Below are 72,089 nucleotides of genomic sequence, written 5' to 3'. Positions count from 1 at the left end.
ACACAAGCTTTAAATGATACATTAAACAAGATGGACTTAATTGATATTTATAGGACACTCCATCCAAAAACAACAGAATACACATTTTTCTCAAGTGCTCATGGAACATTCTCCAGAATAGATCATATCTTAGGTCACAAATCAAGCCTTGGTAAATTTAAGAAAATTGAAATTGTATCAAGTATCTTTTCTGACCACAACGCCATGAGACTAGATATCAATTACAGGAAAAGATCTGTAAAAAATACAAACACATGGAGGCTAAACAATACACTACTTAATAATGAAGATATCACTGAAGAAATCAAAGAGGAAATCAAAAAATACCTAGAAACAAATGACAATGGAGACACAACGACCCAAAACCTGTGGGATGCAGCAAAAGCAGTTCTAAGGGGGAAGTTTATAGCAATACAAGCCCACCTTAAGAAGCAGGAAACATCTCGAATAAACAACCTAACCTTGCACCTCAAGCAATTAGAGAAAGAAGAACAAAAAAACCCCAAAGCTAGCAGAAGGAAAGAAATTATAAAAATCAGATCAGAAATAAATGAAAAAGAAATGAAGGAAACAATAGCAAAGATCAATAAAACTAAAAGCTGGTTCTTTGAGAAGATAAACAAAATAGATAAACCACTAGCCAGACTCATCAAGAAAAAAAGGGAGAAGACTCAAATCAATAGAATTAGAAATGAAAAAGGAGAGGTAACAACTGACACTGCAGAGATAAAAGAGATCATGAGAGATTACTACAAGCAACTCTATGCCAATAAAATGGACAATCTGGAAGAAATGGACAAATTCTTAGAAATGCACAACCTGCCAAGACTGAATCAGGAAGAAATAGAAAATATGAACAGACCAATCACAAGCACTGAAATTGAAACTGTGATTAAAAACCTTCCAACAAAGAAAAGCCCAGGACCAGATGGCTTCACAGGCGAATTCTATCAAACATTTAGAGAAGAGCTAACACCTATCCTTCTCAAACTCTTCCAAAATATAGCAGAGGGAGGACCACTCCCAAACTCCTTCTACGAGGCCACCATCACCTTGATACCAAAACCAGACAAGGATGTCACAAAGAAAGAAAACTACAGGCCAATATCACTGATGAACATAGATGCAAAAATCCTCAACAAAATACTAGCAAACAGAATCCAACAGCACATTAAAAGGATCATACACCATGATCAAGTGGGGTTTATTCCAGGAATGCAAGGATTCTTCAATATACGCAAATCTATCAATGTGATAAACCATATTAACAAATTGAAGGAGAAAAACCATATGATCATCTCAATAGATGCAGAGAAAGCTTTTGACAAAATTCAACACCCATTTATGATAAAAACCCTCCAGAAAGTAGGCATAGAGGGAACTTTCCTCAACATAATAAAGGCCATATATGACAAGCCCACAGCAAACATCATCCTCAATGGTGAAAAACTGAAAGCATTTCCACTAAGATCAGGAACAAGACAAGGCTGCCCACTCTCACCACTATTATTCAACATTGTTTTGGAAGTTTTAGCCACAGCAATCAGAGAAGAAAAGGAAATAAAAGGAATCCAAATTGGAAAAGAAGAAGTAAAGCTGTCACTGTTTGCAGATGACATGATCCTATACATAGAGAACCCTAAAGATGCTACCAGAAAACTACTAGAGCTAATCAATGAATTTGGTAAAGTGGCAGGATACAAAATTAATGCACAGAAATCTCTGGCATTCCTATATACTAATGATGAAAAATCTGAAAGTGAAATCAAGAAAACACTCCCATTTACCATTGCAACAAAAAGAATAAAATATCTAGGAATAAACCTACCTAAGGAGACAAAAGACCTGTATGCAGAAAATTATAAGACACTGATGAAAGAAATTAAAGATGATACAAATAGATGGAGAGATATACCATGTTCTTGGATTGGAAGAATCAACATTGTGAAAATGACTCTACTACCCAAAGCAATCTATAGATTCAATGCAATCCCTATCAAACTACCACTGGCATTTTTCACAGAACTAGAACAAAAAATTTCACAATTTGTATGGAAACACAAAAGACCCCGAATAGCCAAAGCAATCTTGAGAACGAAAGAAGGAACTGGAGGAATCAGGCTCCCTGACTTCAGACTATACTACAAAGCTACAGTTATCAAGACGGTATGGTACTGGCACAAAAACAGAAAGATAGATCAATGGAACAGGATAGAAAGCCCAGAGATAAACCCATGCACATATGGACACCTTATCTTTGATAAAGGTGGCAGTAATGTACAATGGAGAAAGGACAGCCTCTTCAATAAGTGGTGCTGGGAAAACTGGACAGGTACCTGTAAAAGTATGCGATTAGATCACTCCCTAACACCATACACAAAAATAAGCTCAAAATGGATTAAAGACCTAAATGTAAGGCCAGAAACTATCAAACTCTTAGAGGAAAACATAGGCAGAACACTCTATGACATAAATCACAGCAAGATCCTTTCTGACCCACCTCCTAGAGTAATGGAAATAAAAACAAAAATAAACAAATGGGACCTAATGAAACTTCAAAGCTTTTGCACAGCAAAGGAAACCATAAACAGGACCAAAAGACAACCCTCAGAATGGGAGAAAATATTTGCAAATGAAGCAACCGACAAAGGATTAATCTCCAAAATTTACAAGCAGCTCATGCAGCTCAATAACAAGAAAACAAACAACCCAATCCAAAAATGGGCAGAAGACCTAAATAGACATTTCTCCAAAGAAGATATACAGACTGCCAACAAACACATGAAAGAATGCTCAACATCATTAATCATTAGAGAAATGCAAATCAAAACTACAATGAGATATCATCTCACACCAGTCAGAATGGCCATCATCAAAAAATCTAGAAACAATAAATGCTGGAGAGGGTGTGGAGAAAAGGGAACACTCTTGCACTGCTGGTGGGAATCTGAATTGGTTCAGCCACTATGGAGAACAGTATGGAGGTTCCTTAAAAAACTACAAATAGAACTACCATATGAGCCAGCAATCCCACTACTGGGCATATACCCTGAGAAAACCAAAATTCAAAAAGAGTCATGTACCAAAATGTTCATTGCAGCTCTATTTACAATAGCCCGGAGATGGAAACAACCTAAGTGCCCGTCATCGGATGAATGGATAAAGAAGATGTGGCACATATATACAATGGAATATTACTCAGCCATAAAAAGAAATGAAATTGAGCTATTTGTAATGAGGTGGATAGACCTAGAGTCTGTCATACAGAGTGAAGTAAGTCAGAAAGAAAAAGACAAATACCGTATGCTAACACATATATATGGAATTTAAGAAAAAAAATGTCATGAAGAACCTAGGGGTAAAGCAGGAATAAAGACGCAGACCTCCTAGAGAACGGACTTGAGGTTATGGGGAGGGGGAAGGGTGAGCTGTGACGGCGAGAGAGAGTCATGGGCATATACACACTAACAAACGTAGTAAGGTAGATAGCTAGTGGGAAGCAGCCGCATGGCACAGGGATATTGACTCGGTGCTCTGTGACAGCCTGGAGGGGTGGGATAGGGAGGGTGGGAGGGAGGGAGACGCAACAGGGAAGACATATGGGAACATATGTTTATGTATGACTGATTCACTTTGTTATAAAGCAGAAACTAACACACCATTGTAAAGCAATTATACCCCAATAAAGATGTTAAAAAAAAAAAAAAAAAAAAACTAAAAATAGAATTACCATATGATCCAGCAATACCACTACTGGGCATATACCCAGAGAAAACCATAATTCTAAAGGACACATGCACCCCAATGTTCACTGCAGCACTGTTTACAATAGCCAGGTCATGGAAGCAACCTAAATGCCCTTCGACTGACGAATGGATAAAGAAGATGTGGTACATATATACAATGGAATATTAGCCATAAAAAGGAATGAAACTGGGTCATTTGTTGAGACGTCGATAGATCTAGAGACTGTCATACGGAGTGAAGTAAGTCAGAAAGAGAAAAACAGATATCGTATATTAACGCATATATGTGGAACCTAGAAAAATGGTACAGATGAACCGGTTTGCAGGGCAGAAATTGAGACACAGATGTAGAGAACAAGTGTATGGACACCAAGCGGGGAAAGCGGTGTGGTGGTGGTGGTGGTATGAATTGGGCGATTGGGATTGCCAGGTATACACTGATGTGTATAAAATTGATGACTAATAAGAACCTGCTGTATAAAAAAATAAATTAAATTAAATTAAAAAAAAGAATTACACACTAGAGTAATCAGAAGTGATAGGGCATCACATCAGCCACTTACATATGTCAGGAAGAAAAGTTCTTCATTCTATTATTACAAGTTTTCTCTAGGTTTGAAATTATTTCAATTTAAAAGAATAAAAATGTCAAGCAGTAGAGCAGGCACAGCTAACAGTGAATTATTTGGAACCTAGAACAGAAATGATTTTAAAACAAGGGGACTGTCCAGTAGAAACTAACACAACATTGTAAAGCAACTATGCTCTGATCAAAAATAAATAAATAAAAATTTAAAAGATAAAACAAGGGGATTAAAATATGGGACAAAAGCTAAGAAAATGAGTGGGAGAATTCAGAATTAAGGATTTGCAAGGGCCTTACATTGGTTCACAGGAAGATATAGATGTACTGTTTAACTTTAGAACTTAAGAAGGCACATAGAAATTTAAAGGTAACATAAGGTAGATATAGACTTAAAAATTTCCAAATTAAAAAACAACAACAACAAAAAAACACTTCCAAATTAGTAGAGAAAAATATGAGAAAAACATGATCAATCTTATAGAAAGCTGGATAAAGAATAAAACCATAGAAACTGAGTAAGTATGATTAAAAGAAAGTTATCAATACTATAATAAACATTCTTGGATATAACCTTCTTTATATATATTTAATCATATCCTTAGAATTCCCTAGAAATGGAATCACTGTGTTAAAATTTATGTCCACAGTTTTATTACAGATGCAATAAGTTTTGATACATCAACAAGTAAACTAAGGTTTTATTTTACAAACTACCAGTTTTTAATGAAAAGTTTTAACTGCATCTCTCTTAAACCTCACTTTGCCATGATCCACCCTGTTGATGATGTCCCAGCCACACTATTCTTCTACCTGCTCCCAGAACATGGCAAGCTCTTTCTCACCTTAGGGCCTTGCAGATGCTGTTCCCTCTGTCTGGATGGCCTCCCACTTTCCCTCACAGCCCACGATCAACACGTTCCCTTTGGTCTTCCCACCATTTCCACCTTCCCAGAGAAGTCCTCCCCTAATTCTCCTTTAGCCCTTGCTACGAGATCATCTCCCAGGGAACCCACAGACACATTCTGCAGAAAACTTTCCACAACTTTCTCTCCTAAAACTGAGGAGTGCAGTGTCACCTTCTTATATTAATTTTTCTAGAGCAGTCTTTCTCTTTTGACACACTATATTCAATTTTTTTCTTTCACAAATCAAGCTGCTAAGTGCTAATAAAACATGTAATAAAAAGGTAAATGGCCTCTATTAATCTTAAGTACTGCCGCCTGTAATATGATTTTTAAAGCTATATTCTCAAATTATATAAACCCCGTGGGGCTGATTGTCAGTGTCTTTCATACATAAGAAAGCCTCATTGTGGCTGTCATGTAACTTATGCCAAATCTGTTTTCTTCTCAAAAAAAAAACCTTGTTATAAGAGACTTCTGTGAACTTAATGCTAGTGAAAGGAGTCACACTAACAGCTCATGACCTTGGCTAAACCACAGGAGAAACACCCTCTTAGATCACTGATATGCCTCACCTGCACTTCAACAAATCCACAGTTTCCCTATTAACAATCAGCAAATACTGGTGAAAGTTTTTGTCATTTTAGTTTTTCCCATTTCCAGTAGGAAATGATTTGGACTACCGCAAGGCGACTGGCTTTAAGGGTCTGGTGATGGCCGCCAGGAATGAGCTGGTGAATTATTAACATTACTAGACCTGTCTGTAGCATTTAGGATTTTCAGAGTGTTTTGCAATCCCTTTTCTCAGTCATAACTCACAGATTTGTGAAAGAGGCAGCTCCTGTCATTTTTGCTTTGCAATTTGGATGCTGATCCATGGAAAGGTTAAATACCGTTTCCAAGGTCACCGAGAGCTCTCCTGACAGAGCCTACTTAAGCATTCATTGCTGCTGACATAGGGCTCTGGGGAGAAGGAAAGAGACGAGGTGAGGAAAAGCCCTAGGCTAAGATGAGAATGCTACACCATAAGCACATCCTGGAGATAGCCTTTCTCATAAACTACTAAAGACAACTACACCAGGAAATATCCGATTTTGTCCAATTCTTGCTAATATTAAATAACGTTATCCTTAGAATTCCTGGGAACAGCAAAGCTATAAACTGAAATAGAATGGGAAGGAGATGAGAGTACGTTAAGATATACTATTTATTTTCTACTTACATCATGTTGATGCTAATACATGTAGCTTATATTTACAAACACTAATGTAGTCTGTCGTATGTGCTGAAAGCATTAGTTTTTCTGTCTAAGGGTCACAATGGGATCTTAGTGTCAAAGGAACACTCTCATTACTGACAGTAGTACACTGTCTTCAGAAAAGTGAAGCGGCTCCTCCAACATCACACACCCTGTCCCCAAGCCACGCTATCTCTCTCTGGCCTTCCTCTGATAGACACTACTGATACCCTCAAATATGTAGAAAACAACATCCGTGAGGACATTTTAATTGGGAGGAGGCCATGAGTGGAGGGAATCAATTAGCAACAAGAGCTACTAATCAACTGGATTTGGATGAAATACTGAAAATACTCCAAAATGACATGATCTGAAGACCTTTAAGAAGAGGAACTCACCATTGCTCAGTAATCATCAATCCTTATTTACTGCTTATCCTAAGAACATAGACAAAGAGTTGGAAACCCAGATGAGCTCTGGAAGCAGGCTGTGCCTCCAATCCTAGCCTCCTACTCCCCATAATCACTAGTTTAATCAGACTACCTTCTGCACATAGAAGGGTGCCGTTACGGCTATTTCTCACAGAAAGCGAAGTAACAGCGTAAGAATCAAATCTCTAGTCTTTTCTCTGTTTCTTCCAAATACAAATTTATTTCCATCACGCTGTGGTTCATGAATACATTTGACCATAAAATCCTGGCAGCTCTTGGGAGTTGACGTTGTCTAACCTGGAGGAGAATGGATGCCAAGGCAGGGCCTAGAGCAACTAAACAGAACTGGACCTTCAACAGATTCCCTTCATTCACACCATCCTCTAAGCAGAGTCCAAGCATGGCCCTCTTACTCCTGCCTTCAGCAGCAAACCAAAGACTTTTCACTGTGGGATTTGGAGACTTGGTTTGTTTTCCCTTAGCCCCGTGACCATGACTTTTCTAGTGTGTGAGCGAGTGCACTGTCTCTCTGCCGAGCTCCCCAATTGGTCCCCACAGAACAGACTTGGCGCCCAAGGCAACATAGCTAGGCAGGCCACAAAGTCTCCAGAATGAGAAAATGTTGGAAGCTGATAATATATTCAGCTGAGCATTCTTCCTGGCAGTGTGAGCGAGAGCCTGATTTAGGACCTTAAAAGCTAAGTGGCAACAACAAATGAGCACTGGCCTGGAAAATCTACTTCCTTTTAGGCAAGATAAGGTAGGTAAGGGGAAAATAAGTTTAGGTATTTGCAGAATCTCCCTGTATTAAAAAAAAAATGTTCACAGTCATATACAGGCTACTTTCATGGAATCATTCAGCTCTACATCCCTTGTGTGTAATCCAAACCTCTTTGCATCTCTGACTGCATCCCAGTACCTGAGGGTCAAGTATCCCACTGAGAGCTTGGAGAGAGAAGCCAAAAAGATTTGGAGCGGATACGGGTGACTGTAGAGCACAGATGGTCAGTTACCGATGTAATCTGTGTATCTGGGAGGCGTGTGCTGTAAGGAGGCAGCTGCTAAACCAAATGAATTAAGCCACAGTTTTTAAGAGAGGGTGGATTGGAAAAGGATAAAAGTTTTGAATGTATACAGCTGTGGATTTTCCCAAAGTGCAACCCTATGGAAGTCAGAGGGATGGTCCATTTTACTGTGTGGTCGGCGGAGCGGGGGAGGGGGAGGCGGGAGTAATCATGTTGCAAGCTCACCTTTAACTCTCTCAGTCCATTGTTTTCCTGGTATGCTAGAATGTGTTATATTACCTTGGTTGTCTGTGCTCTGGGATAAGACAGTAGGTCCAAGTTTAAAAGAAGGTATTGGCCTGCCATTTTCCTATGGAGGGAGAGCAGGGAATGCTTTTACTCCATTTATTGGTCACTTAGACGTGCGGCTTAATCTGTACGGCTGGATAAATTCTGCATTTTCTATCCATGGTGTAACCCATAATGTTAGTGGAAAATAAGCCACCGTTACTTTGTTCTGGCAATGTGAGCAGCACTGAATTCTAATTTTGTTTCTCTATCTAAGCCCCAGAATGGAAACTGCCAAGGTCAATTCATTTTGATAAATCAACTGTTTCAGATGGCCCTCTACGCTGAACTACAGCTGCTGTTCTTTTATTTTTTCCCTAACAAAATGATTATGAAGCAAGCATGTTCCAACTATTACATTGTTTTACTGAACTAATGAATTGCTCTGGGAAGACTGCTATGAAGACTTTTGATCAATTATCGTATACAAACTAGTTAAAAGGAAATACATCATAATTAGGCTAACAAAGCTGCTGTGATGCCACCTCTCCTGAGGAATGAATTCCTTTGAGACCAAGTGGGCACACAGGGGTACTTATGTGTGTTTTTTCTGTTTATGGATTTTCATACTTTATAATATGATAGATTAACCAACACTGGCTCACAACTGCTCTCTGTCCAGAGTTTAATGGAGGAAAAAAATACCTTTTGGTCTCTTTAAAAAATCTTCTCCTAGATGTGTGAGAGGAATAAGCATATGGTCTCCAGCAATACTACTGAGAACATGCACCTAGATCAAAATGAGGAAACACATTTCAGCTGTCACCACCATGTCATTACAGCCCCTCCTCAACTGCATTTATGTTGCCAACAAGAATCCTCACCAGATCAAAATGATTGGAATCAGGCCCAAGACAGCTGTAGCCTAGATAAAGAAAACCAAGTGATTTTCAGTCTCCTGGATACCAAGAAACGGAATATGTCACCGATGGCCAGTTAGTGATATTATTCTGCACTTCAGTACTGCTCATCTGAGTGTGACACTTTCTGTATAGTCCTTGGACCATCACTGTTTGTTACAGTTTAAAAAGGAAAGGACTCCATTTACTTTGAAGCCTTTTACTGCAAAGTTGGGAACTCAGCAAGTGATGCAGAGAAAACTTCAGGAGTCCATGCAAAGAAGCAACCATCCAATCAACGACAATGCCCTTTATTCTAATAATTTTATTGTTCAAAAACTGAGGAGAAATTGGCATGTATACAGATTTTAGATTGGAGAGTACCAAATGACATATGGAGTATGACTCTGGATTTATTAGAATTTGACCTTATATATTACTTAAAAGGAAGAAAATGACTACATGAAGGAAAAGTCATCAGTCAAACCTCTGGGCATTGAGAAGTCTGGGCACTGAGGAGAAATTAATCCTTTTACAGCTACCCATATTTAAAGACACTGTTAGCATTATGCTCTATGAGATGAAATTTAATGAATTAAAATTTTGCAGGTCAGATATGAATGTGGGCAAGATCAAAGTCATTTGAACTTTATGCCCAAACAAATAGAATAGAGTCTCCGGAACTCAGGGGTAGTACATTTCTTAGGAAGAATCCATGTACCATCTTCCCCTGTTCCACGGAAGAAGCCAAAAGGAGTCCCTTTAATGGGCCTCCATTTTCCCTGGTGAGTGACCTTGCTCTTGTCTGAGAGGTTCTCCCCCACGAACTCGAGCCTGCTAGTTCATAAAGCTTCTTGCTACTCTAAGCTCTTCCTCCCCTCTGTAATCAACCCTCACTTTCCCTGAAATAAGAGCATAAATATCTCAGATATACTGTAAGCTGTTCACGTGGGAAGCTTTGCTGTTCAGCAGAGGATCTTAACCTTTTTTGTGCCACTGACCCCCTTTAGTATCTGGTGACGCCTACGGATCCCTTCTCAGAATAATATTTTTAAACGCATAAAATAAAATTCGTAAGATTAAAAAGGAAACTGATTATACTGAAACAGTTTAAAATATTAAAAAACCAAATATAGTATACGTAGTATAGTATATGTGCTTTTTTTTATTAAAGCATGAAATAAGAAGATCTAGTGGCAAGTCTAGTAACGACCATAATTTCAAAGTAGTTGTGAGGATAGTTAATATTTCAAGATATCTGCAACAATTACACTGTAACATGAAAACATTTGTTATTTCTATTAAAGACAAAGTCATGGGTGTTGCTAATATGACAGTGGTTTGTGGCTTAAATTCATAGTTGAGGGATATGTCAACTTGTGGTTAGAAGTGAGAGGAAATAATCATGTAATTTTGTCAAATCCCAACTCACAAACTCCCTGGTTTTTCTCTATGGATCTCACGCTGAGAAGCCTGCTTTAAGAGAAGAAAGCTACAGGAAAAAGAGTCTTCTCTGCTGCTTTGTATTCCTCCCTTTCCCCAGACTTGTCCTAAATCTCTTAACCCCTTTCCCGTCCCCTTTTCCTGCGGTTTCTCGCTATTTCTTCCTGTATCTGTCTTTCCTTCACTCTTTCCTTACTTCCTCCTCCCATTCTCTTCCTTCACTTCATTCTCTTTTCTCACTTTCCGGAATCCCCCTCTTGACACACTGAGCACATGAGCAGGCCGATCAGGACAGGCCCTTGAATTGGTCCGTCCATGGCACACAGTGGAGGTTTGGGCACAGAGGGAAATGCATCATGAAGTGAGGCCAAGGTATGAGATGGATGCAGCTTGGTCCAGGCCAGGCTTCTCTGTCACAAGTGAAAGAAAGAAAGTAGTCTCCACAGCTCAGAATGAAAATGGGCAATTATTTGCTAACTTTAGTCCATATACAGTCACAAAAGTCATCCAGTCTCCAAAGTAGAATATTTGACATAATTTTTATCATTTAAATATCAAGTTCTTCCTATAGAAACTAAGGTTACATTAGTTAATCCCATATTGTTACAGAAATTAGTATTAACAAAACCCTAAACATATTTCTGGATACTCAAGAAGATTGTAAGGAAATTCAAGCATTTAAAATTGTTATTCACATACCTCAAATACACAGCACTCAAAAGTGTAACAATACTACACACACACACTTATCACCCTCCTCCTCAAATAATATTCTAGAAGCATCTTACATGATTATTCTCTTAGAGACCAATGAATTTTCTGGTTGGCCTTCTGGACCACGGCTGAGTAATCCAGAAGATGGTTAAATCCCCGAGGAAGTAGTTAATAAAAGATACTGAATAAATATGGAAACAATAGGAAAACAAGAGACTCATAAATAAAATTTATTTTTAAATTGTGCCAGATAGATTAGACTTACCAGTGAGGAAAGGGAATTCATTAAATGTTAAATATTTCATTTCAGTAAAGCACATGTAACAACATTTAACATATTTTTGTGAGACCATGTGAACTAGTTCTGCAACAAAAAACTCAGCCACCTGTGTAGAAAACTGTCTGAAAAAAATAATGATAATTTATAAGAATGCCAGTTGGGAGAAAGCACTTAATACTATGTTGTCTAGCCAAAGAAAATGAGATCTATTCCAATTACTTCACTATTCTAACATGAAGTTTTTGTGTTATTTTGTTCTTAATTCACCATGGAGAAGACTCAATCAAGAGGCAGGTGGAAGCATCTGTGTGAAAGTCACACCTGTTCACACTTTTTTTTTTTTTTCAGATGACTCTCCCCTTTCCAGACTTACAAAGGTCTGCCTTCCTGTTCTTTCAAGTACAAATAAACATAATGTCTCTGATTCAGTTCTGGGCTCCCTGACCAATCGTGTGACCTTGAACAATTACTTTTTTCTAAGTCCCAGTTTCTTCAAATATAATATAGGTGTAATTCATAGAACAAATACGAAAACCAAAATAGACAATCTATGGTAAGTTGTTAGTACTGAGCCTGGCACAGAGTAAGGTCTTCATAAATAATACAGTGATGGTCTTTAACTGATCCATCCAACTGATCAGATAATATTTCAAACTAGGGGGAGGAAGAACAGTTGAATTTTGTATACTGTGGAATGCCTTTTACCTGTTTAGGAATCTATTTGTTCTCCTTATATTTTGTGAAACATATACCAATGGTGTGCCAATGCTGTACCATTTTTTACACACCAAAGTTGTTAGAAGTATAATTTTAACTTCAAGTGTAAGCAGCTCATATTATGCCCGGGACTAAGTCTTCTGCCTTGATACAACATAAAGAAAACTCACATCTGCCTAGACAGAGAGAGGGGACAGCTATAGCATTGCTTCTATTCGGGAGAACAAATAAAAATTTTGCGGTTTCTGTACTCTGAAATCCAAAGTACACTGGCTTAGCCTGGGGATTTTTTTAAGTAATAATGATCTTTAAAACTAGGAAAATGATTACAAATCCATCTCCTTTATTCAGTCCATTCAAATATATCTATAAAAGCTTTGTGTTGTATTAATCCCTTACCATTTCCTCTCTCTGCTTGGTCTTTTCATTTATTCATTTCCCATTAATCATAATATTGAAATAAAAAGAGAATGAATTTTTTAAAGTCACTTTCCATTCTGGAGCTTGGCTAATTTCTTCTAAGTGCACTTTAGTGCTGTTTAATTTGTACCTAGGGGTAGCACACTGTTACTGCACTATTCGCTTGTTCCTCCAGATAAAAGCAATTAGCGGGGCTAGCCAAACCCTCCACCTGGCCACCATCCGCATATGCATAATACCAGGAGAAAACAGGAGGCTGAGTGTTCCTTAGGGCATGCTTCCTTGGATAGTCAAAATCCCCACTTTCTCCTGTGGGCCTGTGGTAGTGAAGGCATATTTGTGGAACTCAGATCATATCTGATCTAATTCCGGCAGACAATAAACATAGGTTGTATTCCTATTCTGATAGTTCAAAACCAAACACAGTTTTTTCTACTTAAAAGCTATTGCACTGGGCTTCCCTGGTGTCGCAGTGGTTGAGAGTCTGCCTGCCAATGCAGGGGACACGGGTTTGTGCCCCGGTGCGGGAAGATCCCACATGCCGTGGAGCGGCTGGGCCCGTGAGCCATGGCCGCTGAGCCTGCGCGTCCGGAGCCTGTGCTCCGCAACGGGAGAGGCCACAACAGCGAGAGGCCCGCGTACCGCAAAAAAAAAAAAAAAGCTATTGCACTAACAAATAGAGAATCTTTAAATTGCACTTACTAATTTGGCACTGGTGGATACTTCTGGGGGGTGTGTGTGTGTGTGCGTGTGTTTAATACCACCAAGCAACTTTCTGCGACACCAGCAGAAATAACTCAATTCTAACACTATCTACCTGGAGATAGCATCAGATCCCACACATTAAGGGTTCAGACCCACAAGGCTTGCTCACCCCCCCTCCACTGCTTCAAGATGCCAATCACAAGTCCAGATTATCACCTGTGTTTCTGACTGACCAGCTGTAGACCAGTGGTTCCCACCACCCAATTAATTTGCTAGAGTGGCTCAAAGAACTCAGAGAAACACTTTATTTACTAGATTACTGCTTTATTATAAAAGGATATAGCTCAGGAACAGCCAGATGGAAGAGATGCATAGGGCAAGCTATGTGGGAAGGGGCTGGAAGCTTCCATGTTCTCTGGGTGCAGCACTCTCCCTGAATCTTCGTGCTTTCACCAACCCAGAAACTCCAAACCCCGTCCTTTTGGAGTTTTGTGAAGACTTCATTACACAGGCACAATTGATTAAATCACTGGCCATCAGTGACTGATTCAACCTCCATTCCTCTTCCCTCCCCAACGGCAGGCAAGTGGGACTGAAAGTTCCAACCATCTAATGACACAGTTAGTTCTCCCGGCAACCAGCCCCCATACTTATGTGCTTTCCAAAAGTCACCTCATTAACATACACTCAGATGTGGTTGAAAGGGGTTTATTATGAAAATCAAGACGCCTTTATGGCTCTTATCACTTAGGAAATTCCAAGGGTTTTAGGAGCTCTGTGCTAGGAATGGGGACAAAAACCAAATATATATTTCTTATTATAAATCACAACGTCACAATACTGGAACTCAATGTTTTGTTAATGTTATATAAGAAAAGTCTAGAGAGAAACAAGAGTGACCCCGGTATGACTCAACCAGTATTATGGATGTCCACACTTTGGAAAATGTAGTATAGATGTTGGACTACAGTGAGATTGTCTTTGTAGGGTCACTGGACAACTCCATATCCCTATGAATTAGAATTTAATAAATTTGAAGTGTAACTTGATACATGCCTGTGTTGAAAATGATTTTTCTCTTAGATGACAGCATCATTAGTTTCTAGGCTTTCTTCCCAAAACTTAGGATAGCATTTTCTCTAGTTTATAAGAAGTTTCACTCCCTAGATGTCACCTGATGAGTGCTCATTTTGATGCAGAAAAGTTTGAATTTAAAAATTAAATCATGCTTCATCTGGAAATTAATCTGGGAATCTGGTACCCAAGAGAGCAGTCATTTTTAACCAAGGATCTATTGTGTCACACTCAACTGAAGCAAACATTAAGCATCTTGTACAAGATCAACAGTGTAAAGAAATGTGCAAGAATTTTAGATGAATAGAACACAGCACATTTTTATTCTGTGTTGAGATGCCTGTAATTAATCTTGCATTTTTATTTTTGAACAATATTTATATCTTTCTCCCTAGGTTTCAACAAGAGACACAGGGTTCAGAAGGCCTCATCTTGGAGGTCTTGGAATTTTCAATTTAGAGAATGATTCTTCTTGTCCTTGGTCATGTCTTGCCTGATCTTAGAAGCTGCTCAGTACCAAATTCATAGGTGATTTAGGAAAAATGCCGACCAAGCTATTATATCAAAGAGCTGAAGGGAAGCCCCAAGGATCTTTAAACCAAGTAACTCAAAGTTGCAAATTTCTTCTTCCAAAGCAAATTAACTCTTTTTTTAATTAGTTGGGAAAGCCATCTGCTAAATAGTTTCTTTCTTTACTATGTACAATTTAAACTGCTGTTCACAGTTGTAATCAGGGTGCCTAGCTCAGTGTCAAGCACTGGGAAGATGCTAAATAAATACGTGTAGAAATAATAAAAGTCTAGTTTAATGAATAGATGAATCAATCAATGAATGAATGACCATATTATAAGTCTTATTCTATCACTACCAACTTAGCTGAAATGTCCTGAGAAGTGTTATTGTTAACATTACTTAAACATTCATCATCATCACATTTTCCCTATTCATACTGTCAAAAATATGCAAATGTAGAACTGGACTCTAGATTGCTCTGCAGTTGTAAGAAGGCAGAGAACAGAGCAAATCAAGGTAGGCGAAATTTTCTAACCTCTTAAGTTCTCTGGCAAATTAATAAGCTATCTTGCATGTTGTTCTGGATTTGAAAAGGTTTTAAAACAAATAACATTTTTCCTCTTAGCCCCTTTAAGAATCAATTAAATCCCAGTTGTCAAATGTAAAATGTCCTTCAAACATAAAGGGACAAAAAAGGGAGGAGGTGAAATGATACATTCAAGGACACAGTTTTAAAGAATTAGATTGCTACATTGCCTCAGAGCAGTCTGGAAATGAAAATTGCTAGGCTTTTTGGTGGTATTAGCAGAGTAGTAAATATAACGTATGTCATTTTTATTCCAGACAGGAAGACTGGAGGTAGTTACTAGTGAATGACAGTAAATTGTACCAGATGCCAAGTAAATTTTAACAGCCTTTTAGCTGCACTTCTCATATTCACATACTCATTAGTATTTTAATTTTTAGGTATGTAACTCAAGATTTCAATACAACCCCATGTAAAAACGAAAATTGCAGGGGCTTCCCTGGTGGCACAGTGGTTGAGAGTCCACCTGCCGATGCAGGGGACACGGGTTCGTGCCACGGTCTGGGAAGATCCCACATGCCGCGGAGCGGCTGGGCCCGTGAGCCGTGGCCGCTGAGTCTGCGCGTCCGGAGCCTGTGCTCCGCAACGGGAGAGGCCACACACAAAAAACACAAAAATTGCAAAGATGTCTATAGAATATCCTGCTCTTGAGACAAGAACACATAGTTTAATCAAGATATTATTCTGTATCTACCCAAGAGAAATGAAAACATATATCCACACAAAGACTTATATGTGAATGTTATTATTATTCATAATACCAAAAACACCCATGAACTGGTAAATGGATGAACAAAATGTGGTCCATCTAGACAATGAAATATTATTCAGCAATAAAAAGGAATGAACTACTGATAAATACTACAACATGGATGAACCTCAAAAAACATTATGCTAAATGAAATAATCCAGGTCATTCAATTTATACGAAATGCCCAGAAAAAAATCTATGGACATAGAGAGCAGATCAGTGATTGCTTGGTACCGGGGATGGGAGCAGTGATTAACTGCACAGGGGCCTGAGAGATCTATTTGGGGTGATCGAAAGATCCTAAAATTTGGATTTTGGTGATAGTTACACAGCTGTATAAATTTACATCCTCATTGGTTTCTCATCAATCCTCAGATTACATGATCTTTCGGGAGTGTGCTTTTCCGCCTTAGAGTTGATGCTGTAAAGGACTGAGACTTTGAGGAATGTTGGGATGGGTGAATGTATTTTGTACCTTCACCTTTCCAAAGGTCCAGACAATCACTTCCAACTGCCTACTGCACATTGCTACTTGGATAACACATTGGCAGTGTAGATTCATATACTGTATTTCATCAAATCTAAATCACCATCAGTTACAAAATAAACCATTACTTTACATATCATTAAGAAAAAAAGTCACCAATTTGATTATGATATGCTATTCATTGTAAGAATCACAGCAAATTAGGACACATTAACACGGGGAGAGTTCCCTGGTGGTCCAGTGGTTAGGATGTGGCGCTTTCACTGCCATGGCCTGCTTTCAATCCCTGGTCAGGGAATTGAGATCCCGAAAGCTGCGTGGCTAGGCTGAAATTAAAAAAAAAAAAAAAAAAAAAAAAAAAAATGGGGAGGGGGACACTGTGCCTTGGATTCAAAGAACTGTGGGAAGGAGGTGAAGAATTTTCTCAGCTTGGCTTCAGAAAGAAAGCTATTTCAAGCAGCTGGCAGAGCACAAGCAAACGCATGGGTGTCTGAAAATGCCTGGTGTGTTTGGGCAACTACGGTACCTGGAAAGACCAAAACTAACTTGAAACAGCCTGTTATCAAAAAGATCTGAGCAACTAAGCAGGCTTTCAACAATCACCCATAATCCCCTACCTCTGAAATGTACTCAGCATCCACATTCAAACTCTCACTGAAGCACAATCTCACTTCAAAAGAAGATGCACCGTTCACTTCAGTCTTGAAACCACCCTCTTTTAAATCACCCAGTGAGCAGCTACACATTTTTAAGAATTCTATAACTTACAAACCAGCAAATTACACTGGTTCTTCAGAATTCTAAATAAACGGAATATACCTTTAAAACTTTAAAAATATGTTCAATGTAAAATTAAAAACCATAAGTAAGGAAGGATGTTTGGTGCTTACACAGATTTTAACTAACAGCATTAGGTAGGCTGAAGTTCAGAGTGTGCTATGGGGAAATGTCAAGGATAACAAACATCGTTTAATTGGATCATGGAGACAAGAATTAACAAGAAATGGGCCCCTCTTCTTTACTTCATTCTGGGGCGGCAGTATCATAACTAAAACAGAAAGAAATTAGAAGTACTCAGCTCCTAGTTGCCCCTGCCCCAGCTTGTCTTCACCTGGAAAGGGTAGAAGGAATCAAGCCCAAGAAATATGGGGAATAGTGAGAAAGCATCAGTCTGTTGACTGCGGTCACAGGCTCTAGGCCCAGCTGGACTGTGCATGGAACTCAAGTTCCTCTGGGGGACTCGAAGTGCTTGCAGATGTTCAGAAGAAACAAATGCCAAGGAACGTTAAAGAATTCAAGTTACCTCTAGTCAAGAAAAGCCTCCCACACTCAGTAACTGCCACCCTCTTTGTAGGCAACGGCTGCTGCGTTCCAACTTGTCACATCTGAGCTTCGACTCCTCAGGCCATGTTTCAAGGCTTCTTTTGCCCTGGGTACAGTTGTTCCACTTCACCTCACAAAACCGCAGCTGCCTACAAGGCCACCAACCTCTCTGCACTGCTCAGTTCCAGAAAATAATCTATTGGAGCAAGCATCGTTTTCATGCTGGCATGTAAGTACCGCACTGTCGCTGATGTTGTCTCGTGATGTAATGCTCTAATAGGTTCTTACGGATGATGATGGAGCCATAAAAGGCATGACTGACGTCTAATCTAAACATACTACACGAATACCTTCTTCCTGATTTGCCTCTCCATCTGGGTCTACAGTCTTACTAACGTTCAGAAGCCTTAGCTTGACTTGGAAGCAAGCTAATCCTACCGGTGGAGCAGTGGTTCTCAACAGGACAGGTTTAGCCCCGAGGGAACATTGAGCAAAGTCTGAAGACACTTCTAGTCGTCACAACTCACAGGGCATAAGGGGGTTACTACTGGCATCTAATTGGTAGGGTCCAGGGATGCTGCTAAACAGACTAAAATGCACAGGACAACCCCCGAATAAAGAATTACCAGACCAAAATTTCTATAATGTTAAGATTAAGAAACCCTGCAGTAGCCTAACGAAATATCATTAATTCCATGACTTTAAGCTCATTTCTCATTTGTCATGTATTTTTGGAGTACAGAGTTACAGTACTTGCCTTCGAAGACTGAACTAGAATACGAAACTGTTCTGCATACCTACCATGCATCCATTTAAACCATATTCAGAGATCACCGGCATCAGATAAAATAATGCATGCCGAAAACATTGTTAACTCCTTTTTTTTAATTTCCAAAATACATGAAGCTATTAATATGCATAAATCATTAACAATTCATTTAATAAGTGCATGAAAGAGCAAAGTCCTGACAGTTTCTATGCATCATTTTCACTTATGAACCTGTCTCTAGACTCTTTCTCATCCCCATTCAAGTCTTACCTGCCTTAAACATAATATCCCCTACCATAACCAGGAAGAATACATGGAGTCCATCTTTCATATCAGCAGATTTGAGCCACACACCTGACCCTGCAGGGCAGGAATGAACATTATATTCTGCATCTGCCTGATGCCATTATGATACTCTCACTGAGGTATTAATATATATAAACATTCCATTTAATGGACAAAATGCTAAGCAGAAATAAGCAAATGAATGAGTTTAAAAATGGGTATGAGTTAGAGAGTGAAGAAGAAAGAAGACTGGGAACAGAAAAAGAGAGTGAGAGAAAGAGCTTTTCAGAAAAAGGAATCATCAAGGCTTATGCCAGAGATGTTGGGGATAATTACTTCAGCTACATCCTTCTCTCAGCTTCTGAAGCGCTGCCATTGTCCACAGTTTGTGACTTGGTCCTGTATTATTCTTGATCAACTTGTCAGTCTGTCGGTTAGAATTTGCCATCAAACTAAACTTTTACCAGCTGCTACCCTTATGCCCATTGGACTTAAACCAGCCACTCTTTCCCACATTTTATACTCTGAACTAAATTGTGTGTGAAAATTACCTTTTATTGACTTTAGTGAGGGCAGATTTCAACTGCCCACTGCCAAAATAGCCCTCTGTCCCATCTGTTGGATGCACATATCATTAAGACTTTTATTAGCCTCGGAAATGGAGAGCTCATTTTATGGTGTTAGCTAAAAATCTACAAAAGTCCTTGAAAAGCAGTTCTTAATGGTCCTGGTAACCACTGCATCTGAGCAGATGCTCTTAAAGAGCCAGACTGGGAACAGATATTGAAAGATAAGAATGCCTCTAAATGATAGCACCAAACTGTAATTTCATGTCTATAAACTCATACTTTACATTAAACTGCTCGAAGAAAATGTACCTATTGTCCTTCCAAAATGGAGACTTTTTATAATTTAAGTTTTGAAAGAAAATAAGAAAAATGCCTCAGAAACATTTGGGAAAACATGATTTCTTAAAGAAACCACTGTGAAGGAAAGACACAGCATAAGAGTCACCATCAGAAGAAATCAAGAACTTTCTTGGAAAAGTTATAAAAGGCTTAACCATGAGGGGCCCAGGGAGAAGTAATGATCTGTTACCAGAAGAGGAGAATAAAATCATGGAAGCCTAATACGGCTTTTTACAGTTCTGCTTACAATTACACATTAAACAATTTACCCCTTGTGGATGAGTTCCTGAAGCCTGCTGAGATGTGGCACTCAGAGAAACGAGTACATGCTGTTTTTCTTCTGTTGAGGTTTATTTTTATTAAAACAAAAAACTTACAACAACTAAAAAAAATTCATTTTTGCTGAATTTTACTCTTTCTAAGAAGACCGACAGCATGGGTGAACATTTATCCAATGTTTGTAGTAAGTCCACCAATAAAAGACAATGGCTTATACATTCATGCCCAGTCAATGTCCTATGGGCTGGAATTCATAAAATAAAGGCAGCAGATGGCATACCTAAATTTAATTTGCTATTTGACTCATCCTTGTGTTACCACTCTGAAATGCAGACACTGAATGTTTATCTAACACTGTTAGAAAACACAAGACCATGCTTTGAGCAAGTTTATCATGTAATCTGATGCTGGATCATCAATCCTGAGAATGAAAACAGTAGCCATCCACAGAGGCACTCTCTTCAGATTAAGAGGGACCAATATCAAGAGTAATTAACAGTATTATCAACAGCCAATACTCCATGTATCAGGGATGGCATTTCATACAGTGTGGAATCACTTCTCATGACAGTAAAGCAATACCAGAGACCATCAAGAAGAACGTGCTTTGATTCTGCTGTTCTAATTTGAAATTAAAGAGGATATTTTTGTGTGTTTCGGCCTTATCTCCCAACGTTCCATTAATGTTATTGTTTTTCCTTATGGGTTCTTCTCTTGAATACTGTGCTACTGTCTTTGCCCATTAGTATGTATACATCAGACCAATATTCTAGACCACCACACTCTAAAATGAATACTTTTTGAGACTTACGTTACTGCTTCTGGCAGCTGTCAAAATAATTCCTGCTGACATCATGTTTAACAGACTTGCCTCCCAGTCAGATCAATGCTGGGGAGCAGCATGCAGTGCTACAAAATTAGGTCATTAATTGTGAAGCAAGCTCACCCCTGCTTGCATTTGGAGACCAAAAAACTCTGAAGTTAAAAAAAAAAAAAACTGAACAATCCAAGATTCTGGAATCTTCTTTTAAATCTCAATAAAGGTGTCAATTTAGCTATTTAATTCTCAGAGTTCTTAGGAAGAATTTTATTATTTAAAAGTATGGTGATATAATACCTAGTCCTCCAAAGGGACCTGAAAACATTCCAACATTAAAATATACACCACTCCTAAAGGGTGAAAATCCAAGTGCTAACACCCATTGTACTGACCATCTTTCTGAGCACTCAAATGTTAACTTTTTCAAACAACTACAGAAGAACCTGTTGTTAACCTGTTACTCTCAAGTGTCAACCTGAGTGGGCGTCATAGTATTTGGCTATAAAATTACCTCATAATAATATAAAAGAAACACAAGAGTCTCAATGACTTAGAACCTGGGAAGAGAAAAAAACCAATCTGGTAGTTAGAACCAGATTGCCAAATGACAGCATCAGCTGCATTATCTGTGTGCCTGGAGGCTTCCCTTCCAAACCAATTTTAAGAATAAATTGAAATTGAACTGGAGCCATGCAAAGTAGAACACAGACCTTTCTGAAGATTCGTATCAGGTAAAGAGTAAACAGGTTGTCAGAGAATATTGACATTTTCTTTTCAGAATTGATTTTATGCTTTTATTTTTCTACCCATATGGCATTTTATATTATTAACATTTATTTATTAAAACACTGCCCTTTCCTCAAAAGGTTTTAAGGAGTTTGAATGTTCTGTTACAGCATTTTAAGATAAAAATAGCTCGCCATTATCTTACAAACTAGAATAAAACAAATATTTCTATTTGAATTAAAGGTGGAAATGTACACCTTCTTACAAGTTTGTTTCCAAAGCTGTTAAGATGGAAATACAAAAAAGGTCATTTATTAATTTAAAAATTCAAAATACCTCGAATCTTTCCCTAAAATCTATCATCCAATACACAAATCAAAGATCAAAATATTAAGATGGTCTATAAGAATTAACAAAGATAAATCTTTTGTAGATCCAAAAACAGGTTGATTTATTTGGCATCATTCCAATTTACCTCCCTACTCTTCTGTCCTGATTAATTGCCCTCAGCAAGGAGCTGTAACCTAGTTATGCTGTTTTCTTAATTCCTATTGATGGGGTGTTGATATAAGGATAAAACAAGAACCAACAGCCTTTTAACTAACCCATTCTTCATGAGTTAATCAATCATAACTTGTCCATTTTAATTATGTTCCAAATTCCTAATAGAGATATGCTTGCAGTTTCCAAATATTTGCATGATTAAAGATGTTTTCCTTGTTTCAATAAGGAACCTCAAATTGATGAGTCAGGTGGCAAGATTTATGGGATGCAGTTGTCCTGTTTATCTCCCAGCTTTCAAAAATACTGGTCTGCAATTCAGTAACAAAACAACATTCCCACCAGAGATATGCAGACTATGCCCATTAATGATGATGACATGTTTAAAAAAATACATGCATGTACCAAAAGCAGTAGATGCCAGAGAGAAAAGCCTCCAAGAAAATGTTTACTAGCCTCCCTCTTCACATCCATAAAAAGGCAGTCTATCTGAATATTAAATATAATTACACAAAGCTAACAGGCCATTGGTACACCTGGATAACATTTTCAGGTCGTTTTTGCCCTCCTTGGAGGCATACCACAGACTGTGTCATCAATCAGTTATACCACTCAAATTACATGGAAATGCTGGCTGCCTCACAAACAACTGGACAGTTCAGTTATGACAAAACGTGAGCAGAATTTTCATTGCATTGACTGACAATCAGTTATTTTGACTGGATGCAAACAGAAACAAAAGCTAACTTTTTTTCAAAAATAACTTCCCATTTAGGAACTTCCCTCTTCTATCACCTAAAATCCTATCATGTTTTAAACATCAGAATTGAAGTAATACTGTTCCTCTTTCATAGTAAATGGTCTAGCAACTGATGATAGAATATGATGGTGATGACGACAACAATGATGATGATACTGGGTTTCTGAGAGAATAATTTTTATATAAAATGTTTCCTATTCAATATCCAATAGACACAAATATATGTATAAAGTAATTGAACGCCTCCAAGTCATTAGAACTGTTTTCTCTGACTTAACAGAAATTGCACATTCCCTGATTTATCTCTCTTCCCTTGAATCATCTGGTCCTTTAACAGTAAAGTACCCTCTATTTACTTCTCACCCATCAGTTCTAGGTAGCACTCAAGTTGAGAGAATGGTTTGCCCAGAATCATCAATTGACCCAATTGTTAAACCCACACTCTACAAAAAATAAGAAAGATGTCAAGAAAACCACTTCCTTAAAATTTGTGTCTAACCACTAATATACCTGGCACAGCAGGGCTTGAAGAGCAGAAATCAAGCCCTTTTCATCTCTGAATACTCAGAGTCACTTTGAGTCACTCCTCCCAGGAGGGGTGATCAGTACTTGCCCCTCCTGAGAGGAGGAGTGACTTATCTGCCTAGTGAAACTTGGGAGAGCCTGACACCCATGACAACATCATCCTGGAGGCAGGGTACTGTTTAGAAACATAGAGAGTGCAGGTCCATCTCTCCTTCTCTTGGACCTGTCTATCCTTCAGTGAAGCTTTATTTATACAGCTCCAAAAACAAGTTATACTTCAGTATCATAAATCATATAATTAAATGTAATCAAATGTAACTATATATACATTTGTATATATTCACTGAACTTCCATCTAAACAGTATAACTTATAATCCAAGGTAGGTGTTCAAAACATGCCTGTAAACATTCTTCTGAATATATTCTTAGTATTTTACAATCACACCGATAGCACTTAGCCCACTGAACTTAACACTGAAGTCACAATAAACTTTTTGGCCTGAACAAAACAGACCAAGAATCTACAAGTTAATGTCATTCCCTTTGTTAACTCAGTCTAGAGTTTCCCAAAATGTGTTCCCAAAATCACTGGTCCTAAGTGATGCTTTTGAGGAAAACGTTCCACAACCAAACACAATGATCTAGCAATAGTCCTAAACCTTCTAATTTAGCTGGACTTAACCAACCTGGCACTCTACTGTGAGATAAGTTTGGGAAATGCTGTATCAGAGCCCCTCTCTGATCATTTACGATACATATTAACAACTCTAAAAAGCCCTACACTAAATGAGTTTGTTTACTTTAGTTTAAAGCAAACATGTTTGACCTTAGAACCCTTTCCTATTTAACACCATGGAATATGCTTGGGGAAGTGCTCTTCCAGAAAGTGAGACATCACATAGGATGAATCATAACTCCATGGGGCAGTTTACAGCCTCTCCCAAATCTCATGCTGTTACATGAAACGCAAACAGACACAAAGGTGCCTCTTGGCTTATTAATCACCAAAGCTGTGCATAAAAAAGAAGAATTTAAATATATAAACATGAGATGGGAAGCAGCAATTTTAATATCTATGAAAAATTATTGCAACTAACAAAAACAAATGTTAATTACTAACTGAAAATCCTAATTGCCCTCCACTTGGATTCACAAAGCACCAATTGAAATAAATTCTCTAGCATGTTTACCATCCCAAGTACAATACCACAAGTCATCCACAAATGATTATGTCATTCTTTTTTTTAGCCATCCAGATCCGAACCCCTACTCTAAGTTATCACACATGACAGAGTTGCTCTAGACTCCCTTCTTTCAGGCGATGGTGGAGTTTATACAATAGCTAATATTTCCTGTTGTAACTGTATTGTTGTCTCAGTGGAACAGTCAATACTGAAATTTAAGAAAAAAGCTACCTGACTTTCTAAAGCAGACACTGATGTTTTATGGAATTTCTTCAGCTGGTTAGATCTGGTACCCTAGGGGAGGCATGGCTGAGGTCAATACTACAGATTAGTTTCCTCATACTGTTGGGAGCCCTGTTGATATTAACCTTAATTAAATGCCATATTAGGCAAATTGAATGGATTTGGTCCCAGTCCCTCTCAGTCAGATTAGTAAGAGTGACCAACAGAGTAGCACACTCACGGAAAAATTCACCAGAAGTCAAGAGTGTATAGAAAGAGGTAGGAACTGTTGAGAGACAAGTCTTCATGGATCCCTCTGTTTCTGCATGTCTTGGGACAGCTTTTATTTTGGACTATCTTTTCAAAGATGTTTGTACAGCAAACAACTTGAAAGACAGAAATGACATCCCCCTCTAGGGCAAAGGAAAGTTCTGTTTGCCATTCAGGATATTAAAGCTAATGTCTCCTCTGGGGTAAAAGTTGGGCAGATTGGCTAGCAGCTCCCTTATAAGATTGAGAGGTTCCTAAACTTGGTATACCTCAATTGTGACACGAACCTTTGCACCCAGCATCTACCTGGGCCCACCTCCACATCATCCTCATAGGACTGGGGAGTAAAAGGACTGAAACAAACATAAAGCTTATGCTGTCTGCTGTGCTTGCATAATAAAGTCCTTCAATTTTGATCCAGGAGTTTTGTCTTCTGCCAGCATCTATGAAACTGTGGCTGGATAACGTTTTATCTTGTATGTAGGATAGTACCTCAGACCCTTCATACTTTTTGACAAAGACCCAGATTAATGTATAGAGATAACAGGCTTATAAGTTGGCAGACTCAAAAGTATAATTATATCAATTCTCCCCAAACGGATCTATAGATCAGTGCAACACCAATCAAAATTCCAGCAGGATTTTTCTATTTTCATAGAAATTGACAAGTGGACACTGAAATATATATGGAAATGTAAAGTACTTAGAGTAGCCAAAGCAATCTTGGAAAAGAAGTAAGCTGAAGGATTTATATACTCTCTGACCTTAAGACTTACTATATAATAATTAAGACATTGTGACAGTTGTATGAAATTAGAGAAATAGATCAATGGAACACAATATGAAATCCAGAAATTACCCCGCACATATACGGCCAAATGAATTTGACACAGACATCGACTGTAATTCAATGGGGAAAGAAAAGCCTTCTCAACAAATAGTACTGGATCTACTGGATACCCATGTTTTTTTAAATGTGTTGATCCGTAACTTACATTGTGCATAATGACCTAAACTACAAAGCTCCCATAAGAAAACATAGGCAAGTATGTTTGAGGCCTTGGGATAGTCAAAGACTTCTTGGGAAAAAATGTAAAAGACCCAAATTATAAAAGAAAAACAATAATAAAAAGGCAAACAATTAACTTCTTTTAAAAGGCAAAAGACTTCAATAGATGCTTCACAAAAGAGGACTTACAAATGGCCAAAGAATTCATTACAAGATGTTTAATGTCATTGGCATCAGGGAAATATGAATTAAAACCACAATTAGATACCACTGCACACTCACTAAAATTACCAAAATTAAAGACTATAACACCAAAATGTTAGGGAGAATGCAGAGCAACTAGATACTGGGGGAAACTTAAAATGATACAACAACTGTGGAAAAATGTTTGGCAGAATCTTAATAGTGTGAAACCCTCCTACATTATTATTTAGCAGTTCCATTCTTATATTGACCTCCCTCCAAAATGAAATCATGTATCTACAAAAGGTCTTGTATACAAGGTTTATTGCAGCTTTATTCATGATGACACAAAACTGGAAACAATCAAATATCCACCAACAGGAAAATAAACTGGGGTATACAATAGAATACCACTCGTTAATAAAAAGGAACAAACCAATAATACAAACAAAACACTAATAAATCTCAAAAGTGTTATCTGGAATGAAAGAAGCCAGACACAAAGAACTATATACCATATGACCTCATTTATATGAAGTTTTAGTACAGACAAAATTAATGCATGCAGCTAGAAATGGGAATGGTGGTTGCCTGAGGGGAGTACAGAAATAGACTGGAGAGATGCTCAAAGGAACTTCTTAGGCTGATGAAAATGTTCTACACCTTGACTGGGATGTCAAATTCTATAGACTTTGTTCTATATAATTCTCAAATCAAAAAAATGTTAAAGGCTATAAAATAGATTTTATTTAAAACTCCTTTACCTCCAGACTATTCTAGGTCTGACATCCAAATCAGACAGGCTGAACTTCAGATTATTTGCTGTTTCCACAGGTGTTAAGAGAGATATACTCGCAGACTTTACGCAGCTACCAGGGCAACAATGCCAGGAAAACCTTTAATCAAGACTTGATAGTGCCTATTTGCAATCCGGAGAAGTAAACAAAGAACACCCCAATTATAAAAGCAGGTGAAACCCACCAAAAGACCTAATCAGGCACAATGTTGGCGTTCTGGATTCTCGTGACTGTGACCCTAGCCTCTGCTCACAATTCTGGTGAGCACTTTGAAGGGTAAGTGACTGACACCTTAAATGAGAAGCACTTCTTTGCTAGCCAAAAAATTTGAACACATTACCCAATTTTAAATTTTCTCTCCTTCCTCTGTATTTCACCATTCAGGGAGAAGGTGTTCCGTGTCAGTGTTGAAAATGAAAATGACATCAACTTACTCCGTGAGTTGGCCAGCACCAGGCAGGTAAATAACAATTCTATGCTATAGGGTTTCCTTCACACTTATTTTAAAATCTTAGATTACACTATTATTCCATCAAAGGAAGAATGACATGAAATATTAACTATAGCGCTTTTGTAGCAAGAAATAAAAACTTGAAAAACATTTAGTGCCCCCATGCCTTCTTTTTCTGCCTAAATTAGATTGCCATAAGCCCTATTATAAATCCAGGGTAACTTTTAAACAGCTTCCAGAGCATGACAACTGAATGAGCTGAAACTGTTGCAAAGGTCATAGAACATTTAATGTACAGTAACTTCCCTTCTAAGGCAAAAGAGAAAAATGATGAGCTTGGATATTACAGAAAAACTGGGCTTTTGTCCAACTTGATATTCATTTCCACATCCCATGTATCATCTGTTCTCTTTGATTTTCTTTCATTCCAAATCAAACAGCTTGAGTTTTCATGACCTTGATTCAGGCCCTCTTAATGATATGGCATGAAGGAGGTAAAGAAGGTAAAAAGCCAGGACTGATTTTCATATTTTACTTTCAAGAAACCAAAATCTCTAGGCTACTTTATTTTAAAAAATTCACTGTATATGGGATGAAAACTGACAGTTTTAATTTTATATATATAGTGTGTCAGGAAGCTATTGCTGACCACAATAGTTTACTTGATCTAATGCTGTCTTTTCATGAATACAGAAACCAAAATATTCTACTAGCTCCTAAGTATCTATCTATCCATCCAACCATCTATCTTTCTATAGTTATCTTTTTAGCTTTTAAGGTGTGGAGGAAAAAAGAAGGTAAAGAGTGTCATAATCTGAAACAAATTCAGAAGGTTAGAATTGAAAGATAATATAAAGTCATCTACTGCAGCCTTCCACTCAAATTTGAACTTCCTCAGTGGAAACAGCATCCCTGGTTACTAGCCCTGATAAAAACTGTTTGAGTATTTCCAAGAATAGTAGGAATACTGCTTTTTCAAGGTAGCAAATTTGCCTTACAAATCTTTTTTTTTTTTTTTTTTTTGCGGTACGCGGGCCTCTCACTGTTGCGGCCTCTCCCGTTGCGGAGCACAGGCTCCAGACATGCAGGCTCAGCGGCCATGGCTCACGGGCCCAGCCGCTCCACGGCATGTGGGATCTTCCTGGACCGGGGCACAAACCCGTGTCCCCTGCATTGGCAGGCGGACTCTCAACCACTGCGCCACCAGGGAAGCCCTTACAAATGATTTTAATCGTTATACTGAGCTGAAAGCTACCTTCTCTATCTTTGACCCATTGGACCTAGCTGAGTCAAATACTGTCTCACTTCTAAGATTTATCTTTTCCAGGCCTTCCACCATTTCTCTTAGCACTGGTTTACAGACACTTGATCATTCTGGTCACCTCTGAATATAGCTCAATCTTTCTGTCTATATTTCTTTTTTAAAATGCAGCTCTCAGAATTGACAATGGACCTCCAGGTGTGCTCTGATTAATACATACTGTAGGACCATTGCCTGCTTTCATTTGTAAAGCAGACACTTATTAATGGGGCCTAAGATTCTTTTTAGCACCTTGAACAGTTAGAATGCTCTTAGCTTACAGAACACCTATTGCCGATCAAAACTATTAGGCTATTTTTTTCTCACATGAATCACCCTCAAGCAAGGTATTCTTCCTTCTATACTTGCCTAATTGATTTTTTAACCTAAATGCAGGACTTTAGATTTACTCTGTTAAAAATTATCTTGATAGCATATTGAGACAGTTTTAAAAATTAACTCACTCATCCAAATAATTCTTTGCCCTAAGTTTGTATCACCAGCAAGTTTGATAAACATGCCTTCTTGACTTTTATCTTTGTCACTGATAAAGGAAAAACATTAAGTAAGTCAGGGGTCAGCACAGAATTAGAGGCACCCTTCATGGTTCATTCATTTAATACCTACTTATCATGAGGCTCCAATATGCCAGACACAGTGTTAAGTAAGCACTGAAAGTGGTTCATTAACCAACTCTCCTTGGATGAGTTTGCTCTACTACCCAAGTTACTGTGGTGTTACCTACAGCTAACACTGTGCTTTCCAGCTTGTAAAGAAGAATACAAATGCACAGACTTGGTCAAACGCTTTGCTAAGATCCAGATTCAGCATCCTATCAGGCTAGTGGTCTCTTTCAAGAATAACATGAAGTTAATTGGGCTTGACTTATTCTTTTTTTTTTTTTTTTTTTTTGGCTTGACTTATTCTTGCTTTAAACCGTGCTGGCTCCCAAGGATCATGGCTTCCTTTTCTGAATATTCACAGTCCACCTGCTTCCAGTTTACTTTGCCAGTATCCATGCCAGGCCCCTGGAGCTCCCGCTTCTGGGATTCACGTGTCTTCCTGTTCACGAAATCCAAGACATGCCCCCTCCACTCCTCAGTGATCCCTTCAAGCTCTGATTCCTCCAAGATTGCTGAGAAAGTTCTGCAATCACATCCTCAGTATTTTTTTAGTTACCTAAAATTCAGCATTTTCTGGTGGCCAAGAGCAGAGAATCCGGACTCAGACTTCCTGGGTTCGATTCCTGGCTCTACCACTTGCTAGCTGGACCTTGGATGCCTCTCCGGGTCTCAACTTTCTCATTTGTCAAATAAGGAGAATAAGAGCATTTACCTTACAGGATTGTTGTGAGATTTAAAAGAATTAATATAAGTACTCAGAAAGAACTTACACAGTAAAAACTATGTAAGCGTTTGTTATCATTACTGTCATTAGATCCAGGATTTTGAATGCAATTTGCATTACCAGACTAATCCCCTCTCTGCTTATCTATCCTGGGCCTCAATGTTCTCTTTCCAAAGAAGGTTTTTCTGCTAAAATCATAATATTTGAAAATTTCTTTACTTATGGTAATTTCATCTCTCAGTAGAAGTAGTATAAAACTCCTTAGAAAAGACAAAAGCCAAACAAGAGGTCAATCTGGCTACTTCCTCTCTTCCAGCTGCAAACATACTTTAGCTCCAAGCAGTGAGACTGCGTGTTTCTTCTTTGTTCATTTTATTTCCAACATGATTGAAAAAGAGATTTTTAATCGACAGATGAACGGATAAAGAAGGTGTGGCACATATATACAACGGAATATTACTCAGCCATAAAAAGAAATGAAATTGAGTTATTTGTAGTGAGGTGGATGGACTTAGAGTCTGTCATACAGAGTGAAGTAAGTCAGAAAGAGAAAAATAAATACCGTATGCTAACACATGTATATGGAATTTAAAAAAAAAATGGTTCTGAAGAACCTAGGGGCAAGACAGGAATAAAGACATAGAGGTAGAGAATGGACTTGAGGACACGGGGAGGGGGAAGGATAAGCTGGGACGAAGTGAGAGAGTGGCGTGGACTAATATACACTACCAAATATAAAATAGATAGCTAGTAGGAAGCAGCCGCATAGCACAGGGAGATCAGCTCAGTGCTTTGTGACCACCTAGAGGGGTGGGATAGGGAGGGTGGGAGGGAGATGCAAGAGGGAGGACATATGGGGATATATATACACATATAGCTGATTCACTTTGTTATAAAGCAGAAACTAACACAACATTGTAAAGCAATTATACTCCAATAAAGATGTTAAAAAAAAAAGGAAGTTTTACTCTCCTTAGCAATCTTGCAAGTGCAGCACATTCTGGACTGTAGCCTTCCTGATAAGATCATTACAAGGGCATCTAGTCTTTGTATTCATCCTTGGCCGTGTGTCCTTCCTCCCTGCTTTTGAACATGTCCTTTTAAAAGTTGAATGTATTGGAGAGACCTGTGACCACAAGGGACTCTAGCAGCCTCCCTCTTTCCATATGTAATTGTATAGTAAGGGTTTCATTTTTATCTCCTTGTTCCTTTATTGGAGACATTCCCCACAAAACCTGTTCTCTTTTCTCAGTACTTTCTTGAACTCTGTTTCTGTAGTTTCAGGTGTATGCCCAAGGTAACCTGGTTACAGTCTTCCAATGTTCCCATCACTTCCATTATGATTGTAAGCTTCTCCCTGCTGTCTGGAACTAGGCCTAGAGTAGAAGTCATTTCCTCTTCCAACAAGAAAGGAAAATTCCATCAAGATAAAGGAAGAGTCTATCATATGCTCAACTCATAGTCAAACGTAACGTGAAGAAACAGTTTGTGTAAATATGTGAAGAACCAAAATTCCCCAACACAAATATTTATTCTTTTATGAATCCTTCTTTTTCCCAAAAGAATTTAAGGTGAATACACTACTTGCTTTTGTGCTGGTTTTGTAATATATTTTAGGAAAGACTCTTTAAATATTAGCCGGCTGGCTGATTAAGTTGACATTCCCACAGTGGTATCACTTAAAGATATTCCTTTATCTTCCAACAAATGGTTGTCACTCAGGTTCCTGGATTTATAATTTTATAATCTCAGTTTTATAACTCCTTTACATATAATAATTCAATTCCCCATATCTCATATCACATATTTTACTCCACTTCCATATTTTAAACATAGATCTCATTCACAAAGTGTTGGTAATTACCGAAATTTGTATTTATCTCCCTGTACCAATATTTTAAGTTCATTATTTGTAACCATACTTAATGCATTGTAAACATCTATAAGGCTATAATGTTGCTCCTGATTTTTGGCTCCGTTTCCCCTAAGAACTGGGGACTAACTCCAGGTTACTAAGTCTGCATCATATTTGCAGGACTCCATAGTGTTGGATGTTGGTATGTTTGCTGACCAATTTTCTCCTGTCAAAGGAGAGTTTTTACAGGACCTCAGGTTAGGTCTGCAAGTCTTCTGTCAAACATGCTTATGAGATTTCTCTACCCCATTTAAAAATATATATATATATTTTCTTAAATGGGGTTGAAAAATTTTATATATATATATTTCTCCCAATATTTGGCAGAGCCAGGACAAACGTTTGTACAAGAGGTTAGACGATTAGGGAAGGCAACTTTCAACTTAATATCAGAAGGAAAACCATCAAAAGGCAATTAGGCTGTTTTGAAGTAGTACTAGATATAGTCAGGATTGTATCAGAACCATCACCAAGGATATTGTGCAGGTATTTGTTACTCTAAGTGGGAAGCTACCATCTTAATGTAGGTTCTTCCAGAGGAGACCCTTAGACAAAGATTCAAGGGCAAAGATTTCATTTGCAAAGTACAGGGAGCCTGGGTAGACAAGTGAGGAGTGATACAAAGAAGGGAGGGCAGCAAACAAAAGGGGCACTGTTAAGCCAGCTATCACAGAGGATGACTAGAGCTTAATCCTACAGAGAAATTCCAGGAAAGGGTGCAAACCACATGCATCAAAATTATCCCACCTGAGAAATGACAGATTTGGAATATTTAGACATCAACTTGCTAGGGTCATTGGTTAAGCACTTCTCTGGAAAGAGTTATTTCTTTGGCACCTCCTGCCTGCTGCGAGCTGTTAGGCATTTTCCAGTTTGGGGGAGTTTTCAAGCACAGAGATGCAGATCTTGGCAGTGGGGAGTCTCCTGAGCACGCTAAAAGGCCCCAGTGTTAAGTATGAGTGGGGCGCTGTCAAGTTGCCTACAGATGCCTGGAGGACTTTATGTGCTTTACCAACTCTAAACCTCTGTGTCTATAATAAAGATACACCTCCCTCTCCCATCCCACCATGGAATGACAGGCATTTATTAAGAACACAAATTCAGAGTTAACTTTTAAAAATATGCTTTCTCCTATAATGTGCTTGTCTTCATGGCCCTTCTCTTTACAATGCTGGCTAACTAGAATTCATCACCAGCCCTTGCTTTCTCTGTCTTTATCATGATAAGCCTTTATACTTCCCCCACTACCTTTTTTTTTTTTTAATATTTATCTATTTATTTATTTGGCTGTGTTGGGTCTTAGTTGCAGCACGCAGGATCTTCGTTGTGCTCACGGGCTCTTCATTGCAGCGTGCAGGCTTCTCTGTAGCTGAGGCATGCGGGCTTCTAGAGCATGCAGGTTTAGTTGCCCCTTGGCATGTGAGATCTTAGTTCCCCGACCAGGGATCAAACCCGCGTGCTCTGCATTGGCAGGCAGATTCTCAACCACTGGACCACCAGGGAAGTCTCCCTCCACTATCTTTTAACCTCTCACCTTTATCCTCTCATCTTTGACTCAATAGATCACATTCTGCAGCCAATCCTTGTCAAATTATCAGTACTCTCTCTTTCCAATACCTTAGTGACAACCACACTCACACTATTTCTTCTGGAATCCCTCCTGTGTAATCCTAATGTCCCTGCCTCCCATTCCCCTGACCTTCCCTATGACCCTGACTTATGATTCAGTACCCTCTAGACATCTACAGAGGTTTGAAGATTACCAGGACAGGATATAGGCACCTGGATTCTCCACAGGTATATCTAAAATTGAGTCATCTTATTATCTTACATCATCAGTTTCTATTTCACAACCTCTAAGTGTGCCCAAACTCCCTTCTAAGTTCCAAAGCAATGGTCCTAAGTACCACCACCTGTCACATCTCCATCCTGAGACTAGCTCATAAATATCTAAACAGGTATTCAGTGAGAAACAGGGCAGAGAAAGATCCAATGTCAGGGTCACCTCAGGTTTCTAGGCCTTTACTCAGCTCAAGCAAAGAACAGAAAAACAGAGACCTGTGAGAGGCAGAATGTCATTGGTTAATATTTTCCCAAGGAAAAAGGAGATCTGAAACCACACATCCACAAAGAAAAACATTAGAATTATCAAATATGTCATACTACTTTTGTGCACAATTTCCTCTAAAATCTCCCCATGTCTGATTTGCTCACTAGTGTATTCCTAGTCTCAGGCACAGAGCCTAGCACATAGTAGGTCCTCAGTAATAGCTGATGAATAATTGAACAAATGAAAATGTCAGCACATTATTGGATCCTCAAGAATATTTTGTTTCTGGCCATGGTTCCAACATAACCACTGTGGAAAGATACATTTTTCCTCCCTGATGGATCCCCCACAGGTCAGGGATGTTCTTGGCTCCACACATTACTATGACTTGTATAGCACTGAGTTCCAAGATAAACTCATAAAATGAGTCCATTAAAAAGTAAGAGAAAGCTCAATTTCTCGCTTTTAAATTTTGTGGCTCCAGTTAATTCAGCATCATTCATTCAGCACATGCATCCACTACCACAAACATTGCTATCACAATAAGCAACTGTTCTAGAAAATCAATAAATAGAAGAGAGCAGTTATAGAATACTGCCATTAACTAGCATTATGGGAGATAATTATATGCTCTTCATGCTTGTTCATAATCAATTAATGCTATGTATGTATGTGTAAACACTTTTATTGACATCTAACTGCTTGGTCGCAACTCTTATTCATTCAAGGGAGAGATTTTTAAGAGATTTCATGGATAATTTGAGTCTGAAAATAACTCACTGGAGTACAGCAATAGTGTGCTTGCTGGTGATAATTCGCCCATTGAATTATAGGCGTCCAGTACAATACATCTTATTCCTTATTCAGATTGACTTCTGGAAACCAGATTCTGTCACACAAATCAAACCTCACAGTACAGCTGACTTCCGTGTTAAAGCAGAAGATATTTTCACTGTGGAAGACTTTCTGAAGCAGAATGAACTACAATACGAGTAAGTTTATGTTTTATAGTTATGAAAATTCTCTCTCATGTATGCTCTCATCCTGGTCTCCAAAAAAAGCCTGAGAAGATAAAAATAAGACCAAGATAATGGCTTCCCCAGGGCCCCACAAATAGGTCATGGCAGAGCTGGCCCTGAATTCCAAGTCTTAAGATGTCAAGTCTGGTAGATTTTGTGTTTAGTTATTGCTCTAATAAAAACAGGTTTGACTCTTGAATCCCAACTCTTTAGCCAGATATTTGACCTGCTACTGGTTTACAAGTGATATATAGACTAAAGGCCAAACCGATGGATATTCTATTATCAGCCCAACACAGTTTTAGTCCCAAATCATATCAAGTCTTCTTGCCAGGTGATCACCAGATCTATTGTGAGCCATGAGGGTTCTTCATGCTCCTTTAGATTAAGGACCAGACTAGAGTCAGACTGAGTGGTCCTTCTCTCCTTTTTCCTCCCAAAGTCCCCAACTATCTCTAATGGTAGGAGAAGGCATGGAGAGAAGGACTGAAAGAAAGGAAAGTGGTTCCCCAAAGGCCTAGAGTAGAGTTGGCTAACCTGATCACTCCATGAATCTTCCCCAAATACCGCACTGATCCATCTAAGCCTTTTAAGATGAGAATGTCCTCTAAGTGGAGACAGTTGTCCATCTGTTGATCCAACAAATAGATAGTGAGCATCTACATATAACAAATGCTGAAAAAATAGATAGGGCCCATCCCCTTCAGAGGAAAATGAACAAAGAATTACAATATGTGTAACAGATGTCAAGATGAGTAAAGAGCTGGAACTGCAGGGGAATAGATCAAGTCTAGGGATCACGGAGGGCCATAGTAGGAAAGGAGGCTTCAGCTGAGAACTAAAAGACGAGGAGTTAGCCAAACAAAGACAATGAAAAATCATAGTCTAGGTAGAGAACAGACTACATGTTAAGGCTTAGAACCTCCCTCAATCTGCATTTGAGGGAGGGAGGAAATGAGGTCTTTAGTCTAAAGCAGAGTTTTTCCTCCAGAAAGTGGATCAGCAAGGAGCAAAGAGACAATCTCACATACCAGTCTTGAACATTCAAATGTTTATCCAACAATCCCCTACCATAAGCTCAAGTCTCCATTATATTTTGAGAAACTGTGACCTACATAATTTTAACAGATATTTTCTCTTATTTTTCACATCCTAAAACTACAGAATAGTATTTATGCTAGTAAAGATATCAGAATTGTCACCTATAAAATCTGCATCTCCATTAGAAGAAGTGGTACAGCATAATGCAACAAGCAAATGCCTTGGGAAAAAACACACAAGGCTTAAATCCTGACTCTGCAACTTCCTGGCTGTCTGACCTTGGATAATTTGCTTAACCTTTCTGAGCTTCCCTTGTCTTTATAAGGAAAGAATCCTTCTAACCTTACCTTCGTAAAGTGAAGATATATATAATGCCACTCTCAAAGGGCTGTTGTGAAGATGAAATAAAACAATATGTAAATAAACTTCAACTGATACTTTTATTGCTGTGATTGCTGCTATAGTTTACTCTTGTACAAATAGGTAGATTATACATCTTTCAAAGGTCAACAGAAACTGTTTTGTTTAACCCCATTATCATGCTTCACACAGCTTAGCTATCTGCTTCTGCTTGAGGGAAGTGTCAAAATGTGACCTTAAGAATTGACCGTCTTCTTAAAACAAAGATATAATACAGTAAGTTTCAAAATGTGATTAAGATTCACATCTGTGATATTTTGCTCTTTTTATTACACTAGGAAGGACTTCTAAAATCCTAGCCTATAGGAGCCCTTAATAATATTCAAAAAGATGAGTTTCCTTATAGTTCTTTAAGAAAAACAGAAGGAAGACCGGTGACCATAAGCTAACCCTAGCCACCTGAATTGACATCCTAATTCTACTCAGAACACAAAGTAGTAAAACAGCTTCTAATCAGGTAACAATCTCCTTTTACCGGGAGGAAAATTCATGTCTTTTTTTAATGCGTAAACGTTTAGGGAATTGTGTATGAATGCTGTCTCACGTAGAATATAGGATGTTCCCTGAAGGCTAAGATCTTGTTAATTTTTGCTTAGCACATTTGTGGCATATAATTTCCTAAATATTAAGTAATAATAACTCCCTAGAAATCCTGGAGCAGCACACCAGCAATATGCTTGCCGGGGCTGCAAGCAGTCCCTGTGCATCCCATTATTACCTCATGTGGTAACTAATATGTATTTAGATGGTTTCCTGCTGGCAAAATTTGCAGTTGTTTTTTCTATGTAACAGGAACCATCTACTGTACAAGTTCTACCAAAATAGCTTTTCAGATTTTTCAGTGGTTCCAACCCTGAAAGTCACTAAGACTTTCATCATTTGGTAGTTTTAATCAGATTCTGAATTACCATGGGAAAAAATTAAAAATGTGTGCACCAAGAAAAATAACAGAATTTTTAATAGATCTTTATTGGAGTGTAATTGCTTCACAATACTGTGTTTGTTTCTGTTGTACAACAAAGTGAATCAGCCATATGCATAAATATATCCCCATATCCCCTCCCTCTTGAGCCTCCCTCCCAACCCTCCCTATCCCACCCCTCTAGGTGGTCACAAAGCACCAATCTGATCTCCCTGTGCTATGCAGCTGCTTCCCACTAGCTACCCATTTTACATTTGGTAGTGTATAAATGTCCATGCCACTCTCTCACTTCACCCCAGCTTCCCCCACCACCCCATGTCTGCAAGTCCATTATCTAAGTCTATGTCTTTATTCTGCCCCACCACTAGGTTCATCAGTACCATTTTCTTTTTTTTTTAGATTCCATATATATGTGTTAGCATATGGTATTTGTTTTTCTCTTTCTGACTTACTTCACTCTGTATGACAGAGTCTAGGTCTATCCACCTCACTACAAATAACTCAGTTTCATTTCTTTTTATGGCTGAGTAATATTCCATTGTATATATGTGCCACATCTTCTTTATCCATTCATCTGTCGATGGATAGTTAGGTTGCTTCTATGTCCCGGCTATTGTAAATAGTACTGCAATGAACATTAGGGTCCATGTGTCTTTTTGAATTATGGTTTTCTCTGCGTATACGCCCAGTAGTGGGATGGCTGGGTCATATGGTAATTCTATTTTTAGTTTTTTAAGGAACCTCCATACTGTTCTCCATAGTGGCTGTATAAATTTACATTCCCACCAACAGTGCAAGAGGGTTCCCTTTTCACCACACCCTTTCCACCATTTATTGTTTCTAGATTTTTTTATAATGGCCATTCTGACTGCTGTGAGGTGATACCTCACTGTAGTTTTTTTTTTTTTTTTTTTGCGGTACGCGGGCCTCTCACTGCTGTGGCCTCTCCCACTGCAGAGCACAGGCCCCAGACGCGCAGGCCCAGCGGCCATAGCCCACAGGCCCAGCCGCTCCGCAGCATGTGGTATCCTCCCGGACCAGGGCACGAACCCGTGCCCCCCGCGTCGGCAGGCGGACTCCCAACCACTGCGCCACCAGGGAAGCCCCTCATTGTAGTTTTGATTTGCATTTCTCTAGTAATTAGTGATGTTGAGCATCTTTTCATGTGCCTCTTGGCTATCTGTATGTTTTCTTCGGTGAAATGTCTATTTAGGTCTTCTGCCCATTTTTGGATTGGATTGTTTTTTTGATATTGAGCTCCATGAGCTGTTTGTATATTTTGGAGATTAATTCTTTCTCTGTTATTTCATTTGCAAGTATTTTCTCCCGTTCTGATGGTTGTCTTTTCATCTTGTTTATGGTTTCCTTTGCTGTGCAAAAGCTTTGAAGTTTCATTAGGTCCCATTTGTTTATTTTTGTTTTTATTTCCATTACTCTAGGAGGTGGGTCAAAAAAGATCTTGCTGTGTTTTATGTCAAAGAGTGTTTTGCCTATGTTTTCCTCTAAAAGTTTTACACTGTCTGGTCTTATATTTATGTCTTCAATCCGCTTTGAGTTTATTTTTGTGTATGGTGTTAGGGTGTGTTCTAATTTCATTCTTTTCCATGGAGCTGTCCAGTTTTCCCAGCACCACTTATTGAAGAGACTGTCTTTTCTCCATTGTATATTCTTGCCTCCTTTGTCATAAATTAGGTTGACCATATGTGTGTGGGTTTATCTCTGGGCTTTCTATCCTGTTCCACTGATCTATATTTCTGTTTTTGTGCCAGTACCATACTGTCTTGATTACTGTAGCTTTGTAGTATAGTTTGAAGTCAGGGAGCCTGATTCCTCCAGCTCTGTTTTTATCCCTCAAGACTGCTTTGGCTATTCAGGGTCTTTTGTGTTTCCACACAAATTGTAAAATTTTTTGTTCTAATTCTGTGAAGAATGCCACTGGTAGTTTGAAAGGGATTGCATTGAATATGTAGATTTCTTTGGGTACTATAGTCATTTTCACAATGTTGATTCTTCCTATCCGAGAACATGGTATATTTCTCCATCTGTTTATCTCATCTTTAATTTCTTTCATCAGTGTTTTATAGTTTTCTGAGTACAAGTCTTTTGTCTCCTTAGGTAGGTTTATTCCTAGGTATTTTATTCTTTTTGTTGCAGTGGTAGATGGGATTGTTTCCCTAATTTCTCTTTCTGATTTTTCGTTGTTAGTGTATAGGAATGCCAGAGATTTCTGTGCATTAATTTTGTATCTTGCAAGCTTACCAAATTCTCTGATTAGCTCTAGTTGTTTTCTGGTGGCATCTTTAGGATTTTCTATGTATGGTATCATGTCATCTGCAAACAGTGACAGTTTTACTTCTTCTTTTCCATTTTGTATCCCTTTTATTTCTTTTTTCTTCTCTGATTGCCATGACTAGGACTTCCAAAACTATGTTGAATAAGAGCAGCAAGAGGGTACAACCTTGTCTTCTTCCTGATCTTAGTGGAAATGCTTTCAGTTTTTCACCACTGAGTATAGTATTTGCTGTGGGTTTGTCATATATGGCCTTTATTATATTGTGGTAGGTTCCCTCTATGACCATTTTCTGAAGAGTTTTTAACATAAATCGGTGTTGAATTTTGACAAAAGCTTTTTCTGCATCTATTGAGATGATAATATGGTTTTTATCCTTCAATTTGTTAATATGGTGTATCACATTGATTGATTTGCATATATTGAAGAATCCCTGCATCCCTGGGATAAATCCCACTTGATCATGGTGTATGATCCTTTTAATATGTTGTTGGATTCTGTTTGCTAGTATTTTGTGGAGGATTTTTGCATCTATATTCATCAGTGATATTGTTCTATAGTTTTCTTTTTTTGTGATACCTCTCTGGTTTTGGTATCAGGGTGATGGTGGCTTCATAGAATGAATTTGAGAGTGTTCCTCCATCTGCAATGTTTTGGAAGAGTTTGAGAAGGATGGGTGCTAGCTCTTCTCTAAATATTTGATAGAATTTGCCTGTGAAGCCATCTGGTCCTGGACTTTTGTTTGTTGGAAGATTTTTAATTACACTTTCAATTTCATTACTTGTGACAGGTCTGTTTATATTTTCTAATTCTTCCTGGTTCAGTCTTGGAAAATTGTACCTTTCCAAGAATTTGTCCATTTCTTCATGGTTGTCCATTTTATTGGCATATAGTTGTTTGTAGTAGTCTCTTATAATCCTTTGTATTTCTGTAGTGTCAGTTGTGATTTTCCTTTATCATTTCTAATTTTATTGATTTGCATCCTCTCCCTTATTTTCTGAATGAGTCTGGCTAAGGGTTTATCAGTTTTGTTTATTTTCTCAAAGAACCAACTTTTAGTTTTATTAATCTTTGCTATTGTTTCCTTTGTTTCTATTTCATTTATTTCTGCTCTGATCTTTATGATTTCTTTCCTTCTATACTGACATTGGTTTTCTTTGTGCTTCTTTCCCTAGCTGCTTTAGGTATAGGGTTAGATTGTTTATTTGAGATTTTTCTTGTTTCTTGAGGTGAGACTGAATTTCTATAAACTTCCCTCTTAGAAATGCTTTTGCTGCATCCCATAGGTTTTGGGTCGTTATGTTTTTGTTGTCATTTGTTTCTATGTATTTTTTTTCTTCTTTGATTTCTTCAGTGATCTCTTGGTTATTTAGTAGTGCACTTCAGCCTCCATGTATTTGTGGGTTTTACAGGTTTTTCCCTGTAATTGATTTCCAGTCTCATAGCATTGTGGTCAGAAAAGATGCTTGATACAATTTTCAATTTTCTTAAATTTTCTGAGGCTTGATTTGTGACCCAAGATGCGATCTATCCTGGAGAATGTTCCGTGTGCACTTGAGGAGAAAGTGTATTCTGCCACTTTCAGGTGGAACGTCCTATAAATATCAATTAAATCTATCTGGTCTACTGTGTCATTTAAAGCTTGTGTTTCCTTATTTATTTTCTATTTGGATGATCTGTCAATTGGTGTAAGTGGGGTGTTAAAGTCCCCTATTTTTATTGTGTTACTGTTGATTTCCCATTTCATGGTTGTTAGCATTTGCCTTATGTATTGAGATGCTCCTATGTTGGGTGCATAAACATTTATAATTGTTATATCTTCTTCTTGCATTGATCCCTTGATCATTATGTAGTGTCCTTCCTTATCTCTTGTAACAGCCTTTATTTTAAAGTCTATTTCATCTGATATGAGTTTGCTACTCCAGCTTTCTTTTGATTTCCATTTGCATGGAATATCTTTTTCCATCCCTTTACTTTCAGTCTGTATGTGTCCCTAGGTCTGAAGTGGGTCTCTTGTAGACAGCATATATATGGGTCTTGTTTCTGTATCATTCAGCCAGTCTGTGACTTTTGGTTGGAGCATTTAATCCATTTACATTCAAGGTTATTTTTTTTTTCTTTTCAAACACACACACTGTATTTTTTTACAACAGATAAACTGACACCAAGCATTGTAAATGGATGACCACAACAAAAGCAACAATGATTGCAATTACCAAACACAAAACACACTCATACTATGTCATAATATTGACATTCAGTCCTGTAATCCTCCACTGTAACAGCTCCTTTACTTTGCAGTGAAAACTGATTTGTATATTTTTTGCCTCTGAGTCCTTGTGGGATTTTTTTTTAAATCAAACAGAAAGTCACAAAAATTATAATCATCCTCATCAGTTCACTCAGTCCCATGTAATTAATTTTTTTCATCTTGATCTTTTGTTAGCACTTTTATGAATTCATCAGTTTTCCATTAGAGTTCTGAAAATGCTTATTCATTCAGTTCAGCAGTATAGTTACCAGAAACCTGTACTTGTCAGTCTTTTCCATGAATTCCTTGAAGATGAAACCCTTTTATAGGAACATTTTTGCAAAAGCATCAGAGTATACCCAGAACTATCTGTAAATGACAAAAGACTTAAAAGTGACCACGGTTAAAGATTTGATGAAAGTTCGTAATAATGCAATTGACAAGGAAATTTAGTTATTTTCTGAGATATACATTTTAAATAACTAGAATTATGACTTATAACATTATACCAGAACATATAAGATTTTTAGAAATTTCATGTAATGTCTGAAACATTTATATTAACATATTTCCATACAAATAACCCAAAGAAAGTTTAGTATTATTTGTTTGTTTGTTTGTTTGTTTGTTTATACTGCAGGTTCTTATTAGTCATCAATTTTATACACATCAGTATATACATGTCAATCCCAATTGCCCAATTCAGCACACCACCATCCCCACCCCCCGCAGCTTCCCCCCCTTGGTGTCCATACGTTTGTTCTCTACATCTGTGTCTCAACTTCTGCCCTGCAAACTGGTTCATCTGTATCAAGGTTATTATTGATATGTATGTTCCTATTACCATTTTCTTAATTGTTTTGGGTTTGTTTTTGTGGGTCTTTCCTTCTCTTGTGTTTCCTGCCTAGAGAAGTTTCTTTAGCATTTGTTGTAAAGCTGGTTTGGTGGTGATGAATTCTCTTAGCTTTTGTTTGTCTGAAAAGCTTTTGATTTCTCTGTTGAATCTGAATGAGATCATTGCTGGGTAGAGCAATCTTGGTTGTAGGTTCTTCTCTTTCATCACTTTAAGTATATTCTGCTACTCCCTTCTGGCCTGCAGAGTTTCTGCTGAAAAATCAGCTGATAACCTTATGGGGATTCCTTTTTATGTTATTTTTTGTTTTCCCTTGCTTCTTTTAATATTTTTTCTTTGAATTTAATTTTGGTTAGTTTGATTAATATGTGTCTTGGTGTGTTTCTCCTAGGGTTTATCCTGTATGGGATGCTCTGTGCTTCCTGGATTTGGGTGACTATTTCCTTTCCCATGTTTGGGAAGTTTTCCACTATAATCTCTTCAAATGTTTTCTCAGACCCTTTCTTTTTCTTCTTCTGGGACCCCTATAATTTGAATGTTGGTGCGTTTAGTGTTGTCCCAGAGGTCTCTGAGATTGTCTTCAACTCTTTTCATTCTTTTTTCTTTGTTCTGTTCCTCAGCAGTTATTTCCACCATTTTGTCTTCCCGCTCACTTATTCGTTCTTCTGCCTCAGTTATTCTGTTATGGATTCCTTCTAGTGTATTTTCCATTTCAGTTACTGTGTTTTTCATCTCTGTTTGTTTGTTCTTTAGTACTTCTAGATCTTTGTTAAACATTTCTTGTATTTTCTCAATCCATGCCTCCATTCTATTTCAGAGATTCTGGATCATCTTTACTATCATTACTCTGAATTCTTTTTCAGGTAGATTGCCTACTTCCTCTTCATTTATTTGGTCTTGTAGATTTCTACCATGCTTCTTCATCTGTGACATTTTTATTTTGCTGTCTCAATTTTCTTTTTCCTTTTTTTTTATAAGTGAGATTATGTTCCTGTCTTACTGGTTGTTGGGCCTGAGGCTTCCAACACTGGAGTTTGTAGGCTGTTGGGTAGAGCTGGGTCTTGGTGCTGAGATGAGGACCTCCAGGAGACCTCACTCCAATGAATATTCCCTGGGGTCTGAGGCTCTCTGTTAGTCCAGTGGTTCGGACTCAGAGCTCCCACCACAGGAGCTTCGTCCCAACCCCTGGCTCATAAACCAAGATCCTGAAAGTCGTGCAGGGTGGCCAAAAAAAAAAAAAAGGACAAAGTAAAAAATAAAATCAGACTTAGAAACTAACAGCTATGTTAGAAAACATATAAAAATAAAAATATAGACGAAACAACAACTGGAAGGTAAAACAGAGCCACAATAGTAAAAAAGAGGAGAAGGAAGAAAAAAAAAGGTGGAAAAGGCCTTGGCTGTGGAGGGCAGGGCCTAAGCAGGGGTGAGGTTTGGGTGGTGGGTGGGGCCTCTGCTTAGGACCCACAGGGCTGGAAAAGTCCGAGGGTGGGGGAGCCTTAGGCTCAACAGAAGATGCCCAGGTATGCTTCCCACCTCTGATCTCAGAGGGCAGAGGACCCCACCTGGGAGCCCAGCAGGCTTCCTCCACTCCTCTCCTGTTCCTCCTGGAGGTCCCCTCTCACCTGCCTCTCCTGATCTCCCTCCTATGCCCCCAGGGCCCACGTGGCCTAGAGGGGACTTTGGAGTGCAGGGGACTGGCTTGGGAGCTCAGCAGGCTCCCCCAGCCCAAGTGGGTGGAGCAAACGCCCTCTGCTCCTTTCTACTCCTCTGGTCCTGGAGGACTCCTCCCACCTACCTTTCCTGTTCTCTCCTGGGCTCCCTCCTATGCTCCCAGGACCAACCCGGCCTGGAGGGGACCTCTGAGGGCATAGGACCTGGCCTGAGAGCTGGGCAGACTTCCCTGGCCGATTGGGCAGGGGAAACGCTGGGCCCATTCCCCTCCTGATCTGAGTCCCCAAGGGTCCCTCTCAGCCACCCCTCAGGGGCGCCAGTCCTGTGCAGCCTCCATACTCCCACGTCCTACCAGTTCGCTTGGGGGTTCTTCCCATCTCCTTGGGCATCGGTGTCCCCCACCAGCATCCGGCAGGCACCCTAGTTGTGGGGAGACGTGAACTCTGCATCTTCCCACACTGCCATCTTGACTTCACCCCCCGCCAATAACTGTATTTTTAAATGCTTATGTCACACCCTAGGTACAGAAAGACTAGGAATTGGATGGTGTAAATCTCCCACTTATGGTTCTGAAGCTAAGTTGACAGAATCTTTCGGTGGGTGGGCCTTCACAGAATTCCTTCTTACAAATTTCAGTAAGGTGGTCTATGCCTTATCCAATGCAGGAAGAGACTGATGGTTGCTATCTGCCTATAACATTTTTCTGCATATTTCAGATTCGATCAGTAAAGTGTCCTTGGATAACAATGTGTACATAGTAATGTTCTTCAGTAGCAACAGGTGTGTAGTCTGGGGACTGACCTAATACTCCTTTTTCAGGAATCTGAAAGGGGGAGAAAACTAACTCATGTCTCTACTCAGACATTGTGTTTCTTGCTTTGTTGGGAGTCCTGTTATCTAATTTGCCTGCATGCTAAAAAAAAAAAAAAAAAAAAGAAGTGGGATAGCACTATAAAAGGAACATATAAAAGTATAAAATAGTGTACATGCCTCTGTATTTTGGAGCTGTAATGCAGTCCCTATTACATTATGAGTCATTATTTTAGTCTCCTAGAATAGAAGCTCATTATTTAGTAATAATATTTTGTAATGTGGCTAAAGTAGTACTTTGTTCTAAATCTAATAAAATCATAGGGCTGGAAAGGATCATTTAAGGCCAATTTCCCACCTTCAGGCAAAAGCACCACATTTGAACCTCATTCTGATACTCTTTTGCAAGTTACTAGAGGACACTTTTGGGTGTCATCTTAAATCTAACTGGTTTTATTATGCTTCCTTGTCCTGATTATTGATGAAAATGTTTAAATATTAACATAATAATAACTCTAACAGATTGTCTCTTCTTAGTACCAAACAAAACACTAACCTCCACATTGTCACTTATTCTCCCAAATAATTCGAATTTGAGGATTGTATGCAAAAGAAGGATATTGCAATATGCTGTGAAAGCCCTATTTCCCCCCTCTACTCAGAGCTGGTTCCTGGTAGGTCAGAGATCATTATGGTTATGGTCTTAGGGACAAATGTCTACTGAATGTCCTGAGGCTGTAGAATGCCTGGGAGCAATTAACTGATGATTTCTTTTCTCTGGGCAGCCACTAAGAAGCCATGTGACCTAGATGATTATTTTACTCGCTGTCAATGGAAAATCTTGTTAAGGGTAAAGTAGATGTCATTTACCATTTCCTCTTGGATTTTTAGTTTTGCCATTCTGTCAGAGAAGTTCATCCTTGTTAGGCAGGATTTGTTCTTTCGAACTGATAATCTTGGAATTATCAGTTTGTTCTTTCAAACTGATAATCTTGGAATACAGTTGTTTTCTTAAAGGTTTCTGCCTGTTGATTTTCAGTTTTCAATGTTTTTGGTTTACTTGTTTTGGTTTTGTTTTTAGTTTTTAGCTATATTTGAAAATCATTTACCTAAACTATCTCTATTCTAGATGTTTCCCTAGAGTTTATGAAGGTGGTAACTGGCAACTTTACTGTAGTTTAATTTTTTTTCTTCATAAACCTTGGAAGACATCTATGTAAATGACCAAGGCCTAGGAATTTGAGTCAAGTCATTGCATTTTAGAACTGAAAAGGACATTGAATACCAGCTAATAAATATCCCATTATACAAATTATGAAATAAGGCCCAGAGATTAAATGACTTTGCTGAAACCAATTTACATGTTAGGCAAAACTATGACCCTGATTTTTTGATTTCTAATTCTAGATTCTTTCTAATTCCACCCTATTCCCTAACAATCCAATTTAGGTGTTGAATATAATTAATTATAGCACTTATTATAATCATTGTTCCTAACTATAGCCGGCAGAATGACTGTCTCTCCTAAATGTCTACATCCCAACCCCTAGAACATCTGAATATATGCTAATGACAAAGAGAAGTTAGGATTGCAGATTGAATTAAGGTTTGCTAAGCAGCTGAACTTAAAATAGGTAGATTATCCTAAATTGTCCTGAGAAGTCCAAAGTAACCACAGGGTCCTTACAAGTGGAAGAAGGAGGCAGAAGAGGAAGTCAGAGTGATGAAACATGAGAAGGACTTGAGCTGCTATTGCTGGCTTTGAAGATGGAGAAGGGCAAACAGCCAAGGAATGTGGGCAGCCTCTAAAGGGCAAGGAATCAGACTCTCCCCTAGAGCTTCCAGAAAGCACTTCACTGTTCACATGTTGATCTTAGCCCAGTGAGACCTGTGTTGGATTTCTAAGCTGTAAAATAATAAATTCATATTGTTTTAAGCCACTTAGTTTGTGGTAACTTATAGCAGCCATAGAAATGAAAGCACTAACAAAGTACTGATGGCTGCTTAATGGGAAATGTTCTTTCCACGGAATAAATATTAAACTCTTCTCCTTTTCCTTTTTTTTTTTTTTATACTACCTTAAGATAGTTAAGCCCTTAAGACAGTATTTGCCTCTTGCTAGGAAACAAATATCATTTAGTATTAATTTATGGTGTTTTCCATAAACAGACACAAGTTCATGCACAGTTAAACAAAAGAAGGAGACAGCAGGAGGGAGGTTCAGAGGATGTCCCTGACATACTTCATCAGAATGCCCTTGGGGCAGCCGGAGGAGAAGTAGACTTTTGATATGCGGCTACAATTCTCTGTGTGTCAGATAAAAACATTTCAAGGCTTGACAGTGGATAATAGAAGTTTCTGTAAACTAACTACTGCCCATGATATTTACAGTCTATGATCAAGGACATTAATGCTCATAAAATTTTGTCCCTTCAGAACACACTTTCCACTCAAAAGTAGCAAAGAGAAACAAAGTCATATATACCCACACCTTCACACGTGCCTCTTATAATAAGACCTTTCACCTGAATAATCATTTTTAGAAATAAGCAAGCTTCAAAGTTTCTGTCACCAATTGTCATATTACCTTACTACAGAACCATTCTTACATTACTTTAAACCAGCCAAAAGAAAGGCAAGCAGAAACGAATACTTTAAACTCAGTATTCTTTGGTCTAAAAAAATCTTTAGCTTGTCAATATTTCTGAATTTCCACCCATCAAGATATTTTTCTCAAAACCTAGAGAAAGGCCTCAGGTGACTGGCTGTCCCAATCTACTACTACTGGGATTGAGTAGGTTCCTGGGACATGGGACTTTCAGTGCTAAAACAAGGAAAATCTTGAGAAAGAAAGACCACTGATAGGGCTTAAGGGCATGCTTCTGTGTTGAGCCCAAGGCCCTGATGCAGAATGCCCCAGGTACCAGGGAAATCATTTTCCAAGTTTAAGGTCCAAGGACCCCCAAACAGGTGAAGTTTGGGCCAAAGAAGAGCCTGCCTTGCTCATAGTCTCCAGTATCCTTCTCAATGATTTACTTTGTGATGAGTAGCTCAAGTTGAAAGGCATCATCAGAGGACAGATCTGATGACTTCATGGAGAATGTATTGTACAATCGGCTAAAGCAGAAACTCTGGGTTTTTGCTGACTGGGAAACATGCTTATGTTTACAGGAGCACCCCCTTTGATTTATTACAGGGTATTAATAAGCAACCTCAGATCTGTGCTGGAGGCTCAGTTTGATAGCAAGGTCCGTGCAACTGGACACAGTTACGAGAAGTACAACAACTGGGAAACGGTATGATGCGCACGTGATTTAGACAGACATTGTTTTGGGAATTGAACCAAGAATGTCACATTAACCCACAAATGGTTCCATTTGGTAGATAGAGGCTTGGACTCAACAAGTCGCCAGCGAAAATCCAGACCTCATCTCTCGCAGTGCCATCGGAACTACATTTTTAGGAAACACTATGTACCTCCTCAAGGTAATCCTTTTTAACCATAACCTTCCCATGTCTGAGGGCTTTAAATCAATGAATTCTAACACATTAACATCTGTTTCACAGACATATTCATCCCAAACATAGTTATAACTCTTTCCCTGCCTCAAACAGATTCCCCAGATTGTTTCATCATATGTGAATTTTTAAATCATTATTTTGATTTATTCAAAAGAAAAAATGCAATAAAATAAGAGAAGTCCTATAAATTTAACCACATTCCTGTAAGCAATGTAAATGATCATCTACCTTGATGAAATTGTCCTCTCCCAGATGTTGTTTGCAAATCCATTTGCTAAAAAGGTTCATAAACTTCATATGTATCAGACAACGGTACACAGCGTATCAACAATTTGTTTCTGTCGTCCTCTAATGCCATTTTTATCATGCAATTCTAATGAAGAAAATAAAAAGACATGGAATAAATGGGAGAGAAGGAAAACTTCTTACAAGATTAGCAACAATCATGATTACTTCTAATTACTCATCCAGTTGTCTTGGTCACGTCTCCTAATAGTAGCAGCAGAAAATAACCTCCATGTGAGTACAATTAAGCAGGGTAATCAAGCATCTTCTGAAAAATATGAGCTTGTCAAGCTTAATAAAAATAATAAACAGCCATGTAAGCCTTCAGCTCAAATACTGTGAGTGTCTAGAGGCAAGAACATACCGTGCTAGTATTATGTTTTAATTTAATCATGGAATGTACCTCTTGCTGCTGTCAGGTTTCACCTGTTGAGTCCAAAGCCCAGATGGGTAGTGAATATGATGAATCACAGTTTCCCTTTTCGTTTTGTTTGTAATAGGTTGGCAGACCTGGACCAAATAAGCCTGCCATTTTCATGGACTGCGGTTTCCATGCCAGAGAGTGGATTTCCCCTGCATTTTGCCAGTGGTTTGTGAGAGAGGTCAGTATGTAGAATGATTACTGGCAGAGGAAAGTAGAAAGTATTTTTTTTTATTTCAATCAATCCCTTGTAATCTAACTATAATAAAAGAGAATAATAGCATAGAAAAAATTCATAATTCCAAGGTCCAAGCTATAAAGGTCACCAAGAAACTTGATAAGGCAAAATTTTTAAACAGCTAGCAAATGGTATTTATTTGTATTTCACTCATCTTAACTTTCTTACCCACCTTTGGTAGAAAGGCTAACAGGTAGTAAATATCGTGGATAGGTCATTTAAAAGTTAATGATTGTGGAAAAACCACTAACTTGATCATTATCTCCTAGATAATAATCAATGTATACTTCAGAGTAAAAGAAAACAATACGTAGTGGTCCCTATTCTAAATGATACCGTTTTCCACTCCTTTATAATTCTGATGGTAAGATATATGTAAAAACCCTTTTAAATATCCATGAGTCCATAATGATATAGATGATTCAATAAATTAAAAAAAGGGAGAGAAGGAACAACTCTTTCTTATAGAAGAATTACAACTAATAGGTGTACAAATGAGCAAAATAGAAAGTTACCATTAGAACACCACAGTAATAACTACTTCATGAAAATCTACAGATGGATACAAGGATTAGTGGGTAAAAGTTTAAAGAGAACTAGGTTATCTGCAGCAGCAAAGTATCTCTTAAAAAATATGTATTACATTACAAAGGCAAAATTTACAGTGGAGAAGCCTAGCAGAAACTACCTTAACCAAGTGATCAAGGTGAACAACACCTGTGTCAAAGTCACAAAGGAAAGTCTGAGGAATTGTCACAGATAAGAGGAGACGTGATGACCAACTACAATGCAGGGAAGCTGGGTAAAAGGTATATGAGAACTCCCTGTATCTGCAACTCTTCTATAAGTCTAAAATTATTTCAAAAGTAAAGTTTAAAATATTGAAATACTTTAAAAATGTAAGACTATTATTAGATACAAGATAATTTCTTTTGGGTAAAGCACTTCTGTATCTATTCTTTAGGCTCCTGGTTTCTAGACATGTTATGTGTCCAATTGGCACCATTTAATTTCAGTGAGTATCTCACTATCTGCCCTCTAGAAAGAAAGACTTTCATCATTACTTTGGTTACCTCTAATCACAGACCACTAACAGAACATGGTTCTATAGCTCTTCCAACATAAAAAGCACATGCTTTACCATGTGTTATTTTAATAAACATACATGTATAGAGCCATGAAGAATATATAAAAACTGTTACTACACAGAAACCATAAATACCTTTAAAATCTCTTCAAGCAAGCCTAGGGAAGAGTTGAATGTAAATTTAATATAATCCTGGGGCTGAAGATCTGTGACTAAGAGAACATAATAAATGGGTATGAGGTCCTTCATTCATAGATAGGTATCCACATCACTTAGCAGGGAGAGCTAGACCCTTAACAGAGTTCCCTTCTCAAGTAAGAGGAATAAGAAGACGACTTCCATCATTATGCAACTTGAGACTTGGTGAGAGCCTCTCCAAAATCCATCAGTGTGATCTCACTTCCTAGTGGGAGCCTTTTTCATTCTTCTTCCTCTACTGAGACCATCTACAGGAGGTCTCACCAAAATTAAACAAATTTCTAGATGACAGTATTAGGAACATGCAGAGCCATCCACAGACATTCCTTACTTACTAGGAATACCCTCATAGCCTACTAACTTTGAAAAAAAGTTCTTACCCTCATATCCTACTAACTTTGAAAAAAAGTTATTACAGTTACTATTTCAAAGGAAATGAGTATTCACGTTCTCTAAGTCTTTAATTTTATTGAATTTTCGTTCATCTTTAAAGTAAATAGTTAAAATAAAAAGTAATAATTATATGAGGTATATATGGATGAAATAGAGCAGGGGTCCCCAACGCCCGGGCTGTGGACTGGTACCTGTCCGCGGCCTGTCAGGAACCGGGCCGCACAGCAGGAGGTGAGTGGCGGGTAAGCGAGTGAAGCTTCATCTGCCGCTCCCCAGCGCTCGCGTTACCGCCTGAACCATCACTCGCGTTACCGCCTGAACACCCCCTACCCCCATCCGTGGAAAAATTGTCTTCCACGAAACCGGTGCCTGGTGCCAAAAAGGTTGGGGACCACCGAAACAGAGTATCCTAGAAAAAGGGAAGAACTAGAAACTATTTTAAACAAAACTGTCAGTAATATTTTGCTATTTGCTTTTTAAATATTAATATCTACTTCAAAAGGGGATGCCACTTTTGTTACCAAAGTCAACATTCATCTCGTCTATGTAAATTTTAGCAGCATAATGCATTCCATTTTTCCATGAAATTCTGCTTTGTAATTTATACACAGGCTGTTCGCACCTATGGACATGACAGAAACATGACAGAATTTCTCGACAAGCTAGACTTTTATGTCTTGCCTGTGGTCAATATCGATGGCTACATCTATACCTGGACCAAGGTATATGAACCAATGCTGAGAGGGGCTAATGAAATTAAAACCAACCACTTTCTACTATACTTGTCCTAACCATAAACTGCACTTTTCAGTACCGAATGTGGAGAAAGACCCGCTCCACCAACGCTGGATCCACCTGCATTGGCACAGACCCCAACAGAAATTTTGATGCTGGTTGGTGCAGTAAGTATCTGGCTGACCATTTTGCATGCATCTTTTGAAAAGCATAGGAAGAAAGTAACAGGAAAACACAATAGTGTCTAAAATAAGAAAAAAATATAAAATTTTATCTTTTAGAGTTCTAACTTTCTGAAAGCACAGACAATAAACAGCTTGTTTATTCAGTCAATAAAAATGTATTGCTTATTCTATTATGTTCCCAGCTGTGCTAGACGCTGGAAACATAAGACTGAACAAACCAGACATAATCCTACTACTTGTGGAATGTAAAATCTAGAGGAGACCATCATTAAATAATTATTTAAATAAAATTGTGATTATAATTTTGTGATTCAACTCTCAGTAAATGATTATACTAATACAGAAATTTCTCATGGATATTAGTTTGTCCCTACTTATTAATCTTCTTACACTATATTGATCTCATTGTTTAGCACTACACAGGGACATATTGGTGATTTCACATGCAACTTTTTAGCCTGTTAGCTTAAAAACACCCTACTCTTGTGACTAAATGTATGCATACTTTATAATGTACACATACATGAGGATGATTATAAAAATTATTGTGAAAACAACTTATTTTTTAACTCTCTAATTTGAAATTTTGAAACATGACCTGTGGGAACGTCAGCAGATGACCATTTGCCATTAACAACAATACGTTTTTCCAGCTATCGGAGCCTCTAAAAACCCCTGTGATGAAACTTACTGTGGATCTGCTGCAGAGTCTGAAAAAGAGACCAAGGCCCTGGCTAATTTCATCCGCAACCACCTCTCTTCCATCAAAGCATATCTGACAATCCACTCATACTCCCAGATGATACTCTACCCTTACTCCTATGATTACAAACTCCCCGAGAACAATGCTGAGTTGGTAAGTAGTCATGGTAGTAGATATAGTATTTCACTGTTGAGATTTTTAAATTCTATTCCTGGAAAAAATATATATATATACAAAAAATTTCGGGAAGTTCCATTCTTGATTTTCGGTAATAGAAGCAAAAAACTTACCAACACAGATTTACAAGGCATCTGAAATTGGCTACATACATTGGCTAGAAGAAATGTGATTTTGATGTAGGGAATGATCGCCAAAATGCGGTTAATTCACTAATCTTCAAAACGACAACCGTTCCACTTCCTCCTGCTTCACCACGGCACTGACACACATGATGATTTCAGACGCATCTGAGGTAATCAACAAAGTTCCTTCACCTCATACATAATCTTAATCAGAAAGTCAATTTTATCAAGTTGCCTTGAGCTGGATTTGACATGCACAGGCAGAGTATGGCAGATGTCGTTAGGAATTTGCACATTTGGTTGATATCTGGTTAAGTGATAAGATCCTAATATTGCTTATTTCTAAAGTGTTGGATTAGGTGAGACACAGATGTAAATCAATCAATGAACAAATGATGTGAATGGGTCCTTACTACATATGAGAAATATTGCAAAGAAAATGAACTATCCCTGACTCAAAAAATTAGCAATCTTGTTGGAGAATCAAGATACAACCACATGAAAAGTTAAATAATATAAGAGTTTTATACTATTCAAATTAACAACTACGGTACATCAATGTATAATTTTTTTAAATAAGCAGGTTTGAATCCTTCAAACAACTTTTTTTTTAATTTATGAACATCTGGCTGCCAGAAGTTGGGACCAAGGATCTGAAAGAACAAGTGTAAGAGTTAAAGCATTTGAGTTATGCCAAAAAAAAAAAAAATAGTATTCCACCTAGACAACGACATAGATATCTGGCTTACCTAAATGCATAAATTCAAAGACCCAATAACTTTATCAACTGGAAACTGTTTTGTACTTTCAGATTCAGTCTTTCAGAGACCAAATAAAACATGTAATGCTGTAAATATTTTGTGAAGAGCAAAATGGAAAAATAACTCAGCTTCTTAGAAAACTGACAGCTAATAGTTAGCCAGGTCCTGTTCTTTAAAAAAAAAAATGCTATTTTTCATTTCATTTCTTTCAGGAAAATCTTCCCATTTTCCCTATCTGTAGCCAAAAAACAAAAGAGGACATCATTAGTTGGAACCATTCAGTATTTCAGTTTTCCAATTAGGCTCAGTCTGTAAGTGTTCCCAGCAGTGGGCGCTCACAGGCCTGCTGTCCCAGAGATGGGTGTGGTCAGCTCCTCATTTCAGTCCTCGATTTCCAGGGCCACCAGAGGAGAGGAGGTGGGGGTATGTTGTTTGCTTAACTCATGTGAATATGTTTAAGCTGTACCACATCAAAAGAGAAAAAGACAAAGCCATACAAACTAAGCACGAATGAGTTAGTAAGTAAAATATTAAAACTAAAATTATAAACCATATTAAATGTAACCACCAATATATCCAATTTGCTTAATAACTAGTTTTAAACATAAACACTAAAAGACTAATGCTAACAGAAAAGCTTAAAGTGTTCATTGGAATTGAGCTGCTGCACAAAGTTTCAATACTTTTTCTTACTTGGGGAATAAGTTTAAGCCCTTTTAGCGTTGAAAACTTTGTTGCCCCACTGGTTCCGTATAATAACGTAGTATCTGACTGCTCTAGAAGTCTACAAACTTTCCTTTAAAAAAAAGAATCAAGTAAGTTCTACCTTTAGAATCTCATGAATAATTCTTGCTACTTCCTGTGGTTTCTCCAGGAAAAGACCCAAGACTCAAAGTGAGTTTAGTGGGCCAATTCAATATGTGCCCCAAATGGTGTGAAACCATTCCAGAGAATGTGATCCACTGACACTTTCCTCTAAGAATCACGTCTTCATTTAAAATCAAGGAAAGAGAGGTAATAGTAAAATATATATATATATATATATATATTAGAAATTCCATCCTCCAAAATTGTTTTTAAATTCTAATTAACAAAGAAGTGAAACAGAACTATATCAAAGTAAAATATTCATAATCAATTCTCAAACAAGCATAAACCACAAAATAATCTTACCTTGTTTAAATTTATACCCACAAATCTAATAAATTCAAGGAAAAGGACATGTTACTTCTTATGTTTTCTAGAGCATAAGATAGGTGAATAAAATACAAAAATTCTTTGCACTTATATCACACACATTGATTTAAAAGTTACTTTAATTTCCAATAATCTTTTCTGTGATTAAAATTTTGCCTAGTATCTTAAAAGAGATATTTAAATGCCATCAGTAAAATCTAAGATGCATATTATTTGATTATTTGATTCATTTGAGATCTGAATTTAGTTTGGCACCCCAAAACAATTTAAATCATTTGAATAGTTAACTAGAAATCCTTTCAGTCTTTTTCTTATTTTGTATAAATCCAATTCACTGACTTCCTAAGAACATTTTGCTAGAACAACTCATAACTGTAGTGTTATCACAAATACATGTATAGCCAAAAGAGAATTTGAGTCTCCCAAGAAGAAAGATATTGGCTTTTCCATGGTTTTTATTTGTAACGAGGATATCACTTTAAAAAACTAAAAGTCTTGACCTAGAAAGATGAATGTTCCACCCAAATCTAGTGCCTCCATATTAATTCTCAATTAGAAAAATGTCACCCCACTGTAGAAAACAAAAGATAGTAAAAGACTAATAAGATGAATTATTGGCACCATACCACATTATAGACAACTCAGAATTTTCTTACAGGACTACAAAGCAGACTTTGTCTTATACAGATTTTAGCATATATATATGCATGTATATAAGATCATATTTGTAGCTAAAAAAATGCTTCAGTGAAATAATTGGAAGGGAATTATTCTGTATAGAAACATCAGCACTCTCTCAGTTCAAATTTAGAACATACCGTAAGTACCAATCCTTTGACATTTGAGTCGTGATGAAAATGTGTACGGCTTCATTTCTGAAAGATCTTACATGTAGATTACCTGACAATTACTTATATCAGGAGACAACCTTCAGAGGGAAGAAAGGCAGAGATGGGAATGCAAAAGACCAATGAAGTAAAAGTACAGAAGTAATAGCCTGGATTACAAAGGCTACGAAAAAATACATCTTTAGCAGATGAGTAAAAAAAGTTTGAGGAAACATAAGAGTGTCTTACATGCATAATGCTTTCCTGACTGCAAACTGTTTTTACACGCATATATTATTTAAAGAAAGAATACAAAATGCACTGTGAGTTTCCAATGACTTCATAAACGTCCAGTCCCTCAGCGTTGATTTCTTCAGTATAAAGCTATCACTATCTTCAAAGGAAGTTTTAAGATCCAGAAAAAGAATATCTTTACATTTCCAAAATTCTAAAGGGTAATGAAATATTGAGGTATATGACCTCTTCATCATCAGAGAAAATAAAAACTAGGAGACGTAATTGAAAAGGCTCCCAAACCTATCCATGTCTTTGCATTTATTGAGCATGGAAAAGCTCCCAATCTTTGGTCTACCTTCCCCCCAAAGAGGCACACACGGCTCTGTTAATAATAATTATTACTATAACACTACTTCTAAATTCAAAAGCAGAAACTCAGAATAATACCAATCAACTAAGTATCTTCACCCGTTTCCCAGACTGACCAAATGGAAAGCTGATGTATACCACACAAAGATGACAATCCAGGGCATGCGTCTATCATTACATTTCTACATTAGAAGCACAGGATTTCACAGGTGGAAGTCTTGGAATTTCTCTGGTTCTGCTTCCTCATTTTCTAGCTCAGACAATGAAGGCTCGGTTAAGCCAACACCAGTAGTAGAGGCAGCCTTGGGCATGGAGCTAGTGGATGCTGAAGAATTTCCTAAGCTGCCCCAACTTCCAACACATATTTGTGTGGTCGTGTTCTATGGTGGTGCTCCATGCCACCGGTTTGCAAAAGACCATTCATTAAATAAAGACTTTTATCCCACAAATATATCTTTATTACCTCTGACCCCGGACATTGCTAAGGATTTACACTGGTCAAGTAAGATCCCTGACTTCTCAGGGCCCAGTTTTCATGATTCTGGCCAGTACTTGCATGGGTATACGTACATTAACCAGGAGAAATATGACAGTGTAAATATTTCTGAAAAATCATTAAACTTGACCAAAAGATAGAAATCCATTTCTAAAATCTAACACCTTCTAGTCCAGAGACACCTCACTACCTCTTAATTAAAGCTTTAGTTAGTGAGCCGCCAAAACAGAAACCCACTGCTCCACCCAAGCACGTGAGCATAAGCCGGGACTATGATTAGAGACAAACATAAAAATCAGGGGGGAAGAAATATTGTGATTAGGAGGTGGACAATTGCAGGGTCATGCGCACACTCCATCACTGCTGTCACCATGTCCTTGCCTAATAACAAGAGCAACCGGGTCACAGCCCCTGTGTCAGGCAGGCTGCCAGCAGCTTAGGCAGGACTGGAGGCACAGAACATTTGCTTCAGGAATTTTCTCAGAATTTCTAATCTCACTTATAAGACCAAAGAAATTTTAAATGACAACTGCAGAATTTCTCTGATTAGAGAAACCGGGTGCTGATTTACCATTATACATTTTAAGTGGCTTTCTGGCCTGTTAAAATTCTCCTGCAGGGCCTGGTCAGTACATGACTCATCAGGCAACTACCAGAAATTCCACTGAGCACCTATTAAGTGCTCGGCATAAACCCTGGTTCCTGCCATGAGGAAGGGAGCAGAGGGGGTCAGCCTGTTGTGAATGTTCTCTCGAAGGAAGAGTGGGAGTGAGGTAACCAGGTTACCGAGGGACTTTAATGTCAGGATGACTCCTGTGTCACAGCGGGCCCTGGAGCCAGTAACCTGGTAAACAGAATGGGCATGTCAAATACAGAACTCCCAGTTAGATCTGATTTCAGATAAACAACAAATAATTTTTAGTGTTTAAGTATGCTCCAAATATCGCATGGGACAGACTTATACTGGAAAAGCATTCATTGTTTACCTGAAATTTAAATTTAACCGGGTATCCTGTATTTTTGGCTAAATCTGGCAACCCTGCAGGTAAAGTGTGATTTTGGCAGGTGTGACCTAGCAGAGGCGCTTCGGAGACACTTGTACTATCATCAGCAGAGGAAAACAAGGCATTCAGAGCACCTTTAAAACCAGCTGTCTTCTTTTTCAGTTTTTCTCTCTAAAATACTTTCTTCTTTAACATAATTACATCTTTTATCTGACTTTCCTTTAAGCTAATTTTGCCTCCTTCCCTTCCCCCAGAGGACATCTGGCGGGGGTGGGGGTGGGGGGCCTTTTTGATTGTTGTCACTGTGGGAATGCTCCCGGCATGCCTTGGGTGGAGGCCAGGGGAGACTGATAAACACCCTACAAAGCTCAGGACAAGCCTCCACAGCAAAGGATTATCCAGCCCACGTGTCACAAGTGCCAAGGTGGAGAAACCCTGCTCTAAGCAAAGGTAAGAAAAGTCTCATTCCTGGCCAAAGGTCCCTGGCTTTCAGGATCCTACACCTCCTCACAAAGAGCTTACAATTTTCTGCAAATCTCAAGTGTGGGAGACTACATTCCCATCATACGGCATTTATTTTTTAACATTTATTTGGAAGAAGCACCACCGCCACGGGGGGCGGGGGGGGGGAGAAAAAAAATTCTGGACTTTGCAACTTCAGCTGACTCATGCTTCACATTTTACCTGAATTTTAAAGAGCTTAAAAATATGTATTCAGATCAGGCAAAGAAAGAATTTGGTTTCCATCAGTGAAAGCATTGCCCCGCTCCCCATGGAGTCTGCCAGAACAGACAGGCCCTGCTCTCTAAAGCAGGCCTTCCCACACTCCTTGCCTTTTCTTCATCTCAAGGCTTTGCAACCAGAGCCTGCACTTGTTTACTCTCCTCCTTTTTCTCAGAAACATATTTGTTTCAAAGGCTTTCTCCTCAGTCCCTGCCTCAGTAGGCCTTGGAGGCTTCTCCTTTTGCACCAAACTTATAAAAGTTCAATTCCTCATTGGTCCCTTGGTGTAAGCTACCCATTATCACAGGACAGAAGGAAGGAAACTGCTGCTAAAGATCATTTTGACGCTTCCATTATCACATGTATTCACCCAGAGGGATGGTTAAACTCAGAACTTCAAGTTAGAAGCAAAGTTCTGAAGAAAATTCCCTTTGAATTGGTATATACCCCACCGTCAGTTTGGGGCTTTCGTTTTCTTGTACGGTAATGATGGACCAGTGGAAGATTAGAAGAGGCAAGACCCCACTGTCATGACACTTGGCGGTGTACGTAGAGGTTGCAATGACGACCATGAGCACAGTCACGAGACGGGGCTTCCTGATCACATGTTCCTTAGGAATGCAGGTCAGTGGAAAAGAACACCCTCGCCTTATTCATCTCACCAGCCCCCTGGAGCTCAGAGCCTGGGGAAACGTTACACTAGTTGGTCCTTTGTCTCTTGGGCTTTGAGTTAGATGTGACATTTTAGACTCTCTCTGTCTTTTGCTCTATGACCAAGGCCTCTTTTTAAGAAAACAGGTGACAAAAGAGAACATGCATAAGACGTGGTAGGAAACTCATATCTAAGGATTAATAAAGGCTGGCCATGTTTGGCCTTGACTGAAAGCAAAGTTTTCTCTGAGGCTGATTTATATTTAGCTTCCTTCTGTTCTTTACAACTGGTAAAACCAGCTCTAGCAACACTTCTTTTGAAGTATTCCAAGGCCACAAGGAGAAGTGAAAAAGAGCACAGGATTTAAAGCAAGAAGAACCTAGCTCAAGTCAGCCACTTATGGGGCTGCATGCCCTTGGGCAAGTTCTTTTATCCTCTCTGAGTTTCAGTTCTTTTATCTGTAAAATGGGGATAAAAATATCTAGCTCTTATCAAGAGCTCTTTGTCAAAGTCTAAGGTTTTATGTAAATGTTAGTTCTTATTTTGAACCCACTGAGCAAGGATGTAAGATCTCCCTCAAATGACAGGTTATATAGAAAATGTCATTAATTAGAGTTTCAAGACATGGATCATGCTCTCTGATGTACTATTGTTTCTGCCAGTCTTTTGTCAGCTGTCTTAGTCCCTTTTCACAGAAACATACAAGGAAAAGGAGTTACCTCTCTAATATTTTAGCAAATTCAGGAATCACCCCTCTCCCTACCATTTCTGGCAGGGGTCAGTCACCCAGCTTGGTTGGAACATTCCCACCAAGCGTGCTGCCCCCATGGCATTCCATTCTGCTAGAAAATTCTGTGTTGATGAAATGTGGACAGATAATGTTAGGAAGATAAATGAGCAACATTTGTAAAAGTATTTGAACTCTTAAAAAAAAGAGAAAAGACCCACACTGATTCCAGGGATTTTTGTTACAATACTTGGAACTTAAAATATGATATTTTGGTTGATTAACGTCTGCTCTGACTTTTTTGTCCCTTGGCCTCAGAGGGGCTGAGAGAAAGGGTCTACAGACTTCACTTTTTTTTTATCAAAGGAAATAAGTTAAGTGCCCAGCAGAGGTCAATGTCTAAATGTGGTAACCCATCAACCATCACTGCGTGGTACCACCACTCTCCCCACAAGCATCCTCAATCTCCACTCAGGGGGGTCACAGTCCAGCCTTTGTAGAGCTCAGCACTCTGCACCCCCATCCAAATCAGGCTCACTTGAAGCCCTAGGAAGAGACTAAATCAACCAACCCACAATGTGCTAGGTGTTAATGCAATCCGCTGAGGATACAAGATGAATAGCCAAGAATCCTCCCCCCCACACAAAAAGCTCACCTAGGGGACAAACAGATGCAAAAACAAATGATCACAGCACAGAGTGATAGGAACTCTGATAGAGACATGTGAGCCCTCACAAAGAAGGGGTGCTCATTGCTCCCTAAGAGAGTTGGGGGCAGCTTTGCAAAGAAGATGACATTTAGACTGAATTTGGAAGAACAATAGCAAGCCTCCTTGTGAACAAAGAGGGAAAGAGATTTCCTACAAAGGGAGAACGACACCCAATGTCATGGAGGTAAGGAGAGGCGGGGAAGGGTACGGAAAGTAGTTCAGGGAAACCTGGCTCGGAAGGAGCATGGGGATGCACGGCAAGTGATGCAGCCTGAGAGGGAAGAGAGGGACAAGCTCACAAAGGCTCTTTATGTCAAGAAAGGAGGCCAGACTTCAACAGAAGGTGAGAGAGCCATTGAAGGATGTGATGATGAGGTGATGGTCAGAGGACAAGTGATGAGGTAGACATCAAGATGAGAGAGCAACTTAGGACAAGGAGAACCAAGGCTGAGACACAGACTAGATGCTCCTTCAGTGGGTACCCGTGACAGGAACAAAATAACAGCCATTTTAAGTTAACATCAATCTTAGATACTGCCTCAGCATCACAGGCAGAGCAACTGTTTCCAAAAGATGCCTCTGAAGGCTTAGAAAGCACTTGGTTATTGCTCTAAGGAAAGGCAAACTAAACATTCTTGTGTGGCCCTAAGGGTAGTTATGACTAAATGGATAAGTTGAGAAATCAGAAGCAATAACAGATCACAAGTAAGCCCCTTCAATTTTGCCAGATAACTCAATTCTTATGTTACACCAATAAAAATATTGAGAGACTTGAAGGTCATCTGACACACAGGAGGTCAAGCGATAAAGACAATGATCTTGTCTTAAATTGTCTATAGTCATCATAACTTCTCACATTTGGAACTAATCCTGAAGAATTTCCTTTTTTTACAGCTTTACTGGTATGTAATTGACATATAACACTGTGTAAATTTAAGGTGTACAATGTGATGATTTGATACACGTATATACTGTAAAATGTTTACCACATTAGTTTACACACCCTCTACCTCACATAATTGACATTTTGTTGTTACGGTGAGAACATTAAAGCTTTATTCTCATTAGCATCTTTAAGTATACGACGCAGTATTGTTAACTATAGTCACAGTGCTATACAGCATCGGTCCCCAACCTTTTTGGCACCAGGGACCGGTTTCATGGAAGACAATTTTTCCATGGACCGGGGGTGGGGCAGGGGGATGGTTCAGGCAGTAATACGAGCGATGGGGGGGCGGCTGACAGAGCTTCGCTCACTCACCCACCACTCACCTCCTGCCGTGCGGCCCGGCTCCTAACAGGCCACGGACTAGTACTGGTCCACGGCCCAGGGGTTGGGGACCCCTGCTGTACATTACATGCCTGGAATTTATTAGAATCTTATTTCTACTAACTAAAAGTAACAATTCAAGGTTTAAGGGGGAAAAAAAGCAGAACAGAAGAAAAGCCTGAGGAAGGTAGCTAGGGAAGGAATAAGAGTTCTTTAGGATTAGAGGTTCTGCCTTACAGAAAAATAAGTAACTAGAAATTTCCTTGGGTGAATCGCAAGTTAAAGAAATTGTAGAACAGTAGGAAACATGTTGTTTGCCTACCAAAAGAACAAGTACCTCACCATGTTTCACATCTCTAAAAGATGGTTTTAAATGTATTCTGAGCATTGTGCAATGTTTACACATTATTTCTGATTTCAACTGGCAACAGGCCTTATACTAAAGGATGGAGAGAAGACCTAACTCTAGCATGTTGGTAAGAATAAGATTAAACAACAGAAACAATACCTTTAGATCACAACAGTAAAGATTCCATACAGTATGACAAAGCACATATTAGTTTACCAGTTTGGGAAAAAGGGAAATGAAACCCTAAAATGTTCAAATTACTGTCCCAAAACTCTGAGAATAATAAGTTAGTTCCAAGAAACTGATTGCATCATTTCAGACCAGAAAGTCATGATTTAAGTTTTATAATTCCTTTTAAATTTCCAAATTTACCACTTGTTTCGATGAAGCATTGATGCTTTGGGAGCTGAAATTCTTGAAGTCTTACAGCCATGCCCTCATCAATTTGACTTAAGACTTGACTGAACTGGTTTTAATATTAGAACAAGGATTAAGGGAAGTTGCTATTTTGTAGAAACAGAAATATTCTGATGTCATCACCAACTTCAACAGTTTTCCAGGCATATGTACAAGACAATTATGATGCCAAAGTAAGAAATATAGCTAGTTTCATAGCCAGAATGAGTTATGGCTAATTCTCCTGTAGTAACAATCAGATTCACAAATCTGTGTTCTCCAGACAGAAAAGTAAAGCTTGCTTTCAAAGTGATTCAGTTAAATAGACAATTTGTCAGTGGCCACTGGAGAGTTTACTGTGCAGGGAGGAGCTGAGTGCACAGCCCTTCTCCCTGAGGGGCTGGGTGTAGGGGCGGGAGGGCAGTAGGTCTGATGAGAAGGTGATGCTACTTCTTAAAAAAAAAAAATAAGTTAATACTTGCTACTTTTTTTAATTCTGGAATTCAAATGTTCTGCCTTTTGAAATAAAATAAATGTTCTCTCATTTTTCGGTCTAAAAAATCTTCCATGCTGGAACTACCACTCTTCCTTGGAACTGTCCATTCTTAAACATTTTTACACTATCACTGAAGGTTGCACCGACTATCCAATCATTCTTTTGAGTGGTTTTTAACACTCCTAACCCAACTCACATAATCCTGCCATGACTTAATCTTCACTTTATAACCTGCCCTATTTCCAGGTGGTTTTTGCATTGTTTTGTTTGGAATTATTTTGTACGTTTTTGATTTTTGTTTGTCTCTAATAGGTAGACAATCTCTTTGCACAACCACAAAGACCTCCTTGCCTCCTGCTTTTCTCTCACAAGCTCCAGAGACAAGATAGATTTGCCAGACTAATCCTTAGATATAACCTAATTCTTCACACACAGTGACATTTTACTATGTCAATAAATGTGGTATCTGGGACAGTTACAAATCACTATAGCCTCATTTCTCCAGCCTGAACTAAGGTTTAAAAAAAAATGTTTAACAAGCCTAAATAAGAATTCCAGGGAAAAAAAAGAGCAACTAAATTCTATGTAAATAAAAAAGAAAACAAAGTAAAAGAATAAACTCTGAATACAACAGAGTTTACAGCTACGACCCAGATTTTACTGCAACGATCATTTAAAATAAATGTAAGGACCTAATTCTCAAATAAGAAGGTAAGAAGAGTGCTAACCATCTCAGAGCTTCAACAAACACTTACTGAGTAACCACTAAGTAACGAACCCTGGGCTAGGCCCTGGGGACACGGAGATAAAGGACAGAAAAAGTCACTGAGAACTCAGAGGGCAGCTAATGGTATTGACACAATATGACACAACTCTGTGTGTGACAACGAGAAGCTCAGAGTGAGTGCTTGAGGAGGGCATTAGGGAAGACATCCTTCCACAAGAATCACTTGGATCATATGACAAAGTTCGCTGGAAAATGGGGATGCGCACTGAATAAGTTTAAAACACTAACCCGAACTGTGACTTACATGTCTTCAACGTCTTAAAAATAATGTACAGATGTTTGGTTTTTTGTCGGTGTGTGCTTTTATTTCTTCACTCACTTACTGCTGGCTCTTTTGCAGAATAGCATGGCTAAAGCTGCCATGGAAGAACTTGCCACACTGTACAGGACCAAGTACCAATATGGCCCAGGAGCTTCAACAATCTGTAAGTCTTGGCGTCAAAACTGTGCAAAGAACCCACGTGCTTCAAAGGCAACAAATGGTTCCCAGCGTCTTTCCTTTCTATCATTTAAAGCATGTGACTTTTGCCTGACAGTGAGTTTTTTTAAAAAATATGTAATCAGTTTCCTGTTCAGAAAAAAGGGGGAGAAATATCCCTTTCAGCCCACAGAAACATTTGCTCTCCGTAAACATCTATTGAGCGTCTACCTCTTGCCAGGCCCTCAACAGATGCTAGGAGAGAAAGGAAAGAAGGATGGAGAGAAGGCAAGAGGGAAGGGGGAAGGAAGGAGGAGGGCTGGAGCAATCTTCAAAGAACCCACAGCAGGGAAGCGGGAAGAGTAAACATTAATTGTCATACAGGAGCTAAGTGCTGCGACAGAAGGATGTCTAAGAAAAGAGCACGCCCAAAGACTAACCACCCCACTCCACAGTATCAGGAATAAGTTCCCAGGATGATGACACAGAAGCTTTATCTGGAAGGACAATTGCTGGAGGAAAGCAGTAGAGGGAAGGTTTTCCTGGCTAAACAGATGGCAGTTTCGAAAGGCTACTTCAGGCTCAAGCTATTTGCAAGGGATGCAAGCAAGTGGCAAAAGCGTTAGATAGCGGCTAGACCCCAGAGCCTTGGGGCTGCAGTTCAGATTTGCTGGGAAGGCGCATTCTGCAGGCCCCATTTTCAATTTCTACATATATTTGCCTTTGCATGATTTCTTTCTGCCCCAGGTCTTAAAGGACCAGAAATACAAGGAAAAAAGGCCAGTCCCATCATCAAGGGGGCTTCAATGCAGTTGGAGAGGCTCCAATCCTGAGGGGTTTCTAAAAGCTTCATGTAGAATACAGTTTCCTGTATTCTTGTCCTTTATTAAACTTCTCTGTATCAGATGGGGTATACTATTTTCTTAAGGGGGTTCTATCAGAAATAACCCACAGTGACATTGCACCTATTCACATATGGTGAACTTCTTGTAGGTTTTCTTCAGGCAAGTTCAATGAGGTTTCTCTTTCCATGACAGTATAAGCCCCTGGAGGGCAGGGGCCATGTCTTTCCTTTGTCCTAGCATCTCCAGAGTTGACTGAGCACATGGCCTACTACTAAGTGAGAGCTGTACAATTGTTGACTGAATGAATGAATGAACAAATGAGTGATTGAATAAATGAATGACATCATAACTGTCACCAAATGAATAACTGAAGGAATGCCTAATCTGTGCCAGGCCATATGCTAGACCCTGAAGAAACAAAAATGAAGGCACAGCCCTGCCCTCAACTGCTCCAGTTTCATCACTCAGCACAGTTTCAGCAGGGTTTGGAGTCCTCTCCTCTTACCAGTTATCATGCAGTTTTCCTTATTTTTCTAGGAGATACACATCCTTTTCCCAGAAACTGTATATATTTTGTAAACAGATTACACACTACATAGCACAGTTTACCTCAGCATACAAGCACTCTGAGAAGTTTATATATTACAAATTACATACTTCCTGGGGTATTAAACACATCACTCCCACTAAGTAGACTTAGAGGTAAGACTGGACAAATTTTTAAAACAGCCCCCATAGCTTTTGTGATCCAGTTTACTAGAAAATTCGCCTGCCTATACTGTTTTGTACAGTCAAACATTTGTAATTATAAAAGAAAGCTGGTGGGGTTTTTAAAATCTCCTTCCTAGATTAAAAATTTTTCTTTCTTCTGTTTGCTCATTTCAGATCCTGCTGCTGGGGGCTCTGATGACTGGGCTTATGACCAAGGGATCAAATATTCCTTCACCTTTGAACTCCGGGATAAAGGCAGATATGGCTTTGCCCTCCCTGAATCCCAGATCCGGCCAACCTGTGAGGAGACAATGCTGGCGATCAAATACATTACCGGCTATGTCCTGAAACATCTGTACTAGCCCAGAGCACTAACAGCCTTATCTCTAAATGCGCACTCTTTGTTTCTTTTCTATCCTGAATTCTGACTTTTGTTTGCCTAGATGTTTTCCAGATCCTCCTCTTTCTTTTAAGATTCTGGGTCTATTAAACTACCTGGGTCTTTAATATTGATCATAATAAAAATGAACCATTACAATTGAAAAACCTGACAGACTGTCTACTTCTTTGGGGGAAAAAAGATGTGAACGAATGACTAAGGCAAGCCATGTACAACCAATGATGTAGGTCAGCCATACGGGAGTTAAAGTCCTTGGAGTGTTGCCAACCCTGGCAGACTGCAGACATGCACAGGTTATAGTGAGGTGCTGATGAGGAAGAAGACATGTAAGGGGGAATCCAGGACTGTAAAATGTGGTATAGGTGAAACGATCCAATCATGGTTTAGCTTTCATCTCGGCTCACTCAAGTTATTTTCTGAGCTGTGTACCACATGCCAAGCACTTTGCTAAGCAATTGAGGACAGAGCAATGAAAAAGAAAGAAAACATTTCTGCCCTCAATGGTTGTATAAGCCACTTGAGAAGATGGACATGAAACAAATAATTATTTAACTAATTATGTAATAATTAGTGATTTAATTTATATTACCTATCTGACGTAGAGGAGGAAGCTCTTCTCAGGAAGTGCTAAAGCCTGAAGAATGATTCCCAGTTAGCTCGAAGAAGGGAGCACCCCTTCCAGGCCCTGTAACTATGCAGAAGCTGTAAGAAGAAAGCAAGAGAGGGTGGAACTCAGAGAACTGAGGGAACACGGGCATGTGAAAGGGCTGAGGAGGGAGTTGGGGATCATATCAGGCAGGGTTAGAGGTCATGTTAAGGATTTGGAACAACTGATCTAAGAACAATGAGAAGCCTTAGGAGACGGATCCAAAAAAATATTGCTGCGATTTGTGTCACAGAGTGTCCTGCCTAAGGTTTCCTCTAGGAGTTTTATAGTATCCGACTTACCTTTAGGTCTTTAAGCCATTTCGAGTTTATTTTTGTGTATGGTATTAGAGAACGTTCTAATTTCATTCTTTTACAAGTGGCTGTCCAGTTTTCCCAGCACCACTTACTGAAGAGACTGTCTTCTCCATTGTATATTCTTGCCTCTTTTGTCATAGATTAATAAGTAAAGGAAACCAAAGCAAAAATAAACAAATGGGACCTAATTAAATTTAAAAGCTTTTGCACAGCAAAGAAAACCATTGACAAAACAAAAAGGCAACCTACTGAATGGGAGAAGATATTTGCAAATGATTTGACTGATGAGGGGTTAATACCCGACTTATATAAACAGCTCATACAACTCAACATCAAAAAAATAAACAACCGGATTAAAAAATGGGCAGAAGAACTGAATAGACATTTTCCCAAAGGGAAAATGCAGATGGCCAACAGGCACATGAAAAGATGCTCTACATCACTAATCATCAGGGAAATGCAAATCAAAGTAACAACGAGATATCACCTCACACCTGTCAGAATGGCTATCATCAAAAAGAACACAAATAACAAGTGTTGGTGAGGGTGTGGAGAAAAGGGAACCCTCCTACACTGTTGGTGGGAATGTAAATTGGTGCAGCCACTGTGGAAAACAGTATGGAAGTTTATCAAAAAACTAAAAGTGGAACTACCATATGACCCAGCAATTCCACTCCTGGGTATACATCCAAAAAAATATAAACACTAATTTTTTTTTTTTTTTTTTTTTTTGCGGTACGCGGGCCTCTCACTGTTGTGGCCTCTCCCGTTGTGGAGCACGGGCTCTGGATGCGCAGGCTCAGCGGCCATGGCTCACGGGCCCAGCCACTCCGCAGCATGTGAGATCTTCCCGGACCGGGGCATGAACCGTGTCCCCTGCATCGGCAGGAGGATTCTCAACCACTGCGCCACCAGGGAAGCCCTAAACACTAATTTGAAATGATACATGCACCCCAATGTTCACAGCAGCATTATTTACAATTGCCAATATATGGAAGCAACATGTGTCCATCAACAGATGAATGGATGAAGAAGATGTGGTACATAGATACAATGGAATACTACTCATTCATAAAAAAGAATGAAATTTTGCCATTTGCAGCAACATGGATGGACTTAGAGGGCACTATGCTGAGTGAAATAAGTCAGACAGAGAAAGACAAATACTGTACAATATCACTATATATGGAATCTAAAAAATACAACAAACTAGTGAATAAAAAAAAAAAGTAGGCAGATTCACAGATATAGAGAACAAACTAGTGGTTACCAGTGGGGAGAGGGAATGTGGAAGGGGCAATATAGGGATAGGGGGAAAAAGGGGTTATTATGTGATTATATGAAATCAAGTGTGTGAAACTTCTGAAAACTGTAAAGTACTATAGCATTTAAAGAATCTTTCATTCAATAAAAAAAAGAGCAATGAGAAGCCAATGGAGATGTAAAATTGTAAATGACATGATAAGAGTTTGTTTTTTGTTTTTTTAAACACCAGCCAGGCTACGGTGTGGAAAGCAGACTGGAAGTGAAACAAGAAGGTACCAGGGACTTGTATGTCAAACATGACTTGAAGTTTTCCAGAATTAAAACTGAACGTGCTAGTAATGTTGGAGAGTACTGTGCAAAGTTCAAATTTTAAAATATAATAATATGTATTTAGATTATAATTTGAGGGCATTGCTTACTTTAAAATCATAAAACAAAACATTACCTCATTGTTTTCCATGTAGATTCAAGGAAGAGAAGATTCCATATCTAGCATAATATGTTGAATTATCTATAACAGTGTTCCATTCAAAAACAGAATCCATTAACGTCACAATGATTTGTTTGGAAGCTGTCAAGCCAAAGAATGATTAATTGCATTAATTGTCCATTAGATGGTAGCAGTGCAGCTGCTACAATTTGTCAGGCAACCGTCTTCAAAATAATTTAGTAATATATCATTTAAATAGGCACAGAAAAAAAGAGACCCTTGAGTGCCAAAAAAGAAACTCCCATAAATTCTTAAGCAGTATTGATGCTAATTTTAAAAATAGATGTAATTTAGCGAAATTATTGTTTCTCTCTCACATTCTGTTGCTGGAGGTGTATCATTCAACTCAGTTCCACAGGACACTCCCTTACCCTACCTCTAGCAGGTGCCATCGACTTCTAACTAAGGGATGCTGTGGCCCAAAGTTCAGTGCTTTAAAACAGAAATTAGGAATATACATGGGCTTTTCTAAAATTTCAAGGAATTTTTAAGAAGAATTAGAAATAGGAAAGCAAGTAAAATCCATGTACCTGAGATTTCCTGCACTGGAGACATTTTGGCTCTTATCTCTTGCCAACTGAAAGTTAACAGCTAGCAGGCTAGCAGTGCCACTTGCCTGAGCTTCACCAAGAAAAAAGAGAAAAGAAGTTTCTGCTTTAGGCCTTCCTACTGCAATATGGTACTTTATGCCTTCCTGCCCGGCTGACCAGAGACTCTGCTGCCTTGCCAGGCCAGACATTGCCCAGCCTTGCCCACACAGGAGCCCCTGGCTGTGAGGGCCCCTCTCTTCTCCCTTTCTTTGGCTAATTCCCACCCTGAGAAGGACCTAGGACTGGCTCTAGGCTCCTGCAGTCCCTAACTCTCACCTCCCCAAAGCAGCAGTTAACAAACAGCAGGGGCTCGGCCCCCTTGATCTTTCCTACCTCAAACAGTGTTGCTACAAAATAGCAAGACTGGTTTTCCAGTCTGGAATATGGGAGGTCTACATATCTAGAATCACACCTCATGTGTTCACCTGCTTTGCCAGATAACCTATATGCATTGGACAAAGAGAGAATTTCAGGAGTAGAAGGAAGACGGAGGAACCATGATAGTTAATGATTTGGGGGCCAAATGGGGTCTTGATGAGCCTCTTAGGTCATCTCATTTGAGCAGGTAGTCACTCCCCCTCTAGCCAGGTCTGACACTGCCTGAATCACTCACCCATGTCTCTGTCCAGAAATGCCACCTTTCCTGAAACTAATAAAAGACAAGTTTCTCTGCAGCATTTTCCAAGGCAGTTTCATTTCAATGTTAAAAAATCCAATATCCGTAACTAAAGGCAACACATTTTTCTTTCAACATATCCTTTATGAGATATCTAAAGGTATTCCAGAAGTTTACCATATTTGATTTGAAGATAGAGAATTATTTGAAAGATTGTAGTAAATCACAAGAGAACTTTCACTTCCATTTTCTAGGACGTTTCTTTCATAGTGATAATGTTTGAAAAATATGCAGAAAAGCATAGTTTAAGAAGTACAGTGGTATTTTTAACTGTGTCTAGACATACAAAAATCCTAGGAGTGCGAAGATCCAGAAAGATGGAAAATTACTGTCGTGTGAAGCATTCAACTTTAAATATTTTTAAAGAGATTAAATTAACCTATGAAACATCACACCATCTTACATAGTCCATCCTAAAATGATATGGTGTCTAACAACTATTCATCCTACTCCATACATATGCCAAGACCTTTCATAAATCTTGATTCAGTAATACAAGGTTTTACTGAACTATGCCTGCTAAGAAACCATACTTGTTCTGAGAAAGAGCTCCAAAATATTCTTGAAACCCACCTATTGTACTGTTTTTCAGAGGCTGAATAGATTGGGGAGGAGTGGGAGGTCTTAAAGCATCATATGTCTATGTCCTATTCCAGAAACAAGGAACTGTCAATATGCAACAGATATTAAGAAGTCAAAGATTATTTATCATCAAAGTCTTATCTTGAGAAATATCAGGATCCTTCAAACATTTACTTAGTTACCCAAATAAAAGTGTCCTTCCTAGCTGACCTGAAAAACAGACACACAAGCCTTCTCTATACAGTTTTAAAAGTAGTCACACAGAAAAAGGCTTTAACATAGAAAGTGTATCAGAATGCTAGAATTAAGAGTGACTTCTATTTTCTTCCTTCAACTTTTCCATATTTTGCTAAATTAGTTTCAATGGGCATTTATTACTTTTAGAATCCAA

At 38.6% G+C, this 72,089-nt stretch overlaps 1 protein-coding gene across 1 annotated transcript; it reads left to right on the top strand.

Moving 5' to 3' along the window:
• Positions 1 to 27,550: 27,550 nt before the first annotated feature.
• Positions 27,551 to 67,093, top strand: CPB1 (carboxypeptidase B1; the record flags this gene model as incomplete). Its single annotated transcript, XM_082839110.1, has 11 exons — positions 27,551 to 27,621; positions 27,730 to 27,805; positions 35,276 to 35,400; positions 48,885 to 48,984; positions 49,073 to 49,174; positions 49,996 to 50,097; positions 52,444 to 52,554; positions 52,644 to 52,734; positions 53,406 to 53,608; positions 65,098 to 65,182; positions 66,906 to 67,093. 11 exons carry the CDS (start codon positions 27,551 to 27,553, stop codon positions 67,091 to 67,093), a joined length of 1,254 nt encoding a protein of 417 aa, XP_082695236.1.
• Between the last annotated feature and the right edge of the window lie 4,996 nt (positions 67,094 to 72,089).

Source organism: Leucopleurus acutus, assembly GCF_964270905.1.
Source record: "Leucopleurus acutus genome assembly, chromosome: 5".
Taxonomy (NCBI): Eukaryota; Metazoa; Chordata; class Mammalia; order Artiodactyla; family Delphinidae; genus Leucopleurus; species Leucopleurus acutus.
Note: the sequence above shows the minus strand (reverse complement) of the source record. Positions and strands in the feature narration are given on the sequence as shown.